Source organism: Clupea harengus, chromosome 14, assembly GCF_900700415.2.
Source record: "Clupea harengus chromosome 14, Ch_v2.0.2, whole genome shotgun sequence".
In the NCBI taxonomy this organism is placed as follows: domain Eukaryota; kingdom Metazoa; phylum Chordata; class Actinopteri; order Clupeiformes; family Clupeidae; genus Clupea; species Clupea harengus.
This window is the reverse complement of record NC_045165.1, coordinates 12,801,860-12,868,909: the sequence shown is the minus strand read 5'-3', so window position 1 is coordinate 12,868,909 and position 67,050 is coordinate 12,801,860. Positions and strand designations below refer to the sequence as shown.

The window sequence follows — 67,050 nt, the reverse complement described above, 5'->3', positions numbered from 1 at the left end:
AATAATTTGTCCTTGTAAAATTTGCTTGCCATATTCACCATATTTTTGCCATGTCTGCCATATACTACTCCCTATCATAACAAAATATATTAACTGCTCTGTGGAATATTTCAGTTTCACTTTTTAAAACTTAGTCTGAAGCACTTTTTTAAAGAAATGGGATAATCATGTCAGCACCTAAAACACTATATTTGGCCTATTTTACATTACAAACTAATCAGATCATGCACTTGGCTAGTAATTTCACAATAAGGTCCCATTGTAAAGTTATCCTTTTAAAGTGAATGGTAATGCTGGTAATTCATTATTTTATTAACCCAACGTTATACTTTATGCAAAATCCTTCTCAACAAAACTCATTGAAATCAACGGTTCATTTTAAATATGTATTTTTATCTTGTTATGATAGAGCACAAGTTTTCGCGCCCAAGACAAGCCAGACGCGCGGCCAGCTGTTAAAGAGTGCGCTGTGACACCGAGGCCGCTCCAGTTGTTTTTTGCCTGACAGGTGCGAGCGCCTCAACTGCACGCGGTTGCCAACTGGCTCTGTCGCACGTATCTGCCCTAAATATCTCACATCAATTAAAAGGCAATTAAAGTCCTAAACGCGCGAGCGGAACTCGATTTTCCGCCTTTTACCTCTCCCAAAGCACACAGATGAACAGACGGATCTGGTGGATGGCATCGCCAGCAACGCAAGATGTCCACCTGTTTAGTGCGTAATTAGCAGCTGCGAGTTAAAATGAGTACTACTAGAAACAAGTTAATTGCATAGTAACTAAGGGATGAACAACATTAATGTAGTCAATTGAGCCGAATTCTCTCAACTTTTCTCCCCCCACAGCTACTTGCATATGATTGGCTACTTACACAAGGTTGAACAGGCTGGTTTGCTAAATAGCCTACTTTAAGAAATGCAGTAGTTATTTTTTTTTTTTTGTCTTAACGTTATACATTTTACGGTTAGAGTAAAGAAAATGTGCAGTCTGCAAATGACGAGTGAGCTTACAGGTATCGTTTTTAGGTCATAATTTTGAAGTTTATCCGACAGAGGTCGCTGTTTCAGCAGCCTCAATCTGCTTCAGCAGGTCACCACCGGTCTCAGAGTCCGTTCCGGTGCGCAATCACAAAATATACGTCTTTGTCTACTTTCAGCTTTTCACCTCATGCTTCAAAACACATGTTGCATATTAACAATTTAGCAAGCACATGTACACATGAAAAATCCCTTAATAAACTATAATCACGAACAGGCTACTACAAGTTGATACATTTAAAACCATATGCGCTGCATGCTCTGATATATGTAAGCAGCCCATCTGCATAGCAATGAGGAATAAACATATTTAAACATATCTACTCCTGCCTGTCAGGCAGCTCATAACATTTCAGATGTGCATGTAAAGCAGTCGGCTACTTGTTTCAGGAAGTTTTACCTGATCGAAACGAGGTTCGCCGAGTCTAAATGGAAGATATTCTTCAGACATTGACATTTTTTTCTGAAATGACATAAACTATCTTAGACCAGATGTTTGTGTACACGGAACTTCATGCAGAATTCCAGCTGAAGATATCTTGTCACGTGGAAGTCCTCTTGGTGTCACGTGATCAAAGCATTATGGGTGTAGTAGGTTTTTTCTGACGTTCTTTTGGCTCATTGCGTCGGACGCAATTCCTTTTTAAAGTTTTTGTAGTTGGTATAAGGTTCAGTCTAATGGTAATAACATACTGTACGGTCATTATGTCAACCCGGAAGCTGTAAGTGAGGGAACATTACGTCTGACGGCGAAGGACTGATAACTGTTTAACTCACACCATATTAGTGCCTTTACGTTTTGTCAATGTCTCTAGTTTTGTAAGATGAAAAGTGAGAAGCCAAACAGGTCTCAGAGGGTGCAATGTCAATATGGGCATTCTGTCATATCACACCTCCAAAGACATTGAATCATTTTAGATAGTAATACTTCACTGTGGAGCACATCCACAGTATATTCAGCTCATACGATATTATAAGATTTATTTGCCAAAATAGGTGCTTCAAAAGCCAATAAGGATAAGGATCCTTATTCTCAATCTCTGAAAAGGGCAACAGGTATTTAGAGCTGACATTCAGATGGTATACGATATAGAATGGAGGTTTGTTAGCAGTGGCCAGATATTGAATAAACTGTTGGCCTAATGAGTTGGCTATAGCCTTGTCATTGCTTTTCTTACTAGGTTAGACTAAGTTATTCTGCCACAGTGCTCATGTTCATTCTCACTTGATTAGGACAGCTGAGGTTCAGAGCGTTGTCAAACAGATTGTTGATTTTGTCAGATGATGTTTGTTGCGTGTGTATGTACGTTTTGCAGTATTTCCTTCTCTATTTACTACAGTCACTGAAATGTAACTGTGTGCCTACTTATACAACTTCACACATACAACAAATGACAACTTTTTTTCCTCTTTATTTCGAAAGTGAAAAGGGTTTATTTAATTACAGACACTTTGTGTGGGAGGTGAATTCAAACAGATCAGCACACACAGTCCTTGCCCTAAAACATCAGAGGGAACAGACTCCACTGCCAAAACTAACATTGTGTTAGTGCTATACAGGCTTTATCTGTGCCGGATTGAGCATGCCTGTTGTACGACTCCACAGCCATCTCCAGCTCTGGACAGGATTGTTTGATTAATTAATGAAATAATGAATTAATGAAATATTTCAAAATGTCCAAAACTAAAATAAAACACACAAATTATTTTAAACATGTAAGGTTTTCAATTTCAGCATAGATTAAAAAAAAAAAAAAACAATAGGCATCTGAAACAGTAATGAAGTGAGCAAACACACACACCAACCAGATAAAAGACCCAAGCCTGATACACTCCTGAAATTGAGTATGGAGGTGGCTATTCAGACACACATTACTTCAAAAGTGCAGGTTTTAGATTGACCACAGTGAAATGAGGGTAGAGTTATTCACTTTATTTAACCAAATCGACATTTCTATCTCAATTAGGATATTTGGGTGTGAATTAACAAGGAACCTATTTGGTAATGATAAAGTTGATGAAGATTCCATTTGAGATAAAAATGTATGTGGACTCTACTGTCATTTTACTCTAAGTGTATCGCATCACACATACAGTTTTCCTTTTTGATTTGCTCTAGTTTCAAACTTTAGGCTGTTTTGATCACAGAGAATCAAGACAATTTAAAAAACTGTGCCATTGTGAAAACATTTCAAACTATTTCTACAATACATCCTAGCAAAGCAAAAAGGGGAAAGGCCTATAGAAAATCATTTTTAGTCATTTATTTTATTAAATGTGAGTACATAGCAGACTAAGTGCTCAGATCATCGACACACAAAAACAAAGTTGACACATCTGTCAAAATGACCTGTCAGTGAGTAGACTCATTTTGTGTTTGTCTGTATAGGTATCTGTGTGTGTGTCTGTGTGTGTGTGTGGCATGTGTGCACACACACACTGTTAGACCCGTTCGGCCTCCAGTAAGATAGGAGTATACTGCACAACCAAAAGAGCTATACATTCTACTAGAAAGGCAGATATGAGCTACATCCAACAAGTCACAGTATGTCCTTCCACCGTTCTCGTTTCTCTCTACCTTATATTGTTCATGTGTACACACAGACATCCGAGAGAGTGAACTAGTCAACGGGCCTAAAGAGGTAAGAAGACCAGAGAATGCAAGAGAGATACCAGAGAAAAGAGGAAGGTTATGAGGAGCAACATGGGAGAAATGATAGAACAGAAGAGGTATAGGGGTATAGGAGAGCTAGGTTTGGCAATACGTTTTTTAGCTTGAAGAATGGCTTTTAAATATATACCGATGTACACGACCATGTACTACTGGAAACCTTGCTTTTGTTTGTTCTGATTTTATACAAAAAGAACTGCATCATTAACCACACACCGTGTAAAACACTGATTACCCAGAAGCCTTTAACCTTTCGCAATTTCGAAAGAAAATGTGCTCATCGTCAGAAACACTCAACTCGCCTAAAACATTCAGACAGCGTCAGAGATGGAACCTTGTTCCGTACTGTACATTTTCATCCCCAGGTGGGAACCTGGACAATTAGAACATCAAAACATACAGTTGCTTGCAAAAGTATTCAACCCACTGAAAGTCATCACCATCTGCACACTTACAAAAGATACTTACACATAATTTCCCAATCAGTATTTTTATTGTAGACATTTATGCTCTATTATATTTCCAAAGGCACTCATTTTATTTGTTTGCCAACATTAGGAACAAGAATGACTTCTTGCAAACATATTCAAAGTCCTGTGCTGTTGAGTTCCAGGATAAGGCAGATGACCAATTATTGGCAAATGATTCAGAGATGCCATTTATTTGTCCATATCCTATCATCATAATTAGGTATTACCACAAGTGGCTATAAAAAAACACTCTGTCTAGGGTCATCAGCCAGGTTGTGAAATAACAGGAAATGAAGACTAAAGAGGTTATGTGATTCAAATGGTTAAGTGAGGAAAAAACTCATATATGTAAATATAACATATGTAAGTGTTTTGATGTTTTGACCACCGTTAGATCAATATGAAGAAAGTGGAAGTTGCATCACACCACTACAGATTCTTTGTATATTGAATATTTTAGTTTTTAATTTATTTATTACTACTAATAATAAGTAATTTAGCCTTCAGAAATATACTACAGCATAAGTGTTCACAATATCTGTAAATATCTTTTGAAATAAATGATGGCTTTCTGGTGGGTTGAATACTTTTGCAAGCCACTGTACTTTCGTACTGAACACAACTACACTCCTCTTTGCATATTTACTTGTAAAATGAATATTAGCTTCATTTTACTTTAAATCGGCACCTGCAGAACAAAAAAAACTCACTCTCTTTCCCATTGGTATTTATTAATGTCAAAATAAGCAATATCTCCGCAACCCATAGACAATATGTGCAAAACAACAGAACAAAAATCAGAAAACAATCCCCAAAATATATTTAATTAAGTTTAATAAATGTAATGATCAGGAGCTCTTGCACACTCTCTCAACTCCTTAAAATACCAAGACCAAAAGAAAAATGTTCAACACATAGTGAGCGAAAAACAAACTAAATCAGAAGTGCATTTATTTAACCTATTAAATCTGATGTGACTGAACTATTTTAAAAGCTGTAAACTTTTCCATCTTAAACCTGAACAATCAATGGGCTACACACTACAATCAGATAACCAATACAATCAGTGAAACTAGAAACCTTTAAAAGGGAAGACAGTATTCATTTATTTATTACTTTTATTAGTGCTAGGTCACATGTAATATATATTAAATGATTACGGAGATGCATAAGACTGAATCTTCTAGCGGAGTGATCGACCTGTGCAAATAGGAAGTAGGTGCTTACTGAGCATTTGGCCCATCGGCAAAGGCGTGTTCACGAGTATCGCCACAGAGCAGGTGGCCAGTGAGACACTACTACACCGCTAATGACTACACCGTGATGACTTGACTTCATAGCTTTTTGACCAGGCCCCACGTATCACAACCGAGAGTACCTTAATGACATAACTTAAGGAAGGGGCTCTCTCGAGATGACTGTTGTTCATTAATGTCTTGGGAAGACCAGCTTGTCACTGATTGGCTGACCACAGTAAACCTCGGTTAGCCGTCAAATCAGTTCCTGGCCTGAGCCTGCTTGTCAGTGCAGTGAGGCGGGACAATACAGCAGACCTCTACCACACAGCTCTATGAGCTAACATCAGACTAGCATTAAGAGAAGCATGGAGTACTTTTAAAATAAAACACAGTATCATCTGTATACTGCAACAGTGACTGCATTTAAGAATCATCTCAAGGTGAATGACTACTAGTCCCCACACCTCACTAGGCATGTAAATCGACTTAAGTCTTTCTTTAATAATAAAGCATTTATTTGGTATTTCTCTGTCATCCCCCTCTTAGTTTGTGATAGTTTCCTTCCTCTCTTTCTTCTAAGGCTGTATCTTTTTTCTCTTTCTCTCCCCCAGCTCCCCACAGATGTGTGTTTGTTAATCTTTAACAGTCATGGGACAGGCTTTGGGGTCTACGAGCCTCATCCCAAATTCAGCTGACTCGCAGTATCTGCCGTGAGGTGCTGATCCGAGTGGTGGACTGAGAAACAGACGGTACAAGTACAGTAAGGCAGCAATTGGCTTTGTCTTTACAGAGGCGTGATCCCACAGCGACCCACTCTGGAAGAGATCCAGCCCTGCCGCTGGTGCCGCCGGATCCGGCCCAGAGCAGGCCCAGAGTCAGAGTGCTGGCTGGGGGGTGACAGACAAGCAGACGGACAGCAGAGGGCGCTGTAGCTGGGAGTCCAATCAGCCCAAAAAAAGCGTGGAAAGAAAGGAGGAGAGAGAGAGAGAGAGAGAGAAGAAGAGGAAGTGGAACTGGATGCAGAGGGAGCGGGAGTGGGGCTTTAAGTGCCAGCAGGTTAGATTCTTCCTCTGCTTAAAGCATGGAGGAGCAGCAATCAATGAATGCAGTCTTACTCATATGCATTCATTCTCTCGCTCACACACACACACACACACACACACACACACACACACACACACACACACACACACACACACACACACACACACACACACACACACACACACACACCATCCTAATCACACACTCATCCTGTCCTCTTTTCTCTATGCTGTACTCAGTACAGATTTTTCTCACAACACCCTCATCTGTACTCAGTTCAGGGTCAGTGGTGTCCGAGCAGCAGAGCAAAGCATTTGTAATGACACGTGCCTTGGCAACATGACAGCTTTAAAAAAAAAAAAAAAAAAATGAAAAATAATATTTTTTTTAAGACGTCAGAGAACACTCCCTCCCCCCCCCCCCCCCCAATCGCGTGGTTTGTGTTCGGGGCATGTGTGTGTTTTGAGAGAGTGCACGTGTGTGAGTGGCCCTGGATTTGGTTTACAGCTGTGGGCGAGGCCCCGTGGAGATTTAGGCAGTCCAATCAGAGTGGAGGGAGGGGCTGAGATGCTCCAATCAAAGTCTAGCTGAGACACAGTTGCCCCAATCAGAGTGCAGAAAGGGGCGGGTACACACGTCCCACCCCCAATACCCTCTCCACTCACACATACATCTCGTGTTACCTGAGTACCCACCACAACCCCCCTGTCAGCGAATGCAGGTGAGTACGTATGTGTTCTTGGGGTATACACAAGCATGCCAACTCAGTACCCTCACAGATGTGTGGGGGTGTGAGCGAACGTTGAGGGGGTTGAGCTCTATGCAAATGCGCCAACTTCTGAAAGCAGTGCAGCAAATGCTATTCACCCAAGGGTCTGGAGAGGGTTTCGCGGGAGCTTCATGAACACTTCATCAGGCAGATGTTGAGGCAAGAGTTCACTTTTCTTTGTTTGGAAGGGGTGATTTTTCTTTCTTCTTCTTCTTCTTTCACCGCCTCCTATCATTTGAGTTTGGTGCGCACCTGAAGCAGCGTGGGTTTCTCGTCCAAGATGCGCACGAGCAGCCTGTCGATGTAGTCCTCCAGGTCACGAATCACCAGCTTGGTCTTACGGATCTCCGTCTCTCGCTTCTCCAGCAACACCCCCCGATGTTCGAACTCGGCCCGCTCTCGCTGCAGGTCCCCCTCCCGTTGAAGCAGCAGTGAAACCAGCTCACTGTGGTTCAGGTGATAGTACGAGCCGCCCCCCTCTACCAGATTCTAGATGACCAATGGGAAGACAGAGAGGGGTAAACGAGACTGAAACTGACAGACCTTGTCTGAAGAATGTCAACGGTATATCAAAAATTAGCATGTTTCAAAATCATCTACCTTTTTAAAAATATGTATAAAAAAAAAAGCAAGACAGACAAAAGAGACAGAAATTCCAAACGGAGTCTAGTTAGGCTCTGATTAATTAAGGAACAGGATAGACTTGTGACCTTCAGTGGCCTTCTGTGGGAGAATACCTTCTTGTCAGTGTCCTGACTGCGACCTGGATGAATGGAGGATTTGAGCTTCTCAAGCACCGAGCGACTTTCCGGCTTCCTCTCCTCTCCTGGTGGGGTTAGTGGCTTCACAGGGTGCGGACTAGCACAGGGATAAAGAGAGACGGACGGACAGGCAGACATAAAGGGAGAATGATAGGGGTGTGTGAGGTGAAGAGGGTGTGTGTATATGTGTGTGTGGGGGGGGGGGGGGGGGAGAGAAAGAGAAATGAACAAAGAGTAAGTATTGATCACCACAATCCATTCCTTATCTGCTCCCTTAGGATTATTATAACACGGTGTGTAGGCTACTACGTTGTGTAATCCTAAAAAACAAGCACAACAAATATGCACATTTTCTCACCTACCTTTGACACACACACACACACACACACAGACACACACACAGACACACACACACACACACACACACACACACACCCCCCTATGGAGCCCGTGGCTGCTGTGTATTGGGGGGCCCAGTTGGCGTGAGACCCAGGAGAGGGAAAGGAGGGGGGTAATAATTATCCCTTCAGTCCTGATTCCACCTGCTAATTGGGCCGAGCCTCCTGTTCCCCTCCAGTCACCAACACATAGAAGAGAGGTGTGTGTAGTAGTGGGTGTGCACTCGCACACACACACAGGTATGTATATATGCGTGAGTGTATATGTCACTGTGTGTGCGTCTGCGTCTGCGTCTGTGTGTGTGTGTGTGTGTGAGAAAGAGTGTGAAAGTGAGTGAAGGTCAAGAGGGACTTTCCAGAAGCAGAATGGAGGGGGACAGAAATGAATACTGAGCAGAAATAAAGGATCCCAGACTCACACCAGAACACACTTAGAGAAAAGAGTGCATTCAGCAGAACGAAACAGCCTCACCCACCAAGCCAAAGCATTATAGAATCCTTTTGAAAAACCACATGCACCCATAACATCAACCTCTCCAAGAAATATCACCCACAGTGCTCCCAGATGTTACAAGAGCCAATCAGAGTACAGACCTATTCAGTGTCACAGAGGATCACCATGACAGTGGCAAAGGGGAAGGAGGTGGCTTTGCAGTCCAAAAGCTTTCACAGAGCTCAAGGAAAAGTGCACGTGTGAAAGCTTTCACCACAGTGGCAGTCCACAAAAACCTGCTGTCTCATCACACCTCTACACACTACCATGCAGCCTCACCTGGCGATCTGATTGGATGCCTGATGATTCTCCTGGGAAAAGACTGCCTGCGGTGCACCAATCATATCTCTGGCAATGGACAAGGGGGTGGCACCATATGATGTCACCAGAGCAGGGGGGATAGCAGAAAAAGACAAGGGAGAGCAGTCTGCAGCAGGTGTAGAAGAAGCAAGGGGCAAAGGAGACTGCAGATCAGGTGTGAAGGTCAGTTTGAGGTCATTTCCATGTTTTGGCTTTGGCTTTGACTGACAGCTATCAAAGACAGATGCTACTGAATGGAAGCAGTCACCATTAGAGGCACCCATGACCTCAGTAAACCTCTGTAAAGGTTTCCCAGTGCTTCCCATGACAGCAGGTTGCTCCTGACTACTTTCGAGACAAGGGTGTGTGTCTGTTTGAGGGGAAAGAGGCTGTAAGTGTGTGATGACCAAATCTTGAGATATGGATGAAGAGGGTGGGGTTCCATCAGACACACCCACACTAAGGTCAGGCTGTGATTGGCCAGTATCGTCTTCCACTTCGAGCCATGGGAGGGTGCTAAGGTCATTTTGATCCTCAGAGGCCGCTGCGGTCAACCAAGTCGAAGCAGAAGCCCAACCCTCATTTAAGATGGCGGCCCCTGCTTCAGACATTTCCTTGTTTTCCCCTGTGCTTCCCACTACTGCCAAGTTTTCAAAATTGGCCCAATCAACTGGAAATGCACTCAAGTCCCGAACTTCACTTTCCCTTGTAAAAGGAGATTCAGAGACTGAATCTTTTGGAAGCATGTCAACTCTACCATCAACTAAAGGATTCATCTCAGTATCTTTGGTTGCTGGCACCTCTTGTAATAGGACAGACTTTGGCATGTCTCTCTGGGTCAGGTCAGAATTTGGCACAACTCCGTCTGTGAATTCATAATTTGGCAAGGGTTCAGCAGTTCGATCACATGCTAGCATAGGTTGTTGGGAAGGCCACTGTTCGGACACATCTTTCTCTTTTAGACTGCTTGTCCAGATAATGTCTCCTAAGAGGTCTTCTTTTGCCACAATGTTCTCCATAAAATCATCCTTCTGTATCATTAGTGAGGAATTTTGATTTGGAATGGCGTCTTGAGGAATGGAATTTGTTGGCAGAGAGAGATGAGAAGTCACATCTGTTGGCACTGTTGAGTTCATTTGATTCCTGGTTAGAGAAGACCGTGGTGAAAGGTTGAATTGGGAAACACCATCATCTCTGAGGAGGTCATGTATCTGCATGGGTTGTTGACGGGGGTCTTGTAAGGGCTGGGTTTTCACAGCGAGATCATAAGATGCTATTAGCTGTTCCATGGGGTCCTTTGCTGTTATAAATGGCAGTGAGCGCTGGGAACAAAGAGATAGATGACGCGGAGGAGAACTGCAGGTGTGGTAACATTCAGACTCAGCACTTTCATATAGGAGGCTGCCGAGAAACTGAGTTGACTGAGGTGCAAGCAGCAGATCTTTATTGGGGCTAAAATTACTATTGTGGCTAGAAGCACAGACACTGCCAGAGTTTAGGCTGAAAAAGGGATTACTAGTAGCACAATGGCTATCATCAGAGCCTATGCTAACAAGGGGGCTAACATAAGCATCTGAATCAATGCTATCAAAAGGGCCAACACTGCTGTTAGCATTGACATTTGAGCTAAGGCTTACAGAGGGCAGAAAGCTGATGGGACTCTCCAAGACCTTATGATGTAGTGTCTCTAGCTCGTCCGTACCAACGCTGGTAGGTAAATGCTTGTCCACTGGGGACATGGCCTGTAAAGCGCTCATGGGACTGGATGACAGCTCACTACCTTTCAGTACAGCTGAATCACCGGTGAAGTGTGACTCTGAAGAGATAAGACCCTCGCCAGGCGAGGAGGCCGTGATGCAGATAAGCGATCCGGAAAAAGGGCTCTCTGCCTCGAGGGAATGATCCATAATATGCTTGTCTGTGGACACACTTTCAGGGCCTGTTCTGTTCAATGCCTGTACAGAATTCCCCACAAATGGGCCCACATTCTCCCAGCCAAAATCCTCACGCTCCCTCTCTACCCTGGAGCTGATTATCTGCTTTGATGTGCTATCGGAGTGATTCACGAATACTAGAGCAGCCTCCTCCACAGCAGGTCCACGGACCCATTCTTTCATTTCTACATCACCTGCCTCTGTTCTGTCCTTCTCTTCATCCTGCTCTCCTTTGGCTTCCTGATGTGAGCTCTTCAGACAGGTTGGCAAAGGGTCACTGGCCGCCGGGTGGTCTAACTCCTGCCCTGAAGAGTCAGACATGATGGTGGAGGGCTCCAGTGTGTCATCTGAGCTCATCTCGCTGGAGGCAGATCCCTTCAGCTCCCTGTAGGCGGATACCCTCAGCTCCCTGGAGGGAGTGAGCATCATCTCTTTGACCTCTGCTCTAGGACTCAGAGAGATAACCGTTCCAAGGGCAGCCTCTGTTGTATTTAAATCAATCCCAAGAGGCAAAATGGCCGACTCCATTTCTCTAGACTTGTGGGCAAATCCTTCAAGAGTTCCAGCCATTTCCACAGACATGTCTGGTAGTCTTAGCCAAGAGGTGGTAGAGCCAGCCAGCTGTGAGTTTGAGACATTGCCAAGAGGCATTTGGCTGAGGGAGGTTTCATTCAGGCATGTTTCTGGACGCGTCAGTATGTCCATCTGGTCCTGTAATAACCCTGGACAAAGGCAGGCTAATTTGTGCACATCACTTAACTCCATATTGAAATTCTTAGGTAAAGGGGTCTGTGATACATTAGGGCTTAGCTGTAAATGGTCCTGAGTGTTAACAGTACTAGTGTTAGTCAGAGCAGCAGTATTAGTGTCCTTTTCGATGTTTTTCTGTATTTGGAAGTTTGTGTGTATTGAGGGCTCAGGACACATGGACACCTGAGGTTTGTCCCCAGACTTCCATTGCTGAGCTTTATTGGCGTCAGGAATGAAAGGGTTAAAGTGCACTCCTTTTGATACAACAGTCACTTGAGGTAGAGTCTTTCCCTGAGCACCACCTGGCAGGGTCTCTTCTGTGATTGGACACTCTTGGTGATGGGAGGAGCCAGAAAGCAAGACGGAAGGTGCAGAGCTGGAGAAACAGGTCAAAGCAGGAATGTTAGGAGTTAGTGCCGTATCAACGTATATCTCTTGAAAGAAAGGATTTTGCTGGAGGAGGGAAAGGAAAGGATTGGTGGAGGAGAGAGGTGGAGGAGAGGTGAAGGGGTTAGTGTGACAAAGCGGTGCGAGCTGAGAAAGTTCGGTAGGGCTGAAAGATGGGTCGGGGGTTGTGTCGGAGCCAGGATCACCCTGAGACACCAAACAGCTGGAAAGGAACACACACACATATAGTCCCAGATGTTAAAGACTCCACCCAGATAAAACCAAAACAACTAGACTAGACTCACAGGAAAAAAAACAATGCAATATAGGACATCCTGATGAGGGGCTCTTTAGCTAATCTAGTTGTATACAACTTTTCAGTTACAAAAAAAAACAGCCAGGGGTTTCTTCTATGGAAAAGGTTATTTGTGCCAGTATAACCACTCTTCCTGTAAAGACTCCACTGCAGAACACCTTTTCTCAAAATGTGAGCCCGTGATTTAAATTCAGCCTCATTTACTGTTGACTATGTTTAGACTATACATCAATTACATTCATGGAACTTGACAAAAGACAAGTACTATTTTTCAAAATAAACGCCACAATGAGACTACTGTGAAAGACTGTCGTCACTTTTCATGAAAACAGGTAGACTTTTCCCAACAGTGTCAGACAACTGGATGGCTTACCTATCACTCTTATCAAGGCTGGTGTCTTGCTAACAGTAATGTCTATGACATTTCCATTACCAAATGAGAGTAGTTTCTTAACGGGACATTAATGAGAGATCTATAATTGATGGTCCATTTGACAAATTATGAATACAATTGTGTTGGTTGCAAATCTCTAAAGAGCCCCTGATGAACTAATACATGTTGGAATCATATTAATTAAATTCAGTTAGGTATGCTAAATAAACATTAGCTTAACCAGTGAAGTCAATATAAGCATTAGTATACTTAATGTTGCCATTCCTCAATCACTTATTATATATTAATAATTGTGCTAGGTTAGGGTGCTCTAAAGGAAGTGGCCATTCACACTTTGAGTTCAACAAAACACAATGAGAAGACGACATCCTGTCACATTTCCTGATTAAACTCGCATGCTTGTATGTTGTGAGAAAAATTTCATCTTTGATGCTTAGCATGTAAACTACATAGAAAGTCACTGGTCCAGGCAAAGTGCTATGCCAGAGAGGATTTTATAAACAATACTCTATACGCTATTATGCATTGTGGATCTTTAAACACAACAGCAACACTCAAATATGCTCAAGCACGTGTTAAAGTTATTATGGCAGTTTCTGTAGATCCAAAGAGATCTGATATAAAACAAAAAACTTTTATCTATTGACTGTTTGGCTACAGCCAAGTGTTTCAAAGTTTTGTTCATCAAACATACGTTGAACACAAGGAACTTCTTTTCAGCAAAAACTCGCCCAGTTTATAGTAAATAGACTGGAAATCCCCTGGTACACTAAGAAAGAGATCAATCTAGCTACCGTCTAACGGTCATATCCACATGTCCACAAACCAATGTTCTGTCAGCACAGATATATAATTCAATGTCAATATGGCATCATAAAATGTACAGGTGTTAAAGAAATGTACAATATGGGCTTAATCAAAAGAACATGTTGTCATAGAAGACATGCAGACTTAATCATTTTACATTTCTACTATTGCTGTGTTAAACAGCACACAAAGAAATAGCACAAGGACACTAATTGAGCAGACACACGCAAACACACACACACACACATACACACACACAGAGAGGACAGAGGCTAGGGCACCAATACTCAAATACCAGCACATGAGATCTCACTGATGTGTGCGTCCATGTGATTAACACCAGAGTGACGAAGCAGAGAGTGTGACATCTCTTGGCATCTATTTTTAAAATTCCCCTAAGTCCTTCTCAAAGGTGATGACACCCACACCCAACCACACCTACAGGCTTTTTTTTAAGTCGTGCGTGCCCACATACGCAAACACACAAGGTGATTTCCCCATAAACCATTAATAGAGTCTTTATCACACAATGAACAGCATACACACCTACAACGATAAGAATGACAAAGCGTTCATCTATCTGAATTAGTCATGTCAACCAAAGACAACACACATCAGAGCAAAACAGCTGTCTATTAGAGCAGCACATGGTTAAGTGTTGGGTTATGTAACATGGGATTGCCCAAGACACACACACACACACACACACACACACTATTTGTGTCTGCAAGTTCACCCTGAGAAAACCCTATTATACTGATGCGGAGTTCCTGTGAAAAATGATACAGTGAACATGAGGCATTATCAGAAGAGCCACTCACAAGGAGGGCGAAGAAGGAAGAGAGAGAGAGAGACTGAGAGAAGCCAAGCCAGAGGCAGTGAAAAGAGAGAGAGAGAGAGAGAGAGAGAGAGAGAGAGAGACAGACAGAATGTGAATGTGGAAAGAGAAAGCATGGATGGCAAGACTTTACAAACAGTATTTCAGGTCTCCAGGGCAACGCCTCTCTGCAGTGCAGATCTGCTGTAACCAGATCCAGAGCTCAGAGTACGCTAGCATACCAGCCGAGGACCCACAACAAGGAGTCAGGGCTCAATGCTAATAGGCTAATTCCTCACAGAGCAGCTAGCAAGCTAAAGCTAACCCTAACCCAATTCAGAGGGGTATCATGCTTGAGCAGTTAGCATGCTAAAGCTAATCATAAAAAGGCTTTCATCTAGTGCAACTATGCTTCACACAATAATGCAACTTCAACCACTATAATAAAACACCTATCTACACTGTAGGAGTCTCAGAGAGAGGTGGCTTCAATTATGCAAAAAACATTTCTATACAGATGGAGAATTGCTATGGCTTATATAGTCCTAAAATGCAAATATGACCAAATATGGAAAGGAGCCAGCAATGAGGTCTCTAACCTTTACCAGGCGATGACAATGGACCATGGAGTTAGGAAATCTGGGTTTGTTGGTCAAAATAGGAAAATGTTTCTGATATGCAATGACCATCTTTCATGAGAGAAAACATGGTAATCACCAGTCTAAAGGCCTATAACACTTAAAACCTTAAGGTTTCGTGCACAGCACTCGTGCAAAAAAAAAGAAAAAAGGATGTTAACCCTCATAGCAAAACTTACTCAGTTAGTCATAACTATAGTTACAACTGTACCTGAGTGAAAGTAATAGTGTTATTAGTAATGTTACCAATATAGTAATGTTTGTGACCATGAAATGTATTGCCACACTTGATGTTGATGGTTAGAAGTCAGGTAAAAAAAAAAATAGATGATTTTTGGCCTGTAGAAAGCAATAACAGCCATACCCTGATTTTCATATAATACACAAAAGTGTAATATGCAATTCAGCACACACTCACCTGGGTTTGGCCTGGGAGTCCTTCGAGCCAAACCACCCTTTATGCTTCCCTTCCGAAGGGGCTGAAGCAGCGTCGCCCTTGCTCAGGGTTGTCGCCTTGCCTGCTGATTCGCTCCGCCCGTGAGAGAAAATACCCCACTTTTGCTTCTTGACCTCTCCGTTGCCCGTGGTAACCACCGGCGTGGCCTCTTTCTTGAACTGGGCCGCCCTCCTCTCTTCCTCCTCCAGCTTCCCAGCATTCTCGATCGCCGCGGCAATGGCGGCCCTCTCCTCCTCTCCGGCTTTATCCAGCGACCAACGGCGGCCATCCCCCGGCCCCGGGTGTGGTTCCTCCACGTGGTGCGACACCGAGAGGTTCTGGAGGGACAGTGACATGGGCGAAGTCTTCTGCATGGAGCCCAGAGCAGGACCAGGGGCCAGGGACAGGGCCTTGGGCTTGGTCGAGTCACCTGAAGGCTGGGGTTCCTGCTTAAGATTGTGGGGTGATTGAGCGTGCTTGACTGCGTGGCCATTGGCTACGGTGGTGGATGGCGGAGCAGGTGAAATGGTTTCAGGGACCGGGCTCTCGTATGTGAAAGATTGGGGTACAAGGATGGAAATCTCGCACACATCATCATCATATATGTGCTTGTGTGGGGAGACCAGTGGTGAGAGGGCAAGTGTGTGTTCTGAGATAGAGAGAGAGAGAAAAATGGAGGGAAAAAATCACATTAGAAAAGCATTCGATAAACATAGCTCTTCTGGAGTTGCTGCTGCTGTTGTTGGATGATTGCGATGTGTGTGTGTGTGTGTGTGTGTGTGTGTGTGTGTGCTTGTACGTGCGTGCGTGCGTCTAACCTGGGCTGTTGTCCGCCGTGAGGTTGCTGCTGTTGCTGGGCGAGTTGGACAGGTCTGACACCACAACGCTGATCCCTGCCGTCGGGCTCAGGCTCCCTCCCCGTGACGACGACTCACTGCTCTCCGAGCCCAGCGAAGTGGTCGAGCGCGTGTCCGACGACTTCCGCAGTTTACCTCGCAGGAAGAAGTTCCTCATCTTGCTCCGCCTCGCCTCACCACCCTCGTCGTCCTCGTAGAACTCCTCCCCGCCGCCGTCGCTTGGCAACCGGCCCCGCATTCTCGACAGCGCCCCGTAGCCGCCAGGGATGATGGCGGACGCAGAGTCTTCGTCGCCAAGGTTCATCTTTCCACGAATTCGCTCCTTGAGCTTGCCGAAGGCAGAATGTGGCTTGTCCTTCATGGATAGGTCGTACATGCTGGCCGTCAGGTTGTGCCGCGTGAACTGCACCGTCACCTGCACCTCCCCCCGCTCCTTCTCCTTCTTGCCAGTCTTGGAGTGCAGACAGTGCCATCTATGCAGAAAGACACGAGCACAAGACACAGGGAACCATTAGGACACCACCATATTCTAGTACGTTTACCCTCAGCCTACCGTCTTTTGTACATACTTCCAGCAGGTTTCACAAGACACAGGGAACCATTAGGACACCACCATATTCTAGTACGTTTACCCTCAGCCCATCTTCTTATGTACTTCCTTTCAGCAGGTTTGTTTTCCACATAGCACAGAGGGAACCACAGAACATGACGAGAGTAGAATGGACAGTCCTATTCCCAGCAATACTATATACACTTTCAAAAATAAAAGAGCAACTGTAATCTGTGCAGGAGGGCATTGATGATGTGCTTTGTTTGAAATCTCCTCAACCCATGACTGTTGAATAAATTAAGGGAATAATGTGTTGACATGTTTACTAGTAATCAAAGGGTCATTGAGATCCCAAAGGAGGAGGTCCAGGACATGGAAGAATGGTCCTTATGCCCATTATCTTCTCCTCTTCATTATGATGCTGCCAGATCCTATGCAGCACACGTACCACCATCCTCCTCCTGTACTCGTGTCTTCCAGCAGGTTTGACTTGCAGCAGCCTTTAACATTCACATGCTCCTCAGAGGTTTCATAAGCCTGATCAGCAGTATTATAATAGGGTTGCAACCTAACGCCATAAGAAAATAAATTGAGCCGGGATGCTGGGCACTCCTGTTGTACTCCATACAGCTGGAAGCATACGCCCAGCTTTAGGTCATTTTGTGTCCTGTCTGACTGCATTTCATTTTAAGCACAGCAGCCTCGATGTTTGCTCAACAACGGCTGGATGTTGTGCACACGGTTTTAGTTCTTCTATTTTATACCTGAGGTGAACCACCACAGCAGTGAAACAGACGCCGCGGTGAAATCAGCCATGCATTATTGACCCAACTGCACGTTGTGACATTCAGCTACATATCTCATCGCAAAGGAAGTAACATTTCTTCATTTCCCATCAGCATAGATTAGCCTGTACACAGCAGCCATACCCATAATTCAAAATCCCTGTGTTAAGAGTTGCCTGGGAAATAAAACAGGCTGACCAATGATTAAGCATGGGCGGGGCAAATAGCTGACTGACAGAGCATTGCACCTCTGATTGGCCTGATTAGCTCTGCAATACGGTCGTCATGACAGCTACAGCTAGTACAGACGTACACTACCATTTTTATTTCATTTATGCCTGAGTTCTCCTCATAAACTTGAACTGTGTTTGTGTTTGAACTGTGTTTTAAAAGTTATACTACAAGGGCTGCTTTTTTTCAGTGAATGCCTATTTCCTCAATGACACAAATACAACACAAGTGTGCTTTCGCTACATTTTACTTCTCCACTGTATCATGTTGGAGGAACAATTTAGCTTTTCCCCCCAAGGCACAGCTCCACTTAGGAGACATAAGTAAGAGATATATCAGCCAATATGAAACATGATACACAAAGTGTAGATAACATTATACTCCACTCATTAGCTCAAGACAGGTTACACCCAGTGACATCTTCAAAGGTGAGATTGTGAGAATGTGTGAAACTATATGGACTGAGAGAGAGAGAGAGAGAGAGAGAGAAAGAAAGAAAGAAACATGACTACTTCTAAAAGTTTCAAATGGGAAATACAGATTAATGCTCTAAATTCAGGAGGTATGTGAGAGCCACAGATTATCTTAAGCGTCAGTGGGATTTGTGTGTGTGTGTGCGTGTGTGTGCGTGTGCGTGTGTGTGCGTGTGTCTGCACACTTTAGAAAATAAAGGGCTTAGGCTGGTTATAACACAATGACTGAAAGAAAGTACTGTTGTAGAGGAAAAGGCTTAGCAGCGACCTCATACCAGGAGTGGAAAAACAAGCTGTGGTCAAGGAAAGGGGGAAGAATTTAAACCCCACCATTAGGTATGTTTACAGTTAACCGTCCTCATCCAGGCTTGCACACAGGGCCTTTCTAAAGGAAAGTTTCTTAAATTAGTGCTTCAGCACAACACAGATGAAGGATTTCTCAGGAGTCACTGCTGTAGGGCCATCTGAGACTCTTCAAACACAGACAAACCTGATCATCCACATTATCCACGCCACAGCTAATATGTTCCTGTTCACAACACAAACCTGCTCTGGGACAGCCACACCTGTGCATGCACGCACACATGCATGCACAATTATGAGTTTAATACAGTTTAATACATTCTACACTTCAAGTATACTCAAAGGAAACCTTCCCCAAAGATTCAGCTTTGCATTTCAGCATTATATAAAGGTCACCTGGCTCCTGAAAATTCAACAGTTGTTCTAGACACCTCATCATAGACTTGGGCACACTTGGGTCTTCTGTACGCCACAGTTCAGGCAGACGTGAGAAAAATAACTTGAAACATGAAAATCACCTGATCCCTGAGAATTCTAATGAATGAGTGACCTAATAAGAGGACAAAAGGGAGGGAACAAAAAAACTAATTTCTTGACTATTTCTGTTCCGTGGTTCATTATTCATTTCCTGTGATCGACGGGGACTGAGACGTCTGCCGTGGGACTTCAGTGTGAGCATGAGGAAGACTGTTCTTACGGTGAAGAGTGCTGCCATGTTCAAAGGGGAAGTGTACAAAAGGGTTAGAGGCTTCTTATCTTAGATCTGTGCTTTCGGTCATCCTTCTCTTATTTTTTCTCCTGTCTCTCAGTTCCTCTTGCACATTGTTACCCGTCCTCCACACACCCGTTCACTACTTGCAGCAGTCAAATTCACTTTGTATCTTTCTCTTAGATTCGGTCACTGTGTTCTGTTTACATCACTAAATCGACTTCTCACTTGTGTGTAGGTCAGTAATGCACACCTCTAGTATCAGGGTTATTAAGGGTACACAGCCCCTCAGGTTACAAGCTTCTCATAGTGCTCAAACCTGACCAACCAGACTCATTGTAACCCCTCACCAGACCACAAGCATGTACACACACACACACACACACACACACACACACACAGCTGGATTTAATTTCAAACCTCCCAAGTGTCCACAACCCTTAAAAGAAAGTGATGTGTTGCATATTGTTTACGCATTTTTTTTGTTTTCCTTCAACCCACAAACACACACAACTGCTGACAAAGGTAGGAGGTGGAGAGAAACGAGTGGTCTCATTTCAGTCAAAAATTGTGTGCTCAGCTATTGTGGAATACTCAGACACACACACACACAGCACAGAGAAAGATTTTTTTTTTTTTTTTTACTTTCATGCAAAGTCCACTATTTGTAGACCCACAGCTGCAGCACTTTCGCTGATACAGACAAAGCTCCAGTCCACACACACACACAGAGCAGACATAAGTTGGCCTGAAATCCCTTCCCCGGGATACTGTGTCTTTCCTGTGTCTTGTTACCATGGGAGCTAAAAATCCTGGAGCAAACACTCCTCTTAAAAACACACGGCGATTGATTTCCCCTAACCAAACATAATTGGATTACACTCCAAAAATAGATTTAAAAAAAAACATTAAAAAGGATTTTTGTGAGCTGTCGTTGGGAATATGACTTCCCTTAATTCTGTCTCTGCTGCTAAACACTCACTCCCTTTCCAACACATAAAAACCTGGTTTGGAAACCTGAACCCAAAGATTTTTCTCTCACACACACACACACACACACACACGACTCAGATCCCTGGCCTGAAAATGGCCTCAGATCCCTGGCCTCTTACAAGTACACTCTGCCGAGATCAGTCATTCGCAGATGGTGAAATTCAGCAGTTTCAAGCCACCTGCCAAAGCCATACTCAACCCTTATGACTGACTACCAACACCAGACTTACAGATTTGACCCTAGCAGAGATACAGTCCCCCCCATTTGCCCCATGGCAAGTTACCCTTTACAATGAAAACAAACCCCAACAAAAACTTAAAAGGAGTTGAGGGTTGAGACAGATCAGATATGCGAGCATAGAAGATGACTAGAATTTTGGCTTAGAAAGTGGGCATAAACAACTTCCAAACCAAAGTGTGGAGTGGGTGCAGACATATTCATACACGCACAGCCCCCACTTCCTCTCTCAGAAATCTTTCCACAAACATCGATTCCCATTTCAGTGGAATAACAGAGAGAGAACATGGGGGAAACTGAAAGACAGAGACGTCAACACACACTCGCACACGTATAACGGTTATGTAGTTCACACGCACACACACACACACACACACACACACACACCCCATTACGCTCCCTCATTCATGCTTAGAAAACAAACATGCCCATATCTGCCATCTTTGAGGGCAGGATATCAAAGGCCCCACAATCACCTCCATCTCCAACAGGAAATCACAGACATTCCTCCAAGCTGTCTGTCTGTCTGTCTGTCTGTCTGTCTGTCTGTCTGTCTGTCTGTCTGTCTGTCTGTCTGTCTGTCTGTCTGTCTGTCTGTCTGTCTGTCTGTCTGTCTGTCTGTCTGTCTGTCTGTCTGTGTGTGTGTGTGTGAACGTGCAAGAGAGAGAGAGACAGACAGAGACCCATATGTTCTACATTCAAGCCGAAATTCACTTTTATGATGACTGCAACATCTACAAGCCATCAACTACAACCAGACAACTCTCTGTTTCTTTCTCTCCCTTTCTCCCCCTGGTCATATCACTCTGAGCCGTGAAGTATTCAACATTGTGCGACACAGAACATTTGCAAAGGCACCCCCCTCCTTCCTTATCTTTTTCTCATCTCGATGCTGTCAGTCTCTTTCTCTCTATTTAAGTGGTCTGCCCTCTCAGTGAGTCTGCCAAAGATCTAGAAACAATGCCCTTCTAATCACACGCATCTCCATCTTCTGTCCCTATATCAAACATATCCCTGTTATCATTTGCTATGACAAAAAAATTCACTATATCTTTTTCCAACACCAAATCAAATGGATCAAATCCAGCAGATTTTACACAAATGCCATATTCGATGTAAGGCGGTTAGGAGCTGTTGATTGGAGTTCACCCGGTCACAGAATTATGATCCTTACAATGATTAATCACATTCCACCACTGCCAACACACGAAAAATACTTAACATCAGTCTGTGGATATAAACTATAGTCGGAGTGCTGATGAGGCGTAACCTATGGTGGTCAGACAATGGTTCTAGTGTGAATGGATCCACCATTATGCCATAAAATTTCAATCAGAAGACGAGGGCTGGCCTTGCTTTGGTAATTGATCGAAATAAAATAAATGAAAGCAACAGTAAGAGGAGATGCATAACGTCTTCTAAATCCATTTCTTGGCTCGGGGATTTTCTTCATTTCCTGTCTCCCACTGTTGGGTTCTCCTAACCTTCTCAGTCTCTTCCTTCTTCACCTGCATCAGAATGTGACCTGTGACCTGTGACCTGAAGAGCATGACTCAGTGCAATACCCAGTGGGTCAACACTGAGGTGAAGGTACACAAGAGCAGCGAGAGGGAGAGAGAGAGAGAGAGAGGTGAAGGTAGAGGAAAAACAAAACCAAAAAGGAGAGAGGGGAAATAACCAAAGTGTGACAACCCCAAAGGTCAACACTGTATGTTTGCCAACCTTGGAGCATGAAATGTGTTACTGAAATCTCACACTGAGCTGGACGCCCACTGGCATACCTCTCAATGCTTGCTCTCTCTCACTCTCAGTATATATATATATATATCTCTTCTCTCTTGTACACACACACACACACACACACAGACACACACAGTACATCAATCTGCATACAGAGTGGGTGTTTCCAGATGCCTGTCCCTGTCATTACAGTAAACCCACCTATGGCCATTTCCCCAACAAGTTCTCCCTCCCTCTCTATCTCTCTCTCTCTCTTTATCCATCTCTCTCTATCCATCTATCTATCTCTCTCTATCCATCTCGCTTTCTCTTCCCAACACACAAACATGCTCATCAGCACTGCTTGGAGCTCTCAGACCCCCTGCATCAACTGGCACCCTTTTCCTGGCACAATAAAGGTTGTCATGGAGACATGCCAGCTGCCCCCCTGTCCTGGCACTGACCATCTGGTCCCAGGTCAACAGTAGAGGAACATACAGCCCTCTCTCTCACCTCTGTCTGTGTCTGAAGTAAGAGAGATATATTGTGTGTGTCATGTAAGAGAGAGAGAGAGAGAGAGAATCAAGTAAGAAAGGGAGAGAGAATGTGTGTCAAGTAAGAGAGAGAGAGAGAGAGTGTGTGTCAAGTTAGAAAGGGAGAGAGACTGTGTGTGTCAAGTAAGAAAGCTAGAGAGAGTGTGTGTGTGTGTGTGTGTGTGTGTGTGTGTGTGTGTGTGTGTGTGAGAGAGAGGGGGACAGACAGAGCAACAGAGAGGCAGCCAGGCAGATGACAAGTCTGTGTGGTTAAAACAGCACAAACTTGTAAACAAACCCTACCCTTAATAATCCCAACACTGATTCTGACCTCACCTTTCTAGTGTCCATAACCCTTGTCTGACCCAGCCTACCATCCACAAATCCTGGGCCAGCACCTCACACCCTACATGAGTCAGTTGGCAGCCAGACAGCTGACCTTCTTTCTGCTCAGAGGCATTTACACTTCCTGGTTGGAAGACCTTTGCAGGAAGTACAGGTCTAACACCAGACCAACCTTATATGGTTTAATCTTCCTTTCAGTCGTGCTCCTTCACTCATATACTGAAATAGTGTTCAAAACAGCGCTCTTGACCATTAAATTAAGGACCCCACAAACCTATGTGGATGTCTATATCTATTACAGAGACTTTCTTAAGACATATAATCAACACTGATCGTCTTTACCAAGAGCTTAAACAAAATCACTAAACTATCAGCACCTGACACACAGGAAAAGACCAGCCAGGCTGGTTACTCTCTGGAAGTAGTCCCAGCCCTGAGTAGAAGCATCTGTATTTATTTGGGTGTGTGCAGAGTTATTCCTGATTGTTTTGGGCTGGGTTTCCCTGGGTGCTAAGGTTAGGTGGGGTATTCTCCACCCTTGCAGCGTAAGAGAATCTGTCTTTAGCCCTGACCGCTCATATTACATAACCCAAATGCTGAGTGGGCTCTGCTGGTGTCCCAAAGACGCATTATTCACTGGGCTGGTCCACACTGCGAACAACACACCTTTTCCAGGGCCGCAGCCAAAAGTAGTCTACTGTCTAAACACGTTTTATTTAGGTCAACGACGGGGAGCTCCGCAGGTGCACCTCTGCCTTGTCTTATAATCGACCTCGCGCGCGAGTGATCGCGCTGTGGAACGGAGGAGGGCGTGACTGCAGAGGAGCGGAATGCAGCACTCTCCGCGAGCCTTCACATCATCCACCGTGAGGCCTCGGGAGAACGACTAAAAGCGGTAGCCCAAACCGTCGGTAGCAGAGCACCATCACCACAACCACCCCATGTTTAATTTCCAAACGGCCTTATGCCCCGAGTACCCAAGCGGTCTGCACACGTAACGTACAATAGAAACTCTTAAATAATTAATTAACAAGTTAGGCCTAGATATAAACACATAAAAAGGAAAGAGTGTGGGCTATTTCCAAAGACAAACCTACTCTTTTCTCATGGATATGCGGTCCTGGAAAGCCTTATCCAGAGGAATGACTGCTTGTCCGAGAAAGACATCCAAACCGATGAGTGCCCGGTGCATAGCTGTGAGGGTGAGATCACAGCTACCGGGAGCACAGACGTCGCGTCCGCCCGACTCGAGCACCCCTGTCTGGAGCTCAAACGTGCATTCCTCTCCCCACTCCGGGCTTGTGGTCTTCTCCGTGACACACGTGGAGTACTTCTCCTTGCCCACCTGAATGATAACATAGGCGTCGTTGGTGCCATGCTTGCCCTTCGCGCGCAATCCACGGGCCCGGAGTACTGTCACCTGCACATGAGTGGGCACCCACCGCTGCTGCTCATCGTCCGTAATTGCTGAGGACATGTCCGCATGTACGCAGGTACCGGGGAGCTCCGGTCACCGGCGTGTCCCGGTTGCCTTCGTGGTGTCGGGTGAAGCCAGCCTAGCCCCGGTACTAGCCCCGGTACTCGCCGCGCCTCCGCATCGGCAGTTCAATGTTATTTAAGCGTCTGTGAGCAAAGTACCGGCGCCCCCGTGCCCTGTGTGAGTCTGCTACGGCTCTATGTTCGAGCGTGTTCACTGTTTCTCCTCTCGACGGACGGGCACGCTCTCATCTGCAAAAGCAGCGAACTGACGTCACCCGTCTCCTCACCGCAGCATAAGGAAGTGACTAGAAGCAGTTAGCCGGCTACCCCTGATAATACACACTTGCCGGAAATGTAAATGTTGTCAGTCCATCACAGCATCTTGAAATGTTCTCCCTTCTGCGGTAATGTGTGCAATAACGAACGAAGCGGAATCCGAGACGATATTTTTGGAAAGAAAATGTGACCGTGGCTGAGTGCTCCACGGTGGCGGTTGCAGGTGGAAGGAATCCACATGATGACATGGCAATGATGCAGATACGCTGAACACCACTCTAAAACTTTTCTGAATCTGGAAAGAATTTCTTTAATGTATTTTTGTTTGTTGGCTACCATTATCTATTTAATGGACCACTAATAAAACATAAAAAACAAAAATTAAAACACGTCACACATTATTTTGTAAACGCCCTAATCTTTCAAGGGCACTTGTCCCTGTTGTCTTATTTTGGGAACAGTTTGAGGCAAAAAGTTCATTCAGATGGGTTGGCAAGCCAAAGCATATCCTATCTTTTCAGATATCCAAATAGTAAGTATTTTGAATCTGGCTTTATCAGTAGCTAGATATCAAGCTTTAAAAGTTGTATACTGTTAATGAAAGAATTCTAAACAAGTAACCTGGCTGAGCTGTCTCCTACACATAACATGACAAATCATGAATGTATTGCACTGTATTTTTTCTTTTGTTCTGCTGAAAAGTGTGTAAAAGTGAGGTTCGTCACAGCAATAACATGAAGAGGACAAAACTGCGTGTTCTACTTCATGACAGTAAGAATCACCACTCTTGACTGTCTGAGAACATTCATTTCTTCCCCGACCCCAACCTTGCGTTTATATCTATATGAATCACCCATATAAATCATTCTGAAAAGAGTCCTTCCTCCTTTCTGTCCCTCAATCCCAGCACTGAACGTCCTTGCCATAGAGACAACATAGGCAATCACCTCAGGACACATTGTTAAGCTTAGGAGCAGCATATGTTTGCCCAGGGCACCAAGGTGAGGTCTGACAGGCTAGACTTGCCCAGCATCTCATAGTGCAGTCCATGTCACTGTCTTTAATTTAGTGATAGAATGAAAAGCATTTGTGGCGTCATAGGGTGGCCCTGATGTAGCAGTCTGATGAACGCATAAGAGGAATGACCGGGATATCTACACTTGTTGGCATTGATGACAAACGGCGATACTTGAGCCTTTTTCTCCAGGCTGTTGGTCCTGCTTTTGTTACGCATCAGCACTGAACAGCCCTCTCCAGTGGCTGATTTGTTGTGCCTGTTTGACAGACAGTGAGAGGCAGTATTTAGCGAAGGTTATACAGTTGGACACAGACACATTGCTGAATCAAAAGACAAATGTATTTATAGGAATGCCATTCTAATTCTAATTCTAATTCTAATAACATTAAAGCTGACATTCTCTGCATTTGCAGTTCTAACCCTTTCAAATACTATAGCACCCCCTCTATGCACCATGCTCATTTGTCCTTGATAGAAAGTGGTTACAACAGCACAACCACCTATTATCATCATCATTATTTTATCAGCCTTTTAGTAACATGTCTTTTGTTCTAGTTCTAGTGCATGGCTGTTAAAACTTTTCAGTAACACAATATAGACATTTGCTGGATTGTGTATCTTTTAGCTGAATGTTTTGCACTTTTCTTACTCACTCTTTTCCCAACCTCTTCTTTCTGTAACCATCACCATCTCGAATGTCTAGATGTGTTTACTTTCCTGTTCAACAACAGACTTCCCTTTCCAGTAACCTCTAACCATTTTTGTTCATTTGGTATGTCCCATGACAGTCACCTCAGGGAGACCGAAGGTAGATTTTTGTCTGTTTACAAAGGCTGATAAAAAAGGTGCTTTTTGGTTCATCTGGAATCTGTTACTAAGTAACCTTCCTCAAATAGGCTCAAAATGACCTAAACCTGCACAAACATGTGACTGAGCTCAATATTAAAGAACTGGTCAAACAAAAACACGTAATGGCACCTTATGTCATCCCTGTTGAAGTTACAGTATCAGGTATAGAGGTTATCTGCTTTTACGGTAGCATTATCATTCCCATCTAAATGAAATGTCTGGAAGCAGGGTAGGTCAGTTTTCCTGAACAACAGGGGGATGCCAGTATTTTGACTACCTCCAGAAAACAAAAACACAAACAAATCAAAGCAGAGGACACCTGTATACAGCATGTCAACTGGACACATCATTCCCTGCAGGAAACCAGCATTGTGCACAAACGGGCTAGAAATTACTTTGTGTTTGTTCTTTGCTTTTTTTAAAGAAAGGTGTTGGAATGTGTTTACATTTTTACAGTTTGAGATATTCATTTTGAATCCACATCCTCCCATCATGTAAAATGGTTTAGGAACAGACTCTGTCTCTTTTAGATTGGTGATGGAAAATCTTTGAGCATTCAGTTTTCACACATCCACAAAGAATGTTGTAATCTGACTTTCTGCAGTCCTCTCCACCTTCAAAACAGGGATACCTCTGTGACAGGAAACTCTATTCCAGCCAAACTCATCCGATGCCCTAAGTTGATCCCTGAACTAAGATGGCTCAGTCCCTCTCCTCAAGCAGACATAATGAATGCAACACACAATCAAGACAAGATCAGAATCATCCAACAACAACTCATTAAGCACAGACATTACACACACAAAAAAGAAGAAAAGTCCCAAAGGAACAAACTACAGATCTGAAGGAAATACAACCTCACTGCAGAAAAGGCAGTCTTGCATTGCATGTAGGCCCTGCATCACTGCAGGAAGTTTTGTTGGCAAAAAGCTAAGAGGGAAGCTTATTCAAAACACAAGCTATGAAGATGAGATATGCACAGTTGACTGCATCCAAAACAATCCTCACTCTCATGGGGTTTTTTCTCTAGCTAACGGTGCATGTCAGGAATCATAGTGCACTGCACAGCTGTGGACGAGTTACTGCTTGGTGCAAAGGAGGGGTTTGACATGAAAGCTGATTACCTAACAGGATGATGGATTCTGATGCAAACACCAACACTTGTAAAAGGACCAGGAAGGCAAAGTCAAGGGTTTGAAGGTTTATTTCAGCGGACAGGCTGCACAGGGAGCCAGCTCAAGAGTAGGTTCAAGAAGTGACTGCCTGACAGTCAAAAAGGCAAAAATCAGTCAGCATGAATCAGTAAATCCTGAGGCAGACAGAGATAAATGACGTCTGCACAGATGATTACACTGATGACATCAGGAATTCTGATCTAATGCACAGAACAGACAGGTTGTTTACTTGAACAGTTGTGGCGTCACCTTGGGATAGAGGAATGCCTTGGGAAGTGGCAGGAGACTGTTTTCTGGGGGTTAATAAAGCACTTCAGTTTTCACAGGTGGCATAAACCGAAAAACAGCAGTAATTCAGTTCCCTCAAGGATAATAGAAAATAATTGTTGCATCCTTTGGATGTCTACCATTCCAGACGCCTCAGTGAGTTTGCCCAAGAGGGCACTTTCACAAAGAAATTGTATGCGTGTGTTTTAGATTGTTTGTTTGTTTGTTATGTAACCAGGGTAGCCTATGCAACAGTAGTTACTGTTTCTCATGCAACCCTGTGGTTTGTAAATAGGCTTTTAATCACAACTTGCAGACACGCTGAGTTCCAAAACATTCAAACAGAACAAATACTGTTCCACAAACATTATTATGTGCTTACAGTGCATTAACAGTAACACACACACATATAGCTTCATGTGACGGAACTTAAAAATGTCAGATCAATTCTATATGTCTTTCTTCTATTTTTCTTAAACTATTTGTCTTAAAGTGCTGACGATCACCAGTTGCAGGAGGACATCATTACCAGGTTGTGTTTACTCCAGGCAGCACAGATCCCACTGCTCAGTGCCTTGGCCAGCTGCTCTAGTTCTCCCCCAGAGAATAGGAGGAACTATCTCACCACACAGACGGGTCAAACGTATACTATGCGATAGCTCTTTTGAAAACAGACGTCCATGCGGTTGATAAAGGTTCTATTCTATCAGAGTAAGAAAGGTCCTCTTCCCTGATGGGTTTGCTGAAAGTGTGCCTGCTAATTAGCTGAGCTTCTCTGTATGAGGCAGATCATGTCCATTGGGTTTGGGTCATGGCCGTTATAAAGCATTGCCTCTGTGTTGGAAGGTTACAGTTTTTTTGTACAAGCAGCACCACACAACGTATTACCTGCACATGCGTGTAACTTGCTCAAAATTCTTTGTAACTTGCTCAAAAGTAAATAATGATATCAGTCATTGTGTCATTGTACACAATAAAGATAGTCAAAATGCTAGCTATGTTGTCAATATAACTGGAATTGTATTTCTTATTTCCAGATTAGCATTTTTCTGTCTATTTCACTCACACTGATTACAGTACTCGCCATGCCAACGAAGTGACTCCTATTTTTTTGGCAAGCTGAGTGCTATTCATGTCACAAACAGCAGTTGGTGGTTAAGGAGGAATATAGAAGGATGAAGAAAATCACTTGAAAGAGACAATACTGTACCCACCTTCACAACCTGTTTTAAAAACAATGGGAAATCTTGAAGCCACATAAATTCCTTGCTCCAAAATGACCACATGCTGTCATTTGGCATGTTGTTTCTAACTAAACCCTTCTCATTCTCAGGAATGAAAAATTCCTGTAGGTGTTTCTAAGGAAGGTAGATTGTGTGTGCTGTAAAGACAAATGGTGAATATATGACTATATATAACACATTGTTGCCTAACGTAGTGGTACACACTGTTACTGGACTTCCCCCTTACACTGACCTGGCATATCCACTCTGTCTCGGTGGCCTATGAATCAGTCCTCATCAATCACATGTAACAATCGAAGTTTGAATAAGAAGTAATTCAGCAAACACTCCCAAATGACTATGTAATTAAAACCGATGAAGCATATGCTTAACAAATGATGATAACCCATAGTTTAACACATTTGCATGTCCATCTCAAAGAACATCTGTTTCTTGATATGTGGAGAGCCCGCAGATGCTGAGTGAGAGTTATGCATAAAGATACCATAAGTGAGAGTTTTTAGAATAGTTCCGCTAAACTGTCTTGAAGATGTGTTGTTTATCACTGCAGATCCGCGGAGGGAGAAAATAAATGTTACTGTGACCCTGTAAGGCTCGCTGTTCTCTATTTTAATACCATCGGAATTTTTACTGCAGACCTAAAACTGTGTTGGGCATCCCTTGCTGACCAGTAGTTAGTGTGTGAACAACATACTAACAGGAGGGGGAGAGCTCTTATGATGGCCTTCCTTGCACACTTACACACAATATTTTTCTCCGTACATCTCTCTCACACACACACACAATCTACAAATTGTCCAGTGAGAACAGATAATGTGGTACGTGTAAAATCAAGACTGATGTGCTAAGGTTTCCATATGTGTAGGGAGGTTTTCAAGAAGCGTGAGAAATTGTGTCTCCCACAAACCCTTGCATGCACACAAAAATATACAGCCTGGCACACAAATACACACACATACACACACACAAATATACAGACTGGCACAAACACACACACACACACCCCTCCCCCACCTTAGTAACACAGCTGTATGGGGCTATTACTGTAATGCTGACACCTACAAGTTCTCTCATGCAAGACCAGGCCAGGGAGACTGCTCGCCCTTCTCACTCGTTCTATCTATCTATACATACATCTATACATCTATCCATCTATACGTCCAAGTTTTTCATTGATTAAGCTATTTATTTTGACAGATGTCCTTAAGTTTCACAACTGGGTGAAAAGCACTATGTGTGTGTGTATGTGTGTGTGTGTGCACGCACATCCATGTCGGTCTATGACGTTGTTGGTAGTATGGTGATGATAAATAACTATGCCCCCAACCTGACCATCATTCCCCAAACACAGACAAACAGCATACATCTGTGTCCAAGGTTTTTAGACTGAGACACAACAGTGGTCTCCGTTTTGAAGGTTGGTGTGAGCTCCCCCTGCTGTTTTCTTCATATCACTGCAGCCGGTCATCCCCAAGTAATTACCTAGCATTAATAATGTCAGAACCAATCCACATAATACAAGATGGATACAGTGAACCAGGAGAGCTCGGCTCTTCAAAAGCCCACTTTTTAAAGCCTTGTTATTAAGATAAGACAAGCAACAGAGAGAGAAAAACAAGCAACAGCGAGAGAGAGAGAGTCAGACTGAGAGAAAGAGAGAGAGAGAGATAGAGAGAGAGATAGAGAGAGCGTGAGCGAGAGAATGATCTTGATCCTCATAATCCAGACCTCATTATCATGTGCTATTCTTAGGGTTGTTCTGTCCATCACTACTCTTTAGTGAATTCTTGCTTTAGTGGCCAAGGCCAGTGCCACACACTGGATAATCATGTCACAGCCACTAGTGTGTGTGCATGTGCGTGTGTGTGTGTGTCTAACTTTACACACACACACACACACACACACACACACACACACACACACACACACACACACACAGAGGAACATACTTTCTGTACATGTCCAGCTACAATATACTTCCCATTTGTCTGCATTTACATTCATCATTAGAGCACACAGTAACATAGAAACACTATGTGTGTACTCACTAAATACAGATGGAAACATATCCTGGAAACTGACATTCACACATCTAGCATCAAGGCCAAAAGACACATGCACACACACACGCACACACACACACACACACACACACACACACACACACACACACACACACATATGCAGAATTCCGTTCCAAGTACCAGAATGCAAATAGACCACTTAGAGTCTAAACTGGGTTATTAGATCCTTAATCAGGGATCAGTGCTTGACAAGCACAACGTAATGAAATTCCTTACAAAGACACACACACACACACACTTTTTCAGCCAAAATACACACACTCAACAACACACTCTCTGGGCCATAATGCACACACTCCCTCACATACAGCTGTGATTTATGTCCAATCTGTCATTTACGCTCTTCCTCCACGTCTCTTTACTTCTCTCTCTCTTACTCTCTCTCTCTCTCTCTCTCTCTCTCTATCTCTCCTTTTCTCACTCTTTTCAAGTCTGGTCGTAAGAGGAAGTAGTGTGTGCTGAGTACTTCTTTTGGTGTTAGTGGTTTAACTAGGATTTAACCAGAACCCAAATATTTTGACTCGGTCTAGGTTCAGATTCTCTGTGTGTGTGTGTGTGTGTGTGTGTGTGTGTGTGTGTGTCTATGTGTCTTTGAGTCTGTGTGTGCACGTGTGTGTATCCGTGCGTCCATGTGTGTGTGTGTGTTTCTTATCTAAACAGTTCAGGAGATTAATTCTGCGCCAAGCGGACCATGCCATGATCGCGAGGCGTCTCCATGGTGCACAAATGTGCGGTGCAGCTGGTCGCACGCGGTCCGTTTGCTGCCTTTCTCGGCTTTATGTGCGGTGTCAGTTTACCGGTGGAGGGACCCCCGCTCCCCCCTGCCTGGTTTAAGTCGGGTTAGATTTTAATTATCCGCTAAACGGCACACGGAAGCCATTTGTGGGAAAGAGTTGTGGTCTGACCTCGTCACCTGTCAATCATGTGATAAAAGAGCCAGAGAGTCCTCCAGTGCTCAATAGCCTGTGAACAAAGGGGCTGACATATCAGAGAGGCCACTGCAACATCCACTCAAAAAAAAAAAGAAATCTGAAAATCTGTGGTTCTTCTTCAGACTTGTTCTGCTAACAAGGAGCTGTTTGCGTTGTGTGTTCAGGGTGGTTGTTTCAAGTTTTATAAAGTATATTTTGTAAGGAGGTGCATACAAGTCTTTTGTGGATAAAAAAACAGATCGTACACAAACAACAGTAATGTCCTAAAAGGTTCCAATAGGGAACTATGAAGGAACAAAGGCATGGAAGGGTAACTTTCAAGTAAGGGACTTCTGTGAAATCCTTTTTCTTTTGAAGAGTGTAAACTTGTATCACAAACAGCTTCTTTCATATGACCATCCCTTCCAGTGTCCATCCATCTATAGAATATCTTTACATTACTGCTATTTTATATGTACATTGTGGATGAAGGCTATTAATTCCTGCATGTTAAAATAAATAGATTCCAGTCATGAGGCTAACTACTCTCCTGTGTGCAGATATATTACCATGCTGAATAACCTCATTACCATCACATGCACTCAGTTCATATTTAATTTAATAATTTGTCACCACCTGCTGCTGTTTTCCTAACTCTGGTCTCTGTCAGTCTCGCAGTCTTTTACTTTCTCTATCTGTCTCACAGACACACATACACACACACACACACACACACACACACACACACACACACACACACACAGCCTCTCAACAACTACAGACTTCACCTCTGAACCCAGCACGCTTCCCAGGAGACACCCCTTCAATTCCCCAGCAACGAACCCAGGCCATCACTAAGGAGATTTGTTTTGACGCCAATTGGCTTTGATAGCAACCAATTACTGTTGGGTGGGGTGGAGGGGGTTGTGTGCAAAAAAAAGGGGTGATGAGAGAAAGAGAAAGAGAACAGAGAGATGAATATAGACAGACAGAGAGCAAAGACGTAAAAGCAATAGAGAGGGACATGCGTGCCTTAAGCTTGTTAAATTGACCTTGTCCCCCATGGAGGCCTATGAATCCTGGGACTAAATTTGGGGGAGTGACCCCCCGGTGTCTGATCTCCCTCGGGGGAGCTGAGAACAGTGTAAGCCCCTTTAATTCGATGTGTGTTTAGGGTTTTTGCTGGGTTTGTGTCTGTATGACTCTTTCACTGGAGAGCCATTCTGTGTCTTCATGATGTTGGTTTGTAAAGCCGCTTTGATTGACCCCCTACAGGTGGAAAAGAAAAGCCCTTACTGCCCTTGGGGGAAATTGTGTGTGTGTGTTTGTGTGTGTGAGTGTCCGTGTGTGTGTGTGTGTGTGTGTGTGTGCGCGTGTGTTGATTATTCAGAGTTGCTCTGGAGGTTATGAGAATGTTTGTTGAGTGGCTGAAAGAGATAGAAGTTTGTTCTGATTGGTTCTGTCAAGAGGTAAGGGGTCATGACCCTGAGATGCTGCACATTTGTGCTGACACACATTTACTTCCACATCTGTGAGTTTACATGTATTTGTGTGTGTGTGTGTGTGTGTGTGTGTGTGTGTGTGTGTGTGTGTGTGTGTGTGTGTGTGTGTGTGTGTGTGTGTGTCTGTGCGTGTGTGTCTGTGCGTGTGTGTCTGTGCGTGTGTGTGCATGTTTAAATTCTATACCATATGATCATCCCAAGCTAAACTGCAAACCGAGTTCAGGAGCATAATCAGTATGATGTGTTTCCAAAATCTCTACAAATAAAATCTTGATGGGGTAGCGTGGCTCTTAAACACATTCACTACCCAGGAATTCTGACAGATGGGTGTCCCCTTTGGGTGACATTCACATAAAAGTTCCATTATTTGAACATGGGGATTTTCACTACTTCTTTCACACAATGTTTGCACAGAAAACCTCATGGTTTAGGCTCTGTAAAGAGGTGCTTTGTGATGGTGGCTTTTGTGCATAGAACTCTGCAAATAAAGTGGAAATGAACTGAATCCATCTCTGCTGAATATCAGTGAGTATTTATGTCTGTTTTGTTTTTATGTTAATTTCAGAAAGAGAGAGAGAGTAGGTACTGAATGAAACATAATGGAAAATGTGTGATTGTGTTTGGTTGTGTGTGTGTGTCAGGAGGTGTGGGGGGGGGGGGGGGGGGTAGTGTGTGAGTGACAGACTGACTGACTGAGTCTGTTGGCTTTCATGTCGTGGTGCTGATAAAACAGAGTGTCTCCCAGATGGCTAAGATCGGAAAAAACCCAAGGGCACTTCAAGGGCACAGTCCTCCAGTGCTCAGACTGAGAGACACCACACATCAGGGTCAAGAGCTTTTGTGTATGGTCTGGCCCCTTGACCATGAGGTGACCATGGCGATTGACCTCTAGATGGACACAGTGGCAAAAGAGCATTGTGTGCTCCCACCCACAGTTGAGACTTCTGGGTAAGCTAATCTTGGTGACATTTGACCACACAATGTCTTCTGTACATGATCATCCATGTGAATGAGTATTTATGAACCACATCTGTCTTTCTACAAACGTCTTTCTCTCTCTCTCTTCAAACAGGGCATATACACAGAGAAAGAGACACCCTTTTTATACAATGTACCCTGCTTCAGCCATACATCGGAAGAAATATATATAAAATGTGTGTACTAATGGACTCTTTAGAGTCATCCCTTTGAAACGAAAAACAAAGCCCGTGTTGCTAATTAAGTCCGTGCCCTGTTAGTGGAGAACAATTACCACTGCAAAGGCAATTTCCACGTCAGTGCGGTCACGTCGCTAGAGGAAAGGGACTCTATAGGAACAGCTCTTTAGATTGTCATTTCACATTGACTTTGTCGCCTACTCACGATAATAACGCCATTAACTAGAAAATAACTTTCTCCCCCCGCGCGTCAGTACTGTCCGCTGACGCGAGGTACCTTCAATCCTAAAGCCCCGTGATTGAATTTTCACATCATTCACTAAGCACGCACCCCCGGGGCCCGTTTAATTAGATTAGAATACTGAATAGCTAAATAAATAAATAAATAAATAAATAAAGTTTTAGACAAGCTGGAGCTGATTTGTTATTTTCTTCTTTTGTCGTCTTCGCGAACCGGAACTTTTCCTAAACTGTACACTTTTTTGCCAAGCCCTGCAGATAAGACATTTTGACCAGTTCAGTTTTTAAAATGTCACTTATAAAAACGTGTTAGACTAATGAAGAAACACATATACGAATTGATGAAGTTTAGGTCATTATGAATGTTCTTTCAGATGAGCTTATTGTTATCTGTTGAAAGCCTGTGGGCTGTCTAGGCCAATTAGAGTTATTTGGCGATAATGTAATAGACGTTTAGGAGTGCCGTTTGTCTCAAATGTTCTTTTACTCCCGAATAATAAACTACATTGTCGACTGTGTATAATTGAACTCATCGAGCGAACTCAGTCCGCATATTTGATGCAGTCTGTTTATTTAGAGGTCGACCTGCTTCGAGACACCCGGCCAATATCAAAGCCAAAGGCGAAGCGCCGTGCGCATTCATCGATGGGATTTTTAGAAGGTTATTTGTCAACACGCGTGACCCCCAAACCGTCCTGCGCGCCCTCACTAATCTGCGACGCTCGCGAACTGCCGGGTTTCCCTGTTTCTGATGCTGATTGATTCGTGTATAAACAGGTCGGTGACCGTGGGAGCGAGAGGTTTTGAATGCCAGACGTGTCATTTGAGTCATGTCCTTTGCTCAACGCGCAGGTAATCCGTTAAACGAATGGGAATGGATGCCGTGGTGATTGAGGTGGTTTGTTTGATTTCGTCCATGCCTTCATGCAGCATTCACTCTCCCATTCTCTGATATTTACCGACCATTAACGACACTCTTGGACAAATAACAGGGCGCGCCGCATATTAAGCCCTGAGACGTGCTCTAAAGACATAAACTAGCACTACACCAATATTCCCGGAGCAGCACTGTCCATAGTTGTCCACAGTTAACAGGAATGCCAGCTGAAGGGAAAGAAACCTTCAGAATATTAAACCTCTATCTTATTTGGGCACATTTCAACGGGGGTGCGACAAGGCTAACCTTCGAGAGAGAAATAACAAATGTCAGAGTTCCCCGATGTATCTTCTTGACACTCTTGATCGACAGGTTAACGAATGACTTTACTGGCATGTTAGAAACCCTACATAACTACATGGGGTGAACGTAGGCCAGACATCGTGAAGAGCAGAAGCAGAGTCATCCTTGCTACTGAAGTGCGTTCCTTTGGAAAATACGAGAATGTTAGGGAAGGTTCTGAGGCTGAAGGCAACAGGAACGGATTAACAGGGTGGGACGCAGGGGAATGACATTTAACTTGTTAATGCATTCCCATAAAAAGATAAATGATAAATTGTCCATTTTATTTTTTTCTTTAAAGTGAAAGATAACACGCTGCCGTTCGGCCTAGAGGCCGCGAGCTGCCCCTATGCAAAGTGACAGCCAATTATGAGGGCCTAGTTTCCGGTAATGACTTTCCAATGAATCTACTGATTGAAATGTAACTGACGCGGCCTCAGGCGGAAAGTGGCAGGCAGGGGGAAAGAAACAATAAGCAGTCAAAGACAAAGGATGCTGTTTCTCTCGCTCTCTTCCGCTGTCTATTTTCTCTATCTTATAGCTTAGCCTATATGTATATATGAGTTCTGGTGGGAGATATGCATATACTGATGAAAAAATTAAGTCCGCAACCGCTTGAAGCAAACATAAATTAGCATATTCAAGGTAAATATGCAGACTATTTACGATAATAAGGGCGGATTATTCAATTCAATGAATGTTAAATAGATGAGGAAATTGCGTGGTTCTTATCATCGATGGCTCCTATTTATTTCCATCGCTCCCCAATTGAACTCTTCATTTTACTCCATCCCCCTTCCTTCTCTTCCTCTCTCCCCTTCTCTCCCTCTCTTTTTTCATTTCCCTTTGTGGCAAGTTACACCAGTTGGTCACGCGGGACTGAAATGGCTTCTGCGTTCGCAGTGGGAACAGCGCGTGGAATACCGGGGCCCTGTGCGCATCGCCCCGCGGCCAGCGCGCGGGATAAGCCCTTTTCAATTCTCCCCAGTACAGATAAAGGGCAAGATTAATGCGCGCTGCGTGTTATGGACAACAGTAGAAAAAAAAACAGTGGAAGCCACCTAGATTAAATAAAAATGACCTTACGTAACCTCCCTTTTTTCATTGCTCCCTTTTCCGCTGTGCAAGTTTGAAGTGTTCCTCACTCAGCGAGGAGGCCCACAGGATCCAGTAAACCAATGCCAATAGAAGAAAACTTTTCTCACTTGCTATAATGAACGTCTTCCTTAAGATATTAAACTATGCTCATTTATATAAAAAAAATGAAGTATGAACGTGAAGAGTTTTCCTGTATTATGTATTTTACAGTTGTATTTGTATTTGTATTAAATTGACGGGTAAGGTAGTCTAATGCTATCTCGACACCATCGAAATTATGAATATGCAAAAACCACTCACTCCAGAGAGAGAGAGAGAGAGAGAGAGAGCAGGTGCAGAAAGAGAGATTTACTTGTCTCCTCTCGCATAATGCAGATTCTGTCGCCCTCTTTTGGAGGCATGGGATGTTTCTCCAGGGCGTGAGGCTCACACATAATCTGACAAATAAAACATGAAATACTCTAGGCCAGTTTTGCAAATATTTTTTATCAAGCAGAGACATAATTTCCAGCAGTTACTGTCATTCAACAAAATCTTAAATAACACAAACAACACTGAAGGCGTACACCCATACTGTCACTGCACATATTCAGTGACTCCAATGGGGAATGGAGGAGGTGAATTATGAGAAAATTGCCAGAGACTTTCTTTCATGGTTGTAAGACAAATTATTATTATGATACACTAATGAATTTCTTATGAATAATGTAACATTGAGTGACCACTAGGGACCATGAAACATTTAATTTGCATTAAAGACTCAAGTTTGTCTCTGCTGTAATATTGATATTTTTAACTCACATAATAATCTAGCTATTTGAAATCCAAAAACAAATCTCTGCCCAGATGAAATCGTGGAGAAAAAAAAACTTTTTTCAAGTTCTGAGATTGTTTCAATAAAGCCAATGTTTCATTAGAAAAAAGTATTCCATTGACTCGAAGAAAAACATTATCAAGGGATATTTTCCTCCAGTCATAGCAAAGCTCTGCCACTTATGACCTTTGCTGTGTAATACCAGAGGCTTTATGTTCAATATCGTTAGCTGACTTGATCTAATTTGTGTATGAAACTGATGTAGGCTACATATAATACACTATCTATTCCCCTACTACTGGGTCTGTACATGAAGTTTTTTTTGTGCCCAGACAAACATTTGACCAGAAATTATCTGTTATATCTTCCCCCTGTTGCATGTCACATGGTTGACACTTGAATGTCTGTGCAATTCACACCTGTTTGTTCCAGCTGACGGTCCACTGTTGGACTGACCTTATCTTTGGGCCCCAACACAATCCTTTATCCAATTCAGGTCGTCATGCATTCCTGATGGGAAAATGTCCTTAATAACTTCAAGCAACGTCATAGCTGACAGCCAAAAAAATCTTTCCACAGAGCATGGCATAGCACACGTTTAAAAAGGAAATAATCCAACAGAACATCATTAGTATCAGAGGTAGTTCTAGTACATTTAGACTTACATTTACTCATTTGGCAGACGCTTCCAAAGCAACTTACACATGTGGAACAGCACTCAAGCTTCAGTAGAGAGACCTTGGAGAAAGCACTAAGTACTAAATCTACTCAATATGACAAAGTGCAAGGAGATCAGGTAAATAAGTGCACAGTAAGTGCGAGTTAGGCATGTTAGGGTGTTACAGGTGTTAGGAAAGGAGGTGCTCTTGGTACAGATGAGTCTTCAAGAGATTCTTAAAGATAGAGAGGGATGCCCCTGCTCTGATAGCATTTGATAGCTTGTTCCACCATCGAGGAACCACACATGAGAACAGTCTGGGAGATTGCCTTGTGTGTAGGGTTGGCAATGCCAGATGACGTTCCTTGGAGGAACACGGTGGCTGAAAAAGCCTGTATGATTGAGTTCAAGTAGATGTGTGCAGACCCAGACGTCACTCTGTAAGCTAGCATTAGTATAGTTAGCATTAGCATTAGAGACTTGAATTTGATTTGGGCGCCCATGGGTAGCCAGTGGAGGTCAAGGAGCAGCAGAGTGACGTGCACTTTTAGGGTGATCAAAAACCAGATGCACTGATGCGTTCTGGACCATCTATAAGGGTTTTACTGCGCATGCTGGGAGACCAGCTAGAAGGGGATTTAAATAGTTGAGGTGAGAAGTAACCATGACCTCTACCAAGAGTTGGGTGGCATACTGAGTCAGGTATGCCCTGATTTTTTCTTATGTTGTATAGAACAAAGCAGGACAACCAGGAGACAGACGCAACATGGTCAGCGAAAGATAGCTGGTAATCAGTCATAACACCCAGGTTTCTTACAACCTTGGTTTGGGTGAGAGATGAAGAGGCGATTTTCAGGTTGATATTGTGATAGATAGACTGATTGATAGACTTATAGAGAGGTTTAGTTGAAGGTGGTGTTCCTTCATCCATGTGAATATGTCTGAGCACCATGAGGTCGTCTGGCAGGAATGACAGGTATAGTTGAGTATTGTCTGCATAGCAGTGATATGAGAAGTCATGTGAGTGGATAATTGAACCTAAGGAGGTGGTGTATACTGCAAAGAGAAGGGGCCGCAGCACTGATCCTTGGTGCACCCCTGTCGAGAGGCGATGGGATATGGACGTTTGTCCTTGACATGACACATTGAAAGAACGCCCAGTGAGGTAAGATGTGTTTTGCCTGAGATAACTATATCAGAGAGTGCAGATAGCAGAATGAAGTGGTTCAGCAGATGGTTCACCTACATCGGCTATCTCGGCTTTCTGCTGACATCATGGGACCAGTAGCAAGATCCTGGTGAGAGAGAATGCATATTTCACACAATCGTCTCCAGTATTGTTGTTTTTAGTTCATCTGGGTCTAACTAAGGATTAAGGATGGCAACAGATGTTACGTTGTTCCTTGTTCGCTTTAGCTGCTTTCCTACATGCAAGGGCAGCTGTTCATGTTTTAAGTTCCGCTGTGTGAAAACATGGGATCCATCATGCTACATCCTTAACGTCGTGTGATAATGTGGAAGTAAATGTATCTTTAGGGAACAACTTGGAAAACGGCAGCATTACATTGCTTGCATTTTCCTGATGTAATAAACTCCAGGTGGAGTTTGACATTTTTTCATAGGACACATGGGCCCCATTTCCCAATTAAGATGATATACAGTGCCCTCCACAATTATTAGCACCCCTAGTGAATATGAGCAAAACAGGCTATAAAAAAAATATGTCTTTGCTGTTTATCCTCTTGGTCTTTCACTCAAAATATTCACAAAAATCTTACCTTTTCATTGAAGTAAAATTATTGAAAGAAAAAAAAACTGTTGACATTAAATACACATTTTTCCCCAAAACATGTGTGCCACAATTATTGGCACCCCTAGAAAAATCTTATAATTAAAGTCTAACTGAAGTATATTTCCAGTCATGTTTTACATTTTTAAGTTCACCTGTTTGATAAGGAACTCTTAAGAGGTCAACCATGACTTCCTGTTCCACTGGCGTACAAATATGAGGTGAGACAGGCCAAATTCCATTAGTCATTCATCACTATGGGAAAGACCCAAGAACACAGTGACGATGTGCCACAGAAAGTTGTGGAGCTGCACAAATCAAGAAATGGACACAAGAAAATCTCTGAAGAGTTGAAAATACCCATTTCCACTATCATGGAAATAATTAAGAAGTTTAAAGCGACAGGAGATGTTAAGAATCAGCCTGGAAGAGGACGTGTGTGTACATTGACCCCACGCACCGTGAGGAGGATGGTTCGACTGGCAAAAGAATCTCCAAGGATGACAGCTGGAGAATTGTAGAGGTGAGTTGAGTCTTGGGGTCAGAAAGTCTCCAAAACTACCATCAGACGCCACCTACATCACCACAAGTTGTTTTGGAGGGTTGCCAGAAAAAGCCTCTGCTGTCAATCAACTACAAACTAAAGCGCCTACAGTTTGCCAAATGTAAGTCAGACTTTCAATGGGGCCGAGTTATGGTCAGATGAGACCAAAATAAAGCTTTTTGGCAACAAACATCAAAGGTGGGTTTGGCGTAGACAGAAAGATAGCCATACAGAAAAGACCCCCATACCCAATGTGAAGAATGGTGGCGGATCTTTGATGTTGTGGGGCTGTTTTTCTTCCAAAGGCCCTGGACATCTTGTTAGGATACATGGTATCATGGACTCCATCAAATACCAGCAGATATTAAATGAAAACCTAACAGCCCCCTCCAGTAAGCTTAAAATGGCTGTGGTTGGACCTTCCAGCAGGTCAATGATCCGAAGCACACCTCAAAATCAACACAAAAATGGTTCACCGACCGCAGAATATAGGTTTTGCCATGGCCATCACAGTCCCCCGACCTAAACCCCATAAAAAATCTGTGGGATGAGCTGAAGCCGAGTCTACAAACGTTGACCTCAGAATCTGAAGGATCTGGAGAGATACTGCATGTAGGAATGGTCTCAGATCCCGTGCCATGTGTTCCACCAACCTCATCACGCATTATAGGAGAAGACTCAGAGCTGTTATCTTGGCAAAGGGAGGCTGCACAAAACATTAAATTAAGGGGTGCCAATAATTGTGGCACACATGTTTTGGGGAAAAATATGTATTTAATGTCAACAGTTTTTTTTTTCTTTCAATAGTTTTACTTCAATGAAAAGGTAAGATTTTTGTGAATATTTTGAGTGAAAGACCAAGAGGATAAACAGCAAAGACATATTTTTTTATAGCCTGTTTTGGTCATATTCACTAGGGGTGCCAATAGTTGTGGAGGGCACTGTATATAGCGGTTACGAGTGTTCTCTACGGGTGATTCTACAAACGAAGGTTCATTTTTACACACATTTCCCAAACAAGCACATGTCCTTCTAGCCATCTACCACTACATGCGTTTTCAAGCACTACGTAAAGGGAACCCTCTGGATTAATTAACCTGGGCACTATTTTACCATCTTTTTGGGTCTACATTTTTACCAGGGACAAATCGATCAAAATCCGTCCAATATGGATTTAAAACACTATAACTGCCAACTGCAAAACAGCTGGACAATGTAATGATATGGGGCATGCATTCACATCAAAGTAAATAGGTTTTTTATTGCCACTGACTCATAATGTCTGTGTCTGTTTTCCTCAATATCTGTAAAGAAACTATAGAAAATGAGTGTTTCCATAGTAATTTTCTACAGAAACTGAAACTTAAGCCACATAAACTGTAGACACAGTCATTTTCTACTGAAAATGTTTAAATTAGGATGCTATTCTTGAACAATTTTTTTCCCCAAAGTGTATATCTGTGCAATGATGGTTCCTCAGCGAAGACAAACTAAATAATATCTCAAGGTTCTTGATGGCATTTTCCATCTCCAATGTACAACACAAGGGTCTATGGGTACAATTCACTATGTTTTAATGCCATAGAAGAAATGAGCTCAACCTTTTTCATGTCACAAGTAACATGCATCACAACCTGCAGTTCTCCCGAACAAAAAGCCAGCAATGTTCTCCGATGAATCCTATTCATCTTACCATACACCACACACATGTGCATTATGGGGTGGCATATGTCGGGGTGTACTTGTCTACAGAACCCTGAAGTAAAAACTGTACTTTGTCTTATTTGGCAGCGACCTGGAAGTGTTTCTGTGAGAGCATTAGTGCTCTCTGCCTGTCAGAGGTCCCTCTGTCACTGCCTGGGGCCTCCACACACAAATGGGAAGGACCCAGTGACACAGACACACGGGAAGGATGGGAGGAATAAAACACAAGAGGGATTGGGGCATAAGAGAGATACGGAGTGAGAGAAAGAGCAGTGGAGTTCTCTCTCTATTTAAGTGCTGTTCTTTGTTCCTTTCACTATGAATGGATGAGCACGCAACGAAGGGCTTTATGAGCGAGACTGTGGCACAGGGTAAAGACACCATTCAAACTAGGCCATGCATATTACTACACGCACACTGAGATTATTTAAACTAGGCCAACAATGTCATTGCTCACACAATGCATGCACAAAGTGCTTGAGGATAACATAATCACTGTGTAATACACAAATGTATGGCTAACAACCGCAGTTAATACTGAAGAGTAATAGCTTATCCTTTTGACCTTTAACATTTTTACAGCACATTAGTATTCAATTGAATGCTTTTGCACACATAAGCACACATGCATGGGATTACAATTACTGTGAGTGTTTGTTTGCACGGCTGATGCTCTCTCTATTGTTTTGTAAGAAATTGTCATCCTACTGACCAATTACAGGGAGAGTGGCTGATGTATTTTGTTACGCGCGGGTGAACATTGTGAATCTAAGGACTCGCTGCTCCTTGATAAGGGAGGACCATTTAGTGCCTCGGGCGGAACAGAGTTCAGGCTGCGAAAACAGCCGACTGTCTCTCAGCACTGGTTAGTTCACTTGGTACGGATTTTTAGACTTCGACAAAGAACGAATACTCAAGTGGCCAGGTTTTTTTTAAAGTGCACAAGTTCACGCACACACACAAATGGCGAGAAGGATGGAAGCACAGCAAGAGATACTGAGGGAGATGGAGATACTCTGAGTGCCTATATTTGGACGGCGTTGACTTGGGAAAAAGGTTCCCTGGTCACATGATTGTTTGAGAATATTAAACGGTAACTTCATGAGCGCTTGAACGCCAATACTGAACTCCAGCTAACACTGCAGCCGCACCACGCGCAAGGGTGACAGCGCTCCCGTAGGATTTAGGATGATCGACAACTGGCAGAAGTGAGCGCAATTCTCCAACGTTTAAATTAACATTAATGTTTAAATTAACAGCAGACTGTGGGTGTAATTGTCTCTTCATGAGTACTGAGATATTCGTTAGTATTGACATTTAGGGTATTTCGTCTTGATCTGGTTGACTAATTAACCGAGCAGACAATGGCCCTTGAGAGAACGGATAACAGCTCTGTTTACTTTGCGGGAGGGATCCAACTACTTCAGCGCCAGGACACTACTATCATCTTACCCACGATCCTTACAGCAATCTCTGGAATCGGTGTTCCAGGGAATCTGGTTCTTCTGTTCGTTTTAGTGTATGGATTCAGGACTGGGACTATTTCAGAGGCAAGAACACTGCTGGCCAGCCTATGTGTCACGGACTTGTTGATTCTGACCGTGTGCCTGCCGGTGCGCGCAATTACCTACCACACACGCACATGGATGCTAGGAGATCTTGCGTGTAAGACAACGGAATGGTTTCAACATGGGTGCCTCGCGGCTAAAAACTTTACCCTCGCGGCTACCAGCATTGCACGTGACCATCCTCCATCATGTCAAGTACAGGGTGCCAAGTACCGGGCGAGGAGAGGTCTTTGCACGATGGTGTTCTCTTGGATTGTGGCGCTTGTCTTCCCTATACCGGAATTTATGTTTTCTAAGATGCAGTCTCGCGGGGATTCGTGTTTGTGCGTGTGTGAAATCCCTCGCAAATATCTTGGCTTCATATCCCTATTTAGCAAGATTTTCCCAGTCGCTGCGTATACCATTCCTATCTTAATCGCTTTGGTCAGCTACACGAGAACCATCTTTCACACAAAGTCGCAGACGGCCGTGGTGGCCTCAAGCCCGGCTCAACATCATGTCCGGAGGCGCGCGTTGATGCTCTTGAGCCTCACGGTGGCGCACGCGCTCCTAGTGTTGCCTCAGTGGGTCTTCTGGGCATGGGCTCGGCACAACCCACGCGTTGACTTCCAACCTCCTGCGAGCCTTCTCATCATCGCTCAGGTGTGCGTGTACCTCAGCAGCGCGTGGTCTCCCGCCATCCTCTTAACCGCGCACGGGTCGCTCAGAGACGACCTGTCTAATGTATGTAGCATCGTCACTTGTCAGGATTCAAAATCTGAATCTGACGAGACAGAAGAACCGGGGGTGGACGAGCAAGGGACACGCATGATACTGATCAACCTTCCCGCTGACCCTAGATGCACGTCCTTGCCACCGGAGTTACGAAGTGTGCGCACGGATGAGTTTGGTCGTCTTCTACCTGACCTCCAGCAGTTTTGGACCGGGCGTCACAGTACATTGGTGTTGCAGGGTCACGATCCATTGCCATGGGAACGGCCTGGAGAAAGCACAGCCAACTTATAAGTGTGTGCAAATTGTGTTGATGCTGTTTTTGAGGACATTATGCATAATAAAATGATTAAAGTTTAGCTGGTCTCCAAACTGAAGTACCAGGCAGCATTCAGGCTGTGTGCCATGATAGACCACATCACTGCTTTCCTCCCAACTACATTAAGACACTATATCCCTTACACTGCATGGAGTTCTCACATATTATGCTTCATTGTACAGAATTGATGTGTCTATAACACTATGGAATCCACCAAACCTGTGGTGCCATTTGCAGAGGCACTGAAGTGGTTCAATTCCATACTGTTCTTCACAATGTTTTAGGAAATATTTGCTTTATTGTATATTTAGTGTTTTTTAGTGGCAACTTTCACAATATGTTTGTGTCAGGCTTTGTATAAAATACCTGCAGTATATGCCGGGATTATTTTATTGTTCAATAGCAAGATTTTACCAGTGAAATATGTAGTTTGTATGTGTTTCAGTTTTAAACCAACTGTATGAAAGACTTGGTGTCCAGAGTGGGCAAAATCTGGTCTGTCTATAGCCAATATGTGAGGAATGTGAACTGTGTTTGTACATTATACCGTTTGCACAGTTATCACCTCCCTCCCACAATATGCTTATCACTCTGTAGCACACAAACACACAATCATACCAGACCACACATGCTGTTTCTCAGAACAGATCGGACCTTCAGTTAGTGTGGATATTTCATGTAATAAATAAAGGTACTATTTCAGTATTGATCTGTCAAAAAGACATTTAAATGCGTCTGCTTTTGCTTATGGACACTTCACAAAAAGTACACACACACACACACACACACACACACACACACACACACACCCACACACATATACACACACACACACACACACACAGTTATTAGAAGACACACACCACATCCCACCCTGGTCATCAAAAATACCATAACGGTCTGGGATGTTCCATTTGTGTGTCATAAAGACCCTGAAACACGCGTGCACACACACAGACACACATTTTAAAGTTTCGTTGTCACTCACTTCTTCTACAATGACAGTAAAGTAGGTGCTTTTTCTACTGTAATGCGTTTTGTAAGCCAACCAAGCAAGACACATCTTATCAGTGTTGTACATGCAGTAAAATATGCAAATCAGATAATATCTTATCATACAGGTGTTTCCGCTAATTGATGTGACTGGGTCAAATCATCAGAGGGACATACATACACTCTCAAAGATTTATTTAAAAAAAACTAAGAATAAAAAAAAAATAACATTCTGTTTCATGTTTCACTCTAAATAATAATACAAATGGTCAATTAGCTTTTGTGGTCAATATGTAAACACATCAAATATAAGTGCTAATTATCAAAATAAAAAAGTATGGAAGCATTGCCTGCACTAAAGCATGGACGTAGTCTAAACAGAGAGGGACTATGAGTAATTCAGCTGTGAATTTGCATGTATTCACACATTTATGTCTATGTGTGCATGGAGGTGTATGAAAATGCCATCACAATCCATCAAGAATAGGCATGCGTACATCTTTGAATCGCAAAGAAGATGAGTTAAAAGAAGATACTTTTTGAACTTTCCATGTCACATGTCCTTAATGCCCTTGTGCAAAAGTAGTCTCATCCTGAAACAGGAAGTTGATGTTTCCCCCCTCTTGTCCAGTGTCTCATATGATCACTGAGAGAGAGAGAGAGAGAAGGAGAGAGAGACAGAGACAGAGAGAGGGAGGAAGAGAGGGAGGGCACTGCATTCTCACATTCAATACATGCAGTGTATGGATGTGTGCAAAAGATTCAACATGGAGAGGAAGACAGCTGTGTTCTCTTTTGCTACAAATACTATTATTCTTCAGGCTAATGAACAGGGTTATGTTCATTGGATTTCATTTTTTTTTTATTCTGCATTTACATTATTTCAGCCCCTGGGGTGAAAACTATACCTAAAGGAAATGGTCTTTGCCAGTGACAGCAAACTTAAAAAAAAAACCTAAACATAAGTAACACTTCAGATCCAACAAACATGCTTGAAGGTTTTATAAAACTGTGTGTTTAAAAGCAGAAGTATTTAATCACATATCATGTATTATATCGTAATCTATGATCGCTGTAATTGTTAGCAAACTGTAAAATGGAGAGGGGAGGGGGGTGTCTGTGTGCGTACTTCCACTGGGTTGGGCCACCATGTTCTTTCTCTGTCACACACACACACATACACACACACACATACACACACACACACACACACACACACACACACACACACACACACACACACACACACACACACACACACACATATAACCCCAGATCCACCCCACCATCGTAGTTTGATGAACAGACGATCCATCAAGCTTTTTTGTCACTGGTGTTGAAAAGGTAAAGTGACCCAAACATTTTCTGTATTTCAAATTTGATATTTAAAATTCTGTCTGTGATGTTTTCCGATGTAGCAAAGGGAAGTGTCAGAGACGGTGCATCTTGATGTTTCATTATTTCCTTTGTGCATTAAAATGTGAAAATATTGTCAAAGTTTCAAGACAAAACAGAGATCAAGGGTGTTCTTAATCACAGGCCTATTTGGAAATATTATAAATACTGTATATTGAACATAATACTGAAAGTACTGAATTTTAAGTGCTCTATATATGATTACCATACAACAATAAAGTCCACGAGTCTAAAGATTATATGTTCAACACGTGTATTTACACGAGGAGTTTGGTGCCTGTTTGGGCAGGTGCAGATATGTGTGTTTGGGTCTGAATATGTAAGATGTGTATAATTTCTTCATGTTTCGAAAGCAGTTTTTCCCTGCAATCAAACATGACAGCGGATGACTGCTTGGACCGAACCAGAGAGGGGCTGTGAGTCCTTCAGCAGATACTGTACATGTGTATATGTGTGGGTGTTTGTGTGTGTGTGGGGGGGGGGGGTTGTGTGGGTGGGTGTGTGTGGGTGTGTTAGGCATGGCTGCGTTGTTGCCTGTGCTTGTGTGTGTGTGCTTGCATGAGTGCTTGACATTTGAGCCTCCTCACTTTGTGAGTGTACAGAGACATTACATATTCGTTGACCATTCAGAAAACAAATGCAATGGATATACGTACCTCAGTACTAACAATGCCACCAATATATGCACATGTGTTTAGTACTGCTCTTATAATGATAGCATGCCCATGCCCATGTGACTTCTTGACCACAGACAATCACCCTGATACATTTCTCTCTCTCTCAGATCAACTTTTCAGTCAGGATCTTCCAGGTTGCTGAGGTTCCTGTGGGATGTCTACTCTAAGCCTACTCCATCTAGCGGCTTTGAGATCTTCATCCTCTTCCTCCTCTGCCTCCTGGTCTCTATGATGATGGCTGCCTTGCTGCTGGTGTGGATGGTTTTCAGCCTAACCTATGACCTTACCGCTGTGGCCATCATGGTAGGGGTGTGTGCGTTTCTGATGACGGTGCTCCTGACGTTGGTCCACCCTGCACGCTGCACCCTAAGCATCCTCATCCCCTCGCTAGGCACTCAACAGGGACGCAAGATCCTGGTTTCCACGGTGATGACCCTGACCATAGCAACATGTGTGCCCAATATGGTGGCGAATGTCAACTGGACCGCTTTCCTGATCAGATGCTCATCCCACAGCCTAATCGAGAGCAAGTTAAACTACAGCACAACTACACACCTGATCCTGAGCGACATCAATGAATGGACAGCAAAAATGGAGTCCAACAATGGCATGAGCAGCCTTGTCCTGAAACAGGAACTCGACGTCCTCGCTGTGTGGCAAGAGATCTCCAAGATGACCCAAAGCATGAAGGCCGAACTACAATCCCTGCATGGCTTTCTCAACTTTGCCTCCTCGGTGCTACAGAAGTTGATTGGTGCAGCATTGGTGATCATGATGCTAGCCAACTCCTCCATGTACCTGATTGGCTACCTCACAGACCTGAAGTATGATAACGTGTACGCGTCCAAGCGCCTCATGGCTTCTCTGGCAGCGAGTGGCGATGGCACGTTGCCCATGAAGTACCAAGACAGGCTGGTGAAGACGTCGGGGGTGAAGATGATGCGTGCCGAGGTGCAGAGGTGCGTGTGGGGCGTGGCGGTCCTCGGGTTGTACACCATACTCTGCTTCGCGCTGATCGGTCTGGATCACTTCATCTACAGGGCACTGGAGGTTCTACTCACCTGGACCAGAGAGATGCCAGGCATCACATACCACACCACCGTCGATTTGAAAGTAAGTTTGAGTGTCTGTGTGTGTTTTCTGTGTGTGTGTGTGTGTGTGTGTGTGTGTGTTTCTGTCTGTCTGTCTGTCTGTCTGTTTAGATAGATAGATGTGTTTATTGTTGTGTTTCTGGACCTCTTTTGGCAGGTAGGAGGCACGGCGATTGGCTTTATTGATTTCACCACTCACTCCTTCAGAGAAGAGTACAGACACAGACTGGACCTGCTTCCCTCCCACTGCGTGAAGCCTCTCTCCCCCCCCACCTCCTCCATCATCTCCTCCGTCTGCATCCTCCTCTCCATCGCCCTCGTCCTCGTCCTGGGCCAGGTGTTCGCTCGCCGCCTGCGCAGGAAGATCTGCGCCTCCTTCTACAGTCACCGCGAGGAGGAGCGAACCCACCACCTCCTGCGGAAGATTCTAGACGAGAGAGAGAGAGAAATAGAGAATTGAGATTCATCTTTGCAAAGATACAAGAATATTTTATGTTAATGCCTGGGCTTTCAGTGGTGTGTTGACCATGGCAGTTCTTAGGTTTTATACTTTTATATAGTGTGTTGCAGGCTGAGCAAATCTGCCTGTCCGTAAATATGATAGTGAGATAGACAGAGAGAGAGAGAGAGAGAGAGAGTTGTATACCAATTTGACTACATGTATGGAGAGCCTCCATGAATACAGAAGATTCTAGATACAACTGTCATCTTTGTAACCCCAGATGCCAGAAGCTTTGGGTTCAAATAAGGGCTTAAGATCATTTAACTTCATTCCAGTAGCTTGGCTGTTCTCTCCTTTGTACGTCGCTTTGGATAAAAGCACCTGCTAAATGCATAATGTAAATGCAATACAATGTTCAGAATGCTTCAGGTGAATTACAATAATGGACAATGCAAGCAGATGGTTTTACTAACGTGCACTTTTGACAATTCTATTTCATGTCTTTGCAAAATTCCAACCACTAAACAAATAAAAACCACGGCAAGATCAAAGGAAGTGGCTTTGGTGGGTCTTGAGCATTTTTGGCAGAATTCTTAGAAGCTGCAGGAGTTCCTGACAAAGGACCAGCCCCTTTAAAATGAAGAAGAAACACTTCTCCATTCGAACCCATTAGGACTGTCGGTCACACTAACACTGGCCAAAATTTGGTGCGATGTTTCCGAGACCCTCCCTTAGAAGTGTTGTGTGTCATGGCAGCAGCAGGAGTACTAAACTGGCTTGCACTACAGTGGCAACATCACGATAGGGCAGAGATCAATGAATAGAGTTAGTTAGAAGAGTTACAAGTAGTGTGCAATAGTGGAGCAGAGGTTTTTTTTAAATAACAATGAAGTGTTAAATGACTGAACAAAACTTTTGAAGTGGATTGAGTAAAAAAGCAGTGGTTACTTGAAGGAAGCATGGCTCTTTCTCTCTCTCTCTCTATCTCTCTCATACACACACACACACACACACAATCATTCACACATACACACACACTACACATCCAAGGCTGAACCATATGATATTTTCCTGTGTCATTTTCATCTGTTATATTACACTGCTGTCATAGCACCATCTACTGGGGATACACTCAAATCTCAATGCTGTGTCATGCTGGTGGCACAGTACAGATCTCAGTGGCGCAAACTAGATAAAGTATCTTGAAGAGTACAGCAATGCCTACATTTATTCATTTGGCAGACATCTTTAAATAAAACGTTTATTATAAGTGAGGTCAGGTAACAAGTTCAACACAAGCTATCCAGACAAGGGTTGTCTCTGGACTGGATCTGCTATGATCTGACATGAATCTACCAGAAAAGTGGCAGATCAGTGTTGGATACATACCAAATATGAATCTATTGGTGTGTACGTATTTTTTTAAAGGAATACATGTAAAAAGGAAAACATTGATCATGTGCTTCCTAGTATTATTTCAGTGTATTTAAATAAAGGCTATTACAAAAGTTATGTTTTTCTTTAACATATAGCGATTAGTATGGACTGTTTTTTTTTCTATTGTTAATAACTTGAATTGAGTGAGCATGTGGTTGTGTGGTTAATTTATTTAGTAATCTTTGACAAAAGATATAGAGGACTCATCGGCTATTGACATGTAGTCTGATTTTTATTTATATCTAATTCAGTAGTGCTAAAGTGAAAAGAAGTCGAGGCCAGGCATCATGAGCACTAGCTGTTGTCAATCCAGACATCGTAATTTAGGCCGAAATGGATTAAACCCGGGGATTACCAAAAAAAAAAATCACTTTTGTCTGACGTCTGATGGAACATCCAACCAATAAGATTCGAGCAAATTCACTTAGTTTGTCCAACCGTCGGTCGCGGGAGGAGGGGACTGTGCCTGTAGGACGAAGGAGAGAGTCGAAATACCGAAAGTAAACGGTGTGTGAGCGGTCTTCTCCTCCTGCTTGACCTCTGTAGCAGGTAAGACAGACATTTAATTTCCCTTTTCCTACCACAAGTCCTTCAAAGTTGCGACAGCACGTTTTATAAAAGTTTTTTTTCCGTAGGTCTATTTTGGTAGTTGCCTATATCTGAATATTCTCCCACTGTAGCCACTGCGAGGAACGAGTCTGTGTCCGTACACAAGGAACAGTCGATATAATTCACTGTTATGACAGTTAGTAAGTTATTAAAATAAATATAAATTGCGAGTTTAGTTCGAACTGTATGGCTGTGTTAAACTCAGAATCACGTTTTCAGTTGCCAATATTTGGCCACTGCGCCAGAGTAAATTGCAGTGTCTTATCGATAAAATGTGCAACTGTAGCCAGTTACGTTAAACATGAAATATACTGTTTAGAGCCACAGTCAAAGTACTAACCAAGTGAGTGTTATATCCATTCTGAGAAATCATCATTATTTGATTAAACTAAAAGAGTGTGTGTGATATAGGCTGCCAGGTGAGTCGTGACTCTGGAGTGGGTTAGGATGACCTACTGTTAGAGGACATTCCTTAGTCAAAAATTCCCTTTCACGAAAAGAAAAGACCAGCCCACCGAATCTGTCATCGCACTGGAGTTATTAACATAAGCTCTGCTCAGTGTAGTCATTGAATAGTAAAAGCTTCACTATGAAACTGTGTGTGTGTGTGTGTGTGTGTGTGTGTGTGTGTGTGTAAAACATAGAGACTTTGCTCTCTGGGCTGTGATTTTGTATTAAGCAGACTGTGGCTTATTTCATTAGTGAAAGGTGTGAACTCCAGCATACACAAGGTGACATACATTGTATGTTTGTGTGTGTGTGTGTGTGTATGAATGAGAGAGAGGGTGTGAATTGCACACATTATGCATCTGTAGACATTTGTTTACACATACAACTGCAAGGGTGTGCTAAAGTATGTAAATTGCAAAACGTTCATGTGTGTACATGCATGGGTCAAACTGCTAGCTGTTATGTATGAGTCTGTGTGTGTGTGTGTGTGTGTGTGTGTGCGTGTGTGTGTGTGTGTGTGTGTGTGTGTGTGTGTGTGTGTGTGTGTGGATAGCTCATGGTAGTTTTCAGGAGTTCCATCCCACTGAAAACATAAACACCGTTGTCTATCACTTTTGTAGGGGGGAAAATACTGGCCATCTGATAAGCTGGTCTATAGGAAAATGCAAAGCGAGACAGGGTTGTGTCAGGGTTGCTGTCTTAAACCATTTCAATAATTGTTTGACAGGTTGGCATCTTGAAACATGCTGATGAAGTTAATCATTTAGCTTCACAGCTTCAACCCACAATGTCTTGAATATGATGTCAGTGCTGAGTAATCACAGAAAAGCATACCATCATAAGCACCAATACATTTATCCATACACTCTGCAGGCTTTACCTCTACTAATCCTCTGCAGGTTCAAAGGTCAACATGCTGACAGTGTCCTGAACTTGACCTTAAGCTACTCTCATCTGGTCAGAAAGAGAAGCAGTGCAGACTGGGAGGAAGGCAGAAGGCAGCAGGCAGAAGGGTGGCATAGTCTGCTGGGCAGATCCCAGCTCAAGTTGGCAGATGGGGGTGGGGTAGTGTGGTGTGGTTGGCGTGGGGGGTTGGTTGGTTTGTTGGTCACCATCTGATGTTAAGGGATTGTGGGATTTGAGTTCTGTTGATTCGGCCATGTTGTGTAATGGGGTTGTATAATGTGGATGTTACTATGGCTGCCCTGCTACGGGATGACAGATGGGCTGTTTTTTAAGTAAGGCCCCTGGTATGATACATGCAGTGCTGCTCCTGGAGATGCAGAAACTATTTTGTCAGATTTGTGTACTGTCTCTAAATATGCGTAAAACGAATACCTAGATTTGAAGAGAAATAAACTACTGCAGCAGTCCTGCTGACGATCATGCACTAAAACAGCATGGTGGCTGCAGAGGGCTTGTTTGTGAGTGACTCACCACATTGAGTGCAGTTGACAGCTGAATCAAAGCCATGCAGCACTGGATACCATCGGAAAGACCATCAATCGTACAACTTGAAACACCCACCTTAAAAAAGCACCTAACAACCCTAATTGACTCATCAACAAAATCCCCTTCTGTGAAGACAAGCCTAGAAAACGAACTCAACATTTTTGACTAAGCGGGGTTGCCTAAAACACATCTGCGATGAGCAGTGCCGCGCCGTAGGCCTGGCAGTGGGTGACACATGCATTGAGGTCAGGGACACTGCGTTGACTGCGTCTCCTCAGGCTGTTGTACTTTTCCTCTGCGGTGGCCAAAAGCCCTTTGTTCGGAGTCTGGAGCTCATTAATGGGTTACTAGCTTGGCCTGGACAGGATAGATCTGCTCCTCTGCATATCTACCATGTACTAAATAACCCCTTGATAATCAATACATCATCTATTAAGATGGGTGTTGTATGATAGGATATGTGTTGATTTTTTGTAGGCGTGTGTTTGTGTGTGCCTATGTTTGCTTGTGCTCATTGTGTTCTAGTGCCTAACAAACAAAGGCTTGCTTCATGGCATTACATGTATTCACACACACACACACACAAACACTCACTGACAGACAATACTCAATGTGTCATTGATTGAGGCGAGACAGCTTCAGGAAAGCAAGTACTGTTTATTTCTCTGTCTGTACTCTATCTGTGCAGTGTACTGGAGGGATTTGAGTGATTGTGTGTGTGTGTGTGTGTGTGTTTGTAGATATGTATGAGTACATTTGAGATGGTAAATAATGAGCTTGTGGATATTTCCTAGAGTGTCTTCAAATGAGAGCCTCAGGGGGTGGAGCATGGGACAACCTTTGAAACTGAAATGAAAACTGAAATGAAAACTGAAAGGAAACCCCCCTCCCACACACACACACACACACCCTGGACTTATTCTTATTCTCTGTCTCATTTACCATGTAAATATGGGCCTATACAAAAAGGATTTACTCAGTAAAGTATTTCCTCAGTATAACCTGACCAAACAGATGGTCCAGAATGCTCCAAAATTTGATCTGAGCGCCATCATTAGAGGCCAATGGCAACTCGTCACCGTGGAGATTATCCTGCTGGAGATGACCTTCAGTAAGTAACCAACAATGGGCCCAAAAGGCCAAATCTGATCTGACCTTCACTCTGGAATCGTAAATAAAGCACAGACCGTCAGCTGACCCAAATATTATACATCCAAACAGACACATGTGTAAATGACCTTTATGTTCGTGTGTGTGTATCTGTGAGTGTGTGTGAGTGTGTGAGTGTGTGTGTGTGTGTGTGTACATTCAAGGACATTCCTCAGGAAGGCAACCTCCTGTTCAATAAGAAAGCATCAATGCCCTCCATGCTTGTAGCCTGTGACTCAGGGTCTGCTCAGCTGTACGTGTGTGTGTGTGTGTGTGTGTGTGTGTGTGTGTCAGAGAAAGAGAAAAATTGCTGTCTATGCTCAGATTAGCATTGAGCAGACATCACGTGAAAGGACAGAGGTGAGAATGCATGACTTGACTTTGCATCGTGTGTTTGTGTGCGTGTCTGTGTGTGTATTGCATGTGTGTGTGTGTGTGTGGTGTGTGTTAAATGAAGCATTATAGTGTATGTTATTATAGTGTCCTCTCATGTCCTCTCTAGCTTGGAATTTGAACCCGTGGCAGCCATATTGGACATCTTGGAGGAGACAGCTGACAGAGGTATGTCTCTGCCATCGCTATGTCCATGTATAAGTTATGTGGTGTTGAATTACCGAAGAAAAATTCAGTTTCAAGTTAATGATTTTCAGTTAATTCCAGTCCACTATTTGTGAATTACACTTCCTTTGTCCTACAATGTTTTGTCTCTCTCTCTCTGTTCACTCCATCTCTTTTTTTTTCTTTTCTACAGAGCAACCATGCCGTACGCCAGTGATAAACTCTACAAGGTCTATGTGCGGAAGAATATGGCTCGCTTCGCAACCCTGGTGAAAGTGAGAGAGATCCTTCCTCATCTGTGCTGTCTGACACAAACTGACAGGGTGAGTCTGACACACACACACACACACACACACACACACACACACACACACACACACACAGTCAGGGTGAAATTCTGCGTTGTCACTGCATGTGCTTCTATTGTGCACTAGTATACCTCTACTGACCATATATTTGAGAAATGAACAGGGCAGTGTGTGTACAAATTGTCTGTATCTCAAAGGACTTGTCTGCACACTTCTTTTATCCCCATAGCGCCTGCATTTAATTCATACACATAAATACACACCTACCTACACAGATTTGAAAATCAGTTTCACACACAGAGATTTATTTATATCTATTCTTATTTTCCTCTATTCAGTCTTTGTTTGTAAGCATTTGTGTAGGTCAATAGGTTAAGCAAGGGATTTGGAAAGGATCAACTCTTGGAGAACATTTACAATGATAAAATATGTGCCGTTCTTGTAGTGATAGTAGTTCTTTGAAGGAAACTACGAAATATCTTTGAAGGAAGCATTACACGCAAACATGATTTCCTGTTTTAGGAGGAAGTGGAGGCGAAGCGGGAAATGACGGGGAACTACAACGCCATGCAGATGCTGCTTGATAACCTGAAGCGGCGGGAAAACTGGCCTGAGGAGTTCATCAGGGCACTGGAGGAGTGTGAGCACGCTGACCTCGCTCAGGAGATGAAAGAGGAATACGAGAAACTGAAACCATCCAGTAGTAAGGAACAACACACACACACACACACAATTAAACACACACATATATACTGTGCAAATATGCAAAAGTATGCAGAATCATTTGCAGAAATGCAGAAATATTTATCTCACTACATTGTAATGGTACCCTATTTTTATCATTATGTGATTTTACCATTGAGTGTCTTTATTTGTCACGGATTCCTCAGATAAGATGCCTCAGGCTGCTGTTATGTCTGATGACACCCCAGGGAGTGTAATCCAGGCGCACGTGCACCCTCCTCCACCAGCTGTCAATGTGCCAGACCAGCCACCAGCCCCTGCATCCTCTCCCAACGTGGCTGATGGATCTGCATCTGCCCCCCTCCCCAGTTCACCTGCCAAGGCTAGTCCCCCTCCCAGCAAGACCACAGAGCCTCCATCCCCTCCTAAGGTGGCTCCTGAGGCTCTTGTCACCCCCGACATCGCCCGCCAGCCGGCTCCACCTCCCAACATGGCTGCCGAGGCTGAATCAGTTCCAAGTACAGCAGCACCACCTGAAAACATTCCAAAGGCAGTCGCTAAGGCAGAGATCCTCCAGGCTGCAGACGTGAGCGTTACTCCCCAGCCTGATATCCCTGATGGCCCCACGCACAGTGTCCCTCCTGCAGAAGTATCTGAGTCCTCCAGCCCGCCTCCAGATCCACAGCCCCCCACCCAGAAACCCACCCCGGAGCCCCCCGAGCCATCAAAAGCTCCCATACAGGAGAGCAGCGCCCCCAGCTGCAAAATGAACCCACTCCTACAAGAACCAGAAGAAACATCAGATCCGACCATGTACCAGGTAGGGTGTGCATTTATTTTGCTTATACAAGCAGTTCAAATGAATGTGACTTCCACACACACACACACACACACACAAATACACACACATATATAAATGCACACACTGACACTGACACAGACCTCAATCACACACCTATTGAAACATTCTCATTCTTTTCCCAGGTCAGCATACAGCAGCAGCCCACAGCACCATCTGAAGATGCTGAGATCCAGCTACCACCACCTGAGACACAAAACATCACCCTTCCTCTTCCTACTCCAATCTCCAGTCCTGTGGTTGCCATGATACACCAGCCCCCTCCCTCACTGGTGGACAGTGACCTGGAGGAGGAGTTCTTCAGCAAGCCTGGAGTTCTACACAGTGTGGCTGAAGGTAGTTCCTTATCTCAGGAGATTGCCGCGGAGACTCAACCCCCTGAGCCTTGCTCACTCACCACTGATGATCTGGAGATCAGCAGAGCTGCTGGTGACTCGGCCTCTGAGGTAAACTCAAGCTCTTCAGTTTCCTCCAGGGCCAATGCAGATGAATGCCCTGAACCAGTCCTCCAGCCAGATTCAGTTCCCAGTCTTACTGAAGCTAACCACACCCAAGAACCTGTGACTGTCAAAGAAAATGGCAGTCCGTCCCATCAGCCAAATGGCCTCTTAGATGACCTAGCCCCCTCTCCCCGTCACACCCCAACAGAAGACCACTATGAATCTGTGTGCAGCAGTTCCTTGAGTTCCCAGGAGCAAAGCACCCTGGTACATGTAGTCCACGTTTCTCAAGAACCATCAATCCAGAATCAAGATGGGCAGGAACAAAGCACAATGGAAATTGTAGTCTCCAGTGAGGACACATCCATGGTCAACCACAGTGACAGCCAAAGTGAGGCAAGCCTGTCAGAGCAACAGCCAACCACCAACCACCATAGCGTCTCACTAAGCATTCTGGGACATGAAGTCCATTTGAGCCCAGAGAAAGAAGAGGCCTCGGGCACAGAGGATACCAGCAACACAAAGACTGAGGTCATCTTCGGGAGGAGAGAAAACGAAGCACAAGGACAAGAGGAAGGAGAGAGAAACGAAGAAGAGCAGAGAGAAATGCCCTGGGCAGCCCTCTTACCCGCCATTCAAAATGTTCCTCTCATTCCAGCAGCTGCTGCGGTTGGGGTCTGTGCCCTATTCTTTGCCTGGAAACTGCGCAACTGAGGACATCCAGCACCAAGCCTCAGGACCTCCCCCCTGATATATCCCTATAATATCTTACCATTTTGCCTCACATAATATTTTTAATGAATCCACACCACCACCTTTATGGCCTTTTACAGAACTGTCCTCGTTCTATCCCTAGTAATCCGTTATGATGACAGTGCAAGCCAATGACTGTTTCTGCAAAGGGAGAAGGGACACTTTTGCATCTTATGTACTTTCTCATAGTACTCTGCAGCTCTATTACTCCATGTCAGTGCTTCATCAATCATTGTCCTTCTGTTTATTCTCCTACATTTCACATGTATTCAATAGTGAAACCCCATGCACTGACCGAGTTAGACCTTGTGATTGATCAGCATTCCTTCCTGCTTCAGCTAAAGGAAACTTACATCTGAAGTTTTTGCAAAGATGTAAGCCACCTTGTGAACTGACCTCCTTAATGAAGTGTGTATGAGTATTTGTGTGTCTTCTCAATGAAAGTCTTAGTCCAGAAAAGTTTAGTTGGTGTTGCTTCTGATCTACATTGGGAATGTTATTTCAGAAGATTATTTAAACATATAAGTTTATAATTTATCATTTTGAATATATGCTTCATATTTAAATATATTTTGTGTGTATTATCTTTGAAGAGCTCATGGGGTATTAACTCTGTTAATGTCTTAACTTGTAAAATATCTGGAATATTTCCCCTTCCCAAGTACTTGGTGCAATCATGGAGTAATTCTCAACCCTTCACAAAGTGCTCTTATGTATGTTAAGACTCGACACCGTAACCCTTCTGAGCCAGCATAGTCCACACTGATGTCAATTAATAAGCTGGTGTAGCGTGGTTAAAAGTGAATTACTTATTCAGAAATAACTGTAATAGGATTGTCTGGATTGTGGATGGATTGTTGTGGATGGACTGTTGAACAGGGTCTCAGGTCTGGAAATACTGTATCTGAATGGAAACCCAAAGCCCAGCCATTTATTTGTATTTGTGCTGTGGGTGTATATGTGTATGTGTGTGTCTGTGTGTGTGTGAGAGAGTGCGCATCTGTCTGCGTCCTTGTTTGTGTCTGTGTGTATGGGTGTGTAATTTCAAACCATGTCTGTGTGGTAATTTAGTCCCAGAAGACAGCAGAATTATCCCAGTTTATAAATTGCATGTATGTACATATGTTGGGGTAATATAAGCATTTTGATGATTTCATATTGGCATTTTAATATTGTCATGGAGCTAATCAGATGTGTGTCATTTTAAGGTGATATGTTGTATATATCACCATGAGTATTGTTTCCTCGATTTTTTTTGTAACCAGATTCAACGTAACCATCTACTCTTGACCTCTATTTGGAGCAAACACAAGCCTACCTACTTAAAGCAACACTGCAACAATTTGCCACTTTTTTGCCACTACTTTTGGTATCTTCTTCATTCATCTTCTTCAATTCATTTTGATAGCATATGGTCGTCCAGGTTATGCACTTCTGTGGTCCGGGACGCAACACCTACGAAAAGACGACATTATGACATTGCCAAAAGACGGCAATTGACATGTTTGCAAGCTTTTATCAGTGCCAACTGGACTGTTGGTGGTGTTTCCAAAGGTTTTGCATGCTTTTTAGGTAGTTAGTGCGCTAGTTTTAGATCAGAACTTCATAGCACTTTAACTTAAATGTTTGTCTGAAATGAACCTTTTCTTGTCCAGTTGTTATGAAATGCGCTGTGTGTAAGAGTATATTTCAGTCAACCACAACCGACTTAATGTGATCCACTGACTACTGCAAATCGATGTCAACAATAAAAGCTTGATCTTAATCACTGTTCACTTACTGTTTGTTTTCAAGTTTGTCTTTAATTGATCCCAAGGAATCTGTAGCTGCTGACTCTCTATACAGCAACCCCACAGATGTAGATGGGGGGGTGAGCTGCATCCTGTTTTCTGGCGTTCTAACGTTTGTTGTTATGGCAGTTTGTTGTTCTGACAAGGCAGTTTGTTGTTCTGTTGTTTTGGCAGTTTGTTGTGCTTTAGCCTCACCTCCTCTCTGTAGGCCGTTTCATAGTTGTTGGTGATCAGGCCCAGAATGGCGGTGTTGTCAGCAAACTTTATGATGGTGTTGAAGCTGTGTCTGGCCACACAGTCATGTGTGAACAACGACTACAGCAGTGAGCTGAGAACCACTGTCCTGTGAAGTGCCGGTGTTGAAGATCCGGGTAGAGGAGGTGTTTCTACTCATTGGCACTTGCTGAGGCTTGTTGGTGAGGAAATCCAGGATCCAGTTGCACCGGTTGGCACTGAGTCTCAGATCTAGGAGTTTTTGGATCAGGTGGGATGGGATGACAGTGTTAAATGCTGAGCTATAATCCACAAATAGCAGCCTGGCATAACAGTTTTTGTTGTCAAGATGGGCCAGAGTGGTTTGAAGTGTGAGTGATATGGCGTCCTCAGTGGATCTGTTGAGATGGTAGTCAAACACTGCAGTGGGTCTAAACTGTCAGGGACGATGTCATTCATGTGTCTCAACAACAGCCACTCAAAGCACTTCATTGCAATGGGGGTTAGTGTCACAGAGCGATAGTCACCCAGCTGGAACAAAGAACCTCAATTCCCTCCTAAAGTGGCTCCTGAGGCTCTTACCTACCCTAAAACTACTAACCAGCTAGCTTTCCCTCCGAATATGGCTGCCAATGCTGCATCCTGCTAGGCGCTAGGCCGTTTACAGCTTTGTATGTTAGAAGGAGTACTTAGAAATCAATTCTATATTTGACAGTGTAAAGATGCAAGTACAGGTGAGATATGTTCATAGGTTTTAGTAACTTTGCGAGCAGCATTCTGTATTATTTTGACGTTCTCTGTGCCTTTCACAGAACCCCTCCTTATCCTTTTAATACCCCTCTGACAGACTGCTCTGTGAGGCTAATTTGGACTCCCTGACTGACTTGTGTATTAGTAAAGACAAACAAATTAATCCTTCTACCTGGCCTCTTTGGTGTCCTCTATGTGAAAATTAAGTGTGGGTGTGTGTCCATGGGTACTTGCATTCCTAGAAATCATTATGAAGATTGTTAAGACTTTCAGTTGCTGCTACTGTATGGTCCGGCATTGCACATTTCTGTTTGAATTGTCTAACTGAGATCTCAAATCCAGCCATGTAACTATGTATTAAATCAGTCTGCTGCTTTACATCTGGGTCTTAATTAATTTACGCATTTCTTTAGGAAATTAGGCTTAACTTTGTGTTGTAGTCTAGGACTGCTTTCTCTTGAATTAATCTACCTCCTGTAAATGAAAATACATTATTATCACATGGAAAATCAATGTGAATTGTTTTCAATGAATCGTGTTTTATGTAAACTTTATGTAGATATCTTCATTGTATGTAGATTTTCGCTTTAGACCAAGCCATACGTAATGTTTACGTATACAATCAAAAAGACCATTGGTTGAGGGGGTGTCAATCAACACGTGCCTCACTGTAGCGAATTGAAGACGCGCATTTCTCGTGTTGTAAACAGACAGAAACGCACCGCTATGTGAAATGAAATGGGGATTAATTCGACAATCATCTTGTTGTTGTGTTTCGAAACGGGTTGTCTTGTAAGCATTAATTTCGCCTAATAATTCTTCACCCATTCTGAATGGAACTGAATGGTCATCAAACTGAAGATGGAACGTCGGGGGAGACCGAGAATGATGAAGCCATTGGACCGAAGCAGACGCACCAACAGCAGCAGCAGCGTCCATGGAAGGAGACGCCAAGTAGTGTTAGCTTTTTGGCTACCTCCAACATGGAGGGTGCATCGGCCGGGGGAAGTGCCTCAATCTCTCGGAAGACATCCAGCTCGAGCACCGTTAGACAAAGGACCGAGTCACTGAAAAAGAACAGGCCCCGTACGTTTTTTTTTTAGTCCTGTTATAATTAGCTTAGCTATCGCTAGCATGCTAACGTCAAATTAAGGGTGTCAAATTTGATGTTAATAGCGGGCTATCTAACGTTCGTTATTTATTTAATTTCCCTTGTTAGTTAGTGTTTAGTATGACAGTCACATGTAACGCTGTATCAGACAATGTTAGCCAGTCTCCACATTTTAGTGGTAAATTAGCAAGAAAACTAAATCTTTCATTTTACGGACCGAAATATTGCCTTCGATCAAAATGATAATTTAGCTAGCTATTGAGAACTAACGTTAGCTAATTGGGACGCAAATTAGGCTAATTGGGAAATATCGCTAGCCAACAATTTCATTAACAACTGGAGCCAACAATGCTAACGTTAGGTGTAACAACTGTTATTACTAGATATAAGGTTTGGATGAGAGGTCACTATTTCATTAAATAATGATTCAGGACAAAGTGTGGGATAAAATAAAGCAAGTCCCTTTGTCGACAGTCATGCAGCTTCTAACCAACTGGCTAACGTTACACAGAGTAAGTGTTATTTAACCATCTCTGTGTCGTTAATTCTCCGTACGAAAATACTTTACGTTTTACCATCAGGTAACGTTAGTCATTTCGTAATGCTGTGCAGCTGTATTCAGTCAAGATGGCGTCTTGCTCATCATTCAACCCCATTCTAGCTGTTATAGTTATTGTACAGCAAATCTCTACCTCCATCCCTCAAACACTGTCGTATACCAAATTACACGCGCCATTATTATGTGAAATTATTTCTTAATAGGCCTGTAGAGACCATTTTTCTTTTTTTATAATAAACGATAATATCCCTTGAGATGTATTGCTTTACATGTATGTATTGTTGATGTTTACACTAACATTAGAGTTATGGAGAAACATGTATAATAAAAACATGTTCGTGCAGTTGCTCATTTATGCTCATTGCCTATTTCTGTCACACACTTAGCATTCCCCTGGTTTGGTATGGACATTGGCGGGGCGTTGGTGAAGCTAGTGTACTTTGAGCCGACAGACGTGACAGCGGAGGAGGAGCAGGAGGAGGTTGAGAACCTGCGCAGCATCCGCCACTACTTGACATCCCACACGGCTTATGGGACCGCCGGAATCCGCGACGTGTACCTTGAGCTGCCAGGGCTGTCGCTGTGTGGCCGCACGGGCAGTCTGCACTTCATCCGATTCCCCACGCACGACATGGCCGGCTTCCTGCAAATGGTTAGAGACAAGCATTTTTCCAGCCTACACACCACGCTCTGCGCCACCGGAGGAGGGGCGTTCAAGTTCGAGCAGGACTTTCTCATGGTGGGTAGGTGCACCCACATACACAGATGAAAACATATTTAACTAAATAAGAAATGCATACATTGACGGTAGATGTTGCCCAAATCGGACCCAGTCAAGCAAACATGCATTTACAAAGCACTTAAAACACAAAGCAATTTCAGCACCAGGTAGGTTGGCATTTTAATCATACGCCAGCCTTAGACAGACTGCTTATGAACATTGTTTACAAACAAACTGCTTTTTTTTTTTTTTTTTTGGCTAAATTAACACACTCCCACTCCCAACATAATAGCTCACAAAATCATTTCTGCCTCTGTCTCAAGATGGCAGATCTCGAGCTGCATAAGCTGGATGAGCTGGAGTGCCTGATCCGGGGCGTCCTGTACATCGACTCGGTGTTGCCCTCCGAATGCTACTACTTCGAGAACCCCACTGAACTAGAGCGCTGTGAGGAGAAGGCTTTTCCCCTGGAGAACCCGTACCCTCTTCTACTGGTCAACATTGGCTCGGGAGTCAGCATCCTGGCGGTCTACTCCAAAGACGACTACAGACGCGTCACGGGAACCAGGTACTCAGACACGCACAGCTTATGTGGTAGGGCTCAGGTAGATTGTGTGTGAAGAAAGCACCACTCTTTGAGGTAGATGATGATACAGTTTTCAATAGAAGAGGCATAATCCCTTTAGATTCTCAGTCTAAACCCCATTCCCCAGGTTCAGCTCCACACAGACATGCCCTAAAATCTTCCCACACTGCATGCATGCAAGCAAACTAGCTCAGTAACTGAGCAACATCATAGTCAAAACCAGCCTCAGAAATGAAATACCCCTCTCTTATTTAATGCAAGTGAAGAAGTGATAATGTGCATGCTTGTACAGTTAGTGACTGGTCTGTCGTCCCCCATGTTAGCCTGGGTGGTGGTACATTCCTGGGCATGTGTTGCTTGCTGACTGGCTGCAGCACCTTTGAGGAGGCTCTGGAGATGGCCTCACGGGGGGAGAGCACACATGTAGATAAGCTGGTGCGAGACATCTACGGGGGAGACTACGAGAGGTTCGGCCTGCCAGGGTGGGCCGTGGCTTCAAGGTATTGTGTTACTTAGTTAAATACTCAAACATAGACACACAATTACGGACACACACATATACACATGCATCGTAACACACACATTCAAATTCACAGTAGCGCAATTTTTCACTGACTCACAATAATACACACATCTTTGACAGAAGTGGCAATATTCTATTAAACTGTAGTGTATAGGGCGGTCGTCTCCAAAGCTATGTTTTGGAGTGATCGTAATTTAAAGACTCCAGCAATCTCAGAAACAAGGTCACCATCTCTTATGTATGTGTATATAAGGACTTTTTAGAATGATTTAGAAACTGTCCACATTATTCCAACAGATTTATAGGAAAACAATAAAAAAGTTTTGATACTGGCCTAAGGTTGCGGGTCATAAGTCCTACTGACTGTGTTTTCTTGTGCATGTTTAGTTTTGGGAATATGATGTGCAAAGACAAGAGAGAGTCTGTCTCTAAGGAGGATCTGGCTCGAGCCACACTGGTCACCATCACTAACAACATCGGCTCCATCACACGCATGTGTGCTCTCAACGAGGTACATGCTTACACTTGCACTCTTATACACTCACACTTTTACACATTATAACATGTATACACACACACACACACACACATGCATACACATACATACACACATACACTGTACTCGCTAACATAACCTGGTCCTGATTGAAGGGCAGTAGCTTCAAATGTAAGTGTCAGGTCAACATCTGTTATTAATAACACAGGCACACATGTGGGACACTTTCTCTCACGCGCACACACACACACACACACACACACACACACACACACACACACACACAGCTCTTTCTCTCTTCTCTCAGCCTCTTTACGGTGCTGCCTTGTGGAATCCGATCAAGCAGCATTGTACAGGGCTATGAGAGCACAGAGACCAGCTGCACACACTGCTTGGAATGGAGACGGTAAACACCACCAACATCATCTAACAGAGTTAGTAATTATGCCTGAAACATGATTTAATATGAGCTTTATTATTCATTATTCCCCTTACTGGGACAATGACTTAAATGAATGTACCAGTTTCGTAATCCCTCCCATTGGAAATTTGTGTTGTGTATTTGAAACTGTGAAAAAATGTGAATAGGGTGTGTGTGTTTTTGCAGATGTGTGATCATTCTGTGTGCGTGGGTTGGTGTGTGTTCTCATCAGAATATTGAGAGAGTTGTGTTCGTGGGGAACTTCCTGAGAGTGAACACACTGTCCATGAAGCTGCTGGCTTATGCCATGGACTACTGGAGCAAAGGACAGCTGAAGGCTCTGTTCCTAAGACATGAGGTGAGTCCGTAGTCCCTTCTAAACACAGATCCCCGCTATAGCGGCATTAAGGAAACCCCTTGTTCTGGTGGCTGTGCTTGTTTTCTTTGAACCAGACAAAGCCAGTATAATGCTGCCCCAGTCTGTGTTTTAGACACTGTACCGGCGTTCCAGTAGTAGAGGCGTGACGTTTCACATAGCGTC

At 43.5% G+C, this 67,050-nt stretch overlaps 5 protein-coding genes across 7 annotated transcripts in view; 3 read left to right on the top strand and 2 right to left on the bottom strand.

Moving 5' to 3' along the window:
• sfxn5a (sideroflexin 5a) overlaps nucleotides 1–1,622 on the bottom strand; it is a 17,225-nt gene extending 15,603 nt beyond the window's left edge. Inside the window, exon 1 of the mRNA XM_012826893.3 lies at nucleotides 1,437–1,622. Coding sequence (XP_012682347.1) covers nucleotides 1,437–1,511 — 75 coding nt within the window. The 5' untranslated portion in view covers nucleotides 1,512–1,622. The remainder of the gene's footprint in view (nucleotides 1–1,436) is intronic.
• A 5,807-nt stretch (nucleotides 1,623–7,429) lies between these two features.
• On the bottom strand, nucleotides 7,430–26,937 carry rab11fip5a (RAB11 family interacting protein 5a (class I)). 2 transcript variants are annotated; one of them, XM_031579943.2, is made up of 7 exons: nucleotides 26,822–26,937; nucleotides 24,493–26,424; nucleotides 16,478–16,989; nucleotides 15,642–16,308; nucleotides 9,160–12,240; nucleotides 7,966–8,086; nucleotides 7,430–7,717 (listed from the first exon to the last, which is right to left on the bottom strand). In XM_031579943.2, the coding sequence occupies exons 2-7, from the start codon at nucleotides 24,870–24,872 to the stop codon at nucleotides 7,460–7,462; spliced, it is 5,019 nt and encodes a 1,672-aa protein (XP_031435803.1). In that variant the 5' UTR covers nucleotides 24,873–26,424; nucleotides 26,822–26,937; the 3' UTR covers nucleotides 7,430–7,459. The 2 variants fall into 2 exon arrangements, with proteins under 2 accessions (XP_031435803.1, XP_012682211.2); XM_012826757.3 differs by lacking the exons at nucleotides 9,160–12,240; nucleotides 26,822–26,937 and having other exon boundaries at nucleotides 24,493–25,403.
• Nucleotides 26,938–48,284: 21,347 nt separating this feature from the next.
• Nucleotides 48,285–52,129, top strand: LOC105899559 (osteoclast stimulatory transmembrane protein-like). The gene is made up of 4 exons (XM_012826758.3): nucleotides 48,285–48,358; nucleotides 48,787–48,846; nucleotides 49,215–50,220; nucleotides 50,356–52,129. Exons 2-4 carry the CDS (start codon nucleotides 48,806–48,808, stop codon nucleotides 50,656–50,658), a joined length of 1,350 nt encoding a protein of 449 aa, XP_012682212.2. The 5' UTR covers nucleotides 48,285–48,358; nucleotides 48,787–48,805; the 3' UTR covers nucleotides 50,659–52,129.
• Nucleotides 52,130–52,443: 314 nt separating this feature from the next.
• On the top strand, nucleotides 52,444–61,119 carry mavs (mitochondrial antiviral signaling protein). The gene is made up of 6 exons (XM_012826807.3): nucleotides 52,444–52,626; nucleotides 56,240–56,298; nucleotides 56,489–56,618; nucleotides 57,126–57,306; nucleotides 57,494–58,107; nucleotides 58,272–61,119. Exons 3-6 carry the CDS (start codon nucleotides 56,496–56,498, stop codon nucleotides 59,298–59,300), a joined length of 1,947 nt encoding a protein of 648 aa, XP_012682261.2. The 5' UTR covers nucleotides 52,444–52,626; nucleotides 56,240–56,298; nucleotides 56,489–56,495; the 3' UTR covers nucleotides 59,301–61,119.
• A 1,647-nt stretch (nucleotides 61,120–62,766) lies between these two features.
• Nucleotides 62,767–67,050, top strand: part of pank2 (pantothenate kinase 2) — a 6,668-nt gene continuing 2,384 nt past the window's right edge. Inside the window, exons 1-6 of one of the 2 annotated variants that reach the window (XM_031580660.2) lie at nucleotides 62,767–63,178; nucleotides 64,149–64,501; nucleotides 64,807–65,051; nucleotides 65,393–65,569; nucleotides 65,980–66,103; nucleotides 66,696–66,862. In XM_031580660.2, coding sequence (XP_031436520.1) covers nucleotides 62,926–63,178; nucleotides 64,149–64,501; nucleotides 64,807–65,051; nucleotides 65,393–65,569; nucleotides 65,980–66,103; nucleotides 66,696–66,749 — 1,206 coding nt within the window. In that variant the 5' untranslated portion in view covers nucleotides 62,767–62,925 and the 3' untranslated portion in view covers nucleotides 66,750–66,862. Of the gene's footprint in view, nucleotides 63,179–64,148; nucleotides 64,502–64,806; nucleotides 65,052–65,392; nucleotides 65,570–65,979; nucleotides 66,104–66,695; nucleotides 66,868–67,050 lie in introns of those variants that run through there. The other variant, XM_012826847.3, reaches the window with a different exon arrangement.

Excerpts from the sequence above, each read along its gene's own strand:
- rab11fip5a (XM_031579943.2), bottom strand. The coding sequence starts at position 24,872 with ATGTCCTCAGCAATTACGGACGATGAGCAGCAGCGGTGGGTGCCCACT. Across the intron at positions 16,309-16,477 it reads CACGGCGGACAACAGCCCAG|AACACACACTTGCCCTCTCA; the intron begins GTTAGACGCACG and ends TCTCTATCTCAG. Across the intron at positions 12,241-15,641 it reads GACTCCCAGGCCAAACCCAG|CTCTGCACCTTCCGTCTTGC; the intron begins GTGAGTGTGTGC and ends CTGTTTCTCCAG.
- LOC105899559 (XM_012826758.3), top strand. The coding sequence starts at position 48,806 with ATGACAGCGGATGACTGCTTGGACCGAACCAGAGAGGGGCT. Across the intron at positions 48,847-49,214 it reads GACCGAACCAGAGAGGGGCT|ATCAACTTTTCAGTCAGGAT; the intron begins GTGAGTCCTTCA and ends TCTCTCTCTCAG. Across the intron at positions 50,221-50,355 it reads ACACCACCGTCGATTTGAAA|GTAGGAGGCACGGCGATTGG; the intron begins GTAAGTTTGAGT and ends CTCTTTTGGCAG.
- mavs (XM_012826807.3), top strand. The coding sequence starts at position 56,496 with ATGCCGTACGCCAGTGATAAACTCTACAAGGTCTATGTGCGGAAGAAT. Across the intron at positions 57,307-57,493 it reads GAAACTGAAACCATCCAGTA|ATAAGATGCCTCAGGCTGCT; the intron begins GTAAGGAACAAC and ends CGGATTCCTCAG. Across the intron at positions 58,108-58,271 it reads CAGATCCGACCATGTACCAG|GTCAGCATACAGCAGCAGCC; the intron begins GTAGGGTGTGCA and ends TTCTTTTCCCAG.